At 41.5% G+C, this 70316-nt stretch overlaps 3 protein-coding genes and 2 long non-coding RNA genes across 7 annotated transcripts in view; 1 reads left to right on the top strand and 4 right to left on the bottom strand.

Moving 5' to 3' along the window:
• Positions 1 to 17644: 17644 nt before the first annotated feature.
• LOC311260733 (uncharacterized protein) lies at positions 17645 to 22859 on the bottom strand. The gene is made up of 5 exons (XM_084358904.1): positions 19649 to 22859; positions 19271 to 19462; positions 18920 to 19067; positions 18175 to 18379; positions 17645 to 18082 (listed from the first exon to the last, which is right to left on the bottom strand). The coding sequence occupies exons 2-5, from the start codon at positions 19312 to 19314 to the stop codon at positions 17913 to 17915; spliced, it is 567 nt and encodes a 188-aa protein (XP_084215030.1). The 5' UTR covers positions 19315 to 19462; positions 19649 to 22859; the 3' UTR covers positions 17645 to 17912.
• Positions 22860 to 32847: 9988 nt separating this feature from the next.
• On the bottom strand, positions 32848 to 49228 carry fxn (frataxin). 3 transcript variants are annotated; one of them, XM_084360511.1, is made up of 7 exons: positions 49019 to 49214; positions 41409 to 41723; positions 41192 to 41272; positions 40784 to 40875; positions 40584 to 40695; positions 34996 to 35093; positions 32848 to 34620 (listed from the first exon to the last, which is right to left on the bottom strand). In XM_084360511.1, exons 1-7 carry the CDS (start codon positions 49061 to 49063, stop codon positions 34446 to 34448), a joined length of 918 nt encoding a protein of 305 aa, XP_084216637.1. In that variant the 5' UTR covers positions 49064 to 49214; the 3' UTR covers positions 32848 to 34445. The 3 variants fall into 3 exon arrangements, with proteins under 3 accessions (XP_084216637.1, XP_084216638.1, XP_084216639.1); XM_084360512.1 differs by having other exon boundaries at positions 34489 to 34639; positions 49019 to 49220; XM_084360513.1 differs by lacking the exons at positions 32848 to 34620; positions 34996 to 35093 and adding an exon at positions 38062 to 39987 and having other exon boundaries at positions 49019 to 49228.
• LOC311261673 lies at positions 47504 to 48800 on the bottom strand. The gene is made up of 3 exons (XR_014623164.1): positions 48669 to 48800; positions 48455 to 48591; positions 47504 to 47799 (listed from the first exon to the last, which is right to left on the bottom strand). It is a non-coding gene; the product is annotated as an uncharacterized lncRNA (long non-coding RNA).
• Positions 49229 to 56553: 7325 nt separating the features above from the next.
• LOC311261132 lies at positions 56554 to 57830 on the bottom strand. Its single transcript, XR_014623096.1, has 2 exons — positions 57540 to 57830; positions 56554 to 57029 (listed from the first exon to the last, which is right to left on the bottom strand). It is a non-coding gene; the product is annotated as an uncharacterized lncRNA (long non-coding RNA).
• Positions 57831 to 68949: 11119 nt separating this feature from the next.
• Positions 68950 to 70316, top strand: part of LOC311260977 (putative nuclease HARBI1) — a gene marked incomplete at its 3' end in the record, with an annotated part of 3016 nt that continues 1649 nt past the window's right edge. The window contains exon 1 of the mRNA XM_084359315.1: positions 68950 to 70316. This exon is cut by the window's right edge and continues 272 nt beyond it. Within this exon, the coding sequence (XP_084215441.1) occupies positions 70287 to 70316 (30 nt within the window). The 5' untranslated portion in view covers positions 68950 to 70286.

Consider the following 70316-nt stretch of genomic DNA (forward strand, 5'->3'; position numbering starts at 1 on the left):
CCGTGGAAATACCTGAGTACCATGAAAGGTGAGTGACTGTAGCCACCCTCGGTGAACGAGCTGACGTCGAACTTCTGACCAATCCTTGAAAGGTCACGGCACCATTGTAACGGGTGTGTCTTTTCTGTTAATGTCTGTGATGCACATCCGTTAACTTCTCTGTATTCTGCGTTGTGTTCTCGGTGTAGAAGTGTGATAGACGAGGGACTCAGGTCTTGACATCCACTGGTTGTTTATTCAACAGGACTATGGTCAGATCTGTATGATGAGTAAATGAAACAGGACTGTGACATGGCGTTTCACATGAAACACAGCAGGCCCCTGCTCTCAGTGGGCACAGCGCAGACTCAGACTATCATGTTTAAACTAACATTTACAGAATAAAATGCTTTTTAATAAAATCATGAAAATAAATGAAATAAAATGTGTTAAATTGTGCCTGTATGAATTTAAATCCAATCAAACAACCAGTTAAATACAAAATAGAAACAGTAAATACAACAATGCAAATAACCAACAAAGTCTCCATACCTGTATGATGAGTAAATGAAACAGGACTGTGACATGGCGTTTCACATGAAACACAGCAGGCCCCTGTTAGCAAGCACACATACACACACACACACACACACGTGACACGTGAATGTAACGTGAAAAGAGCTACGAAAACTGAATACATGTGCTACTATAAACCTACCAAAATAAAGTTCTCTTAGCGAAACACACCACAGACCTATCATAGTCTTCATTTAGCATCCCTACAAGTATTTTTATCATGTTTATAACATCTTTAACACCGAAATAAAGTGCAACCATGACGAGAGAAAACACCACATACCTGCTCTCAGTGGGCACAGCGCAGACTGAGAGCACCCAGGTGTCCGGGTCAAACAGACGGCAAACTCTTAAAGAAACAGTACCGATTTAATGTCTCTTGAACCAAGCTACAAAATAAGAGTGAAAATAAATAAAACTGATCTCCTTCAGTATAAAATCAGGATTTTGGTGAGATTTCAAAATGAAAATAAAGGTATATTTCCAACCTGGTTACACTCACCTGCCCACACCTGGCTCGCCTTGTCTCAAATTACCTCGCTGGAGGTGGGTTGGGCTTGCCGGTCCCAGCTGCAGACGCCAATCAGCATCTCCCCTGTGACACACATATGTACACAGACAGAATCCGTGTATCATTCGTTCATTCGTTTTTCAAAAATAAAAAAACGAAAAAACGACTCGTTTTTTCGATTTCCCATTTTGTGCTCACATGAAAAATGTAAAAATTGGATAATGGTCGTTATCCGTTTTCGACCAGACCGTTGCTATCAGGTTGCTATGGACTCCTCTCCGCCCAGAGACCGGCCCTACTCTGCCCCTGATTGGCTAATACCTGCTGTCGGTCGAGGCTGATTGGCTAATACCTGCTGTTGGTCGAGGCTGGGGAAGACACAGAGCAGACGGCAAAAGAAACCAAAGTGGCTCAAGATGACTGAAATGGACGTTAACATCCTCTTCTACGGAAATAAGAGGGTCACGCTAAAGTCAGAAGACATGACCACGGGGAAAATAAGTGTTATTTTCCAGGTATGTATTTAAGCATTATTACACTCGAGGGTGTGCTTTACCGTCATTATCGTCACGACAGTGATGCGGTCAGGCCAACTTGAGCTTAGAAGTTAGCATTCTAGACATCGTGATTTCCCAAAGCTGAATAAATACCACACATAGCAACACACAACTGCTTTGCTAGCTCAATCGTGTTGTAACTAATTCGGTGGAAAACACACTTTTTTCATGGACTGATTATTGAGTTACCGAGTTATTACTTTTGCCATCTTTACAGTCATTTTAAGCTAGTAGCAGCAGGTTGTTGTGCCATAGCACCCGGGTCTACGACAGTTAAGTAAAGTTGGAAAGATATTCACAGATGATGCCTCTATCCCACCATAATAGCATAGACAACGAGCTACAAGGACTAAAACCCCGATTTTTAACAAAAATAAGCCCTCCTCCGAGCTGGACAGAAAACATTCATCTCTATGCGCAGCCGGGCGAGTGCGCAGGGACCGTCTGCAAATTGCGATACAAGAGCAAATCGCTGCAAACAAAAATCAATAACTCCGCTGTTATACAGTGCAGAAACTCCAAAATCACCACACACATCAAAGGGTCTCCTCATGGTCATACTACAACAGCTGTTTTGTCAAAATTATCATTTGGACCATGGAGATATATATTTTTCCGAAACAGTTGTTTGTGGGGAATCTGCAGAGCTAGGTTACATGACTTTGATGATGTATTTAAAAAGTTACATTATGACCTTATATAACTTATAAACTGGCAATATCAATGTGTGGTTGCATGTGTGTTCATATGAATAAGAACAGTGCCTCTTCCAAAAGGAAACTGTCTATTTGACAGACGACACCAACATGGCCATATTTCCCCGACCTGATGGTGACTTTTGCTCCTTTGACCTCAACACCAGAAGTCACTATGAAGTGCATGGGGACAGCACCACTGTAGAGAAATTGGCAGGGGCACTTCCCACTGGCCAGCCTGCCCGCTTTTCTTTTCACCGCCCAACCAGCACAGCCACAAGCTCCTCCTGTCCAATTCCAAGGAGCACCACCACTAAAACGAAAGTTACAGTTGTAACTACGGTTCTATGAGTCCCAGATGACCGCCAGAGGCGGTGCTTTAAGCACTGGATAACTCCACCCGCGCTAGCGCATGTCGAGTACGAATAACAACAACGTCACTTGTGACTACTGCATGACCCCTGGGAGGCTATATCTTCCGGTGTCAGCAGGCGATCGGCTCCCAAAATCTGCTCGCGAACGCGCAAGGATTCTGAGTGACAGAACGCTCTGGCGGTCATCCGGGACTCATAGAACAGTAGTTACAACTGTAACTTTCGTTCTATTTCGTCCCTACTGACCGCCAGAGGCGGTGCTTTAAGCACTGGATGACATATACCAACAGTGTCATGAAGAATCCCGTAACCCACCTTAGTGACGAGAGGTTGAAGATTCAAGTCAAGTCAAGTCACAATTTATTTATAAAGCACATTTAAAACAACCTCAGTTGACCAAAGTGCTGTACAATTGCAAAAGCACAAAAAAGTTAATCACAAAAACAATAAACAACAATAATACAATAAACAATTAAAAACAACACAAGGGATAGTAGTCAATTTAAAAAGAGAATAAAAAGAGAGTAAAAAGAGAGAGAGAGGGAAAAGAAAAAGAGAGAGCCAAGATTGTTTGCTTAGCTGGGAGTGAACGCCAAGGAAAAAAGATACGTTTTTAGGAGTGTTTTAAAATGTTCAACGGACTGTGCAGCTCTAACATGGAGAGGTAGGCTGTTCCACAGCTTCGGAGCCGCGACTGAGAAGGCTCTGTCTCCACGAGTGGAGAGTCTGGACCTGGGTACTGCCAGGAGCAGCTGGTTAGATGACCTGAGTGCCCTAGCAGTGGTGTGCAACTGTAAAAGCTCAGATAAATAAGGTGGTGCCAGACCATTCATACATTTAAAAGCAATTAATAAAATTTTAAACTGAATCCTAAAAAGAATAGGCAGCCAGTGCAAAGATGCAAGGACAGGAGTTATGTGCTCGCGTTTTTTCTTTCCAGTCAGCAGGCGGGCAGCCGCATTTTGAACAACCTGCAAGCGGCGCAGTGCTTTCTGGTCAAGGCCAACAAACAAGGAATTACAATAATCTAAACGAGATGTAATAAAGGTGTGAATTAATCTCTCAAATACATGTCTTGGGAGATAAACCTTTGCTTTTGCCAACAGCCTTAGTTGGAAGAAGCGGCGCACCCCCCAGTAGGAACGCCCTGTTCTGCCATGATGCCAGGGCGCGAACGCATACCTGAGACACCCTGATCAGCTTGTGTTTGTGAACCCTGGGGTCCAGGTGGAAGCTGTTCAGCCACATCTGCAGCGGGCGCAGTAGCAACAGGCCGGAAGGTATGGCAGTTGATGCAGCCGTCAGTTTGCCCAGGAGCTGCAGGAACTGAATGTAAGGTAATCGCCTGCCCCTCTTGAAGAAAGGGAGGAGTCGGAGGATGTCGTCCACACGCTTCCCTGACAGATAGGCCTTCATGGCGACTGAGTCCAGAACCAGACCCAAATAGGCAACCCGCTGAGTGGGGACCAGGCAACTTTTTGCAATGTTGACAGTGAGGCCCAGTCGGGCCACGTGCAACAGAAGATGGTTGGTATCCCGGATCACCTGCGCTCGGGAATGTGCGCACACCAACCAGTCGTCGAGATAGGGCATGATCTTCATGCGTCCCGCCTGCAGAGGTGCCAAAGCTGCCGCAACACAACGGGTAAACACTCTTGGGGACAGGGAGAGCCCGAAGGGGAGCACCCTGAACTGGTGATGGTGGCCTTGGAAGGCAAACCTCAGAAAGGGCTGATGATGAGCAGCGATTGGGACATGGAAGTACGCGTCCTTCAAATCTACGGACGTGAACCACTCGTTGGTACTGACCACACACTGGACATCTGCTGCAGTCAGCATGTGAAATGGCAGAATTTTGAGATACCTGTTCAGGCCTCGCAGGTCTAGGATGGGTCGTAGTCCACCATCCTTCTTGCCGACGAGAAAGTAGGTCGAATAGAACCCCCCGGGATGAAGGAGGGGGTCCACCGGTATGATGGCACCTTTGTCCAGGAGGGTGGACAGCTCCTGGGCTAAGGTTTGGGTCTTGGCCAGGTCGTCGATTGATGTCATTTTCACCCGGCCGAAGGCATGGGGCCGGCGTCGTAACTGCAATTCGTAGCCCCGGGTCAAGGTGGAAACTACCCAGGGGTCCGGACAGCAAGCAGCCCAGTGACTGAGCTGCTGCTGGGAAAAACAGCCGACGACCGGCCCCGTGGCCCTAGCGCCGCTGCCCCCGGCCCCCGAAGGAACCGGAAGAACGGCGGTCGGGTTTGGAGGCCTGGGGTCGACGTGGTGAGCGCCACACGGTGGAGCGAAAGTCGGCTGCCGGCTTCTTAGCATCTCGTCGCGACGGCCGCTGACCACTCTGGGGAGGCAGCTGTGGAGGACGTGGAGGACGTGGAGGGGCAGGTGGAAAAGCTCTCGGCCTGCTGGAGGTAGGCGCTCTGCTATGTAGGCCCGCAAGCCGCCGCCTGGTCTCGTCGGCTTCGGCTGTGCGATCCAACGCCTCCAAAGCTGCTGAACCAAACAGCTCACCAGGTTCCGCCGGCACCCTGCGAAGGACCCTACGGGTCGCTTCCGTCAGGGGTGACTGGGCCAGCCACACGTGACGACGAGTGTGGACAAGCGTTGACATGAGTCGACCCAACTCTCTCGACTGACAGGCGAAAGTCTGCAGTGAGGCATCGCAGATGTCACGGATGGAGTCATCCACCTGAGCATCCTGCAGAGAAGACGAGAGGGCCAAGAGGAAGTGGGAAAGGGTGTTTCCAAGGCGGCCGATGCGTGCTGCCGTGTTGTAGGCTCTGCAGACGTAATCATCAGTGACCTTACACTGGGCAGAAGGGCACCTGGGGTCCGACTTCATTGCCTCCTCTGGGGATACGATCAGCGCAGCAATCGCAGGTTCCACCGCTGGCATGTGGAGAAGGCCGACTGCCTCAGCACCCTCCATGGCAGCTAAGGCTCGCTCATCCGAGCCTGGCCTGGTGAGGGCTGACGTGTCCCCCCAGCAAGAATGCAGCTCCCTCAAAAAATCCGGAGAGTGCGGCACCATAGTCTTCGCCGGTGGGGGGTTGCGCCTGTAGAAGGCGCTAGGAGCCTTTCCCTGACTTGGAGCGTCAAGCTGCAGGCGTGCCAGGGCAGCCCGGATGATTGCCCCCATGGAGGAGTCATCAGATCCCCGCCGGGAATCCGAGGCCGAAGAATGTGAGGAACCCGCTGCAGTCGGGGTCCCGACCTGGAAATCATTGAACTGGCTGGATGAGGCTGCAATGGAGATGGCATCATCCACTGGCAGCGGTGACTCCTGTGCAGCTGCAACGGCAGCATGTGCCATCCCACCAGCAGGCTGCAGATTAAGAAGAAGTGCCTTCATCTCCTCCATATCTGCAGCCAGACGGTCAACTTTAGAGGCGAGCTGGTTATCAGCCTTCCTCTGCCGTTTCACTGCGGGGCCCCCATCCCCGTCCTGTGTAGCAGACCACTTCTGCGCAGCCTCCCGACAGGAACCCACCCTGTCAGGTTGGAATGAAGCTGGCAGGATAGTGGATCCATCTGAGCCAGCCTGGCCAGCCTCACTGACCTTGGCATAATACTGCAATTTATGCAGGCCTCGTCAGTGATGGCCTCCTGCAGGTGATCCACGCCAAGACAGGAGATACAACGGTCATGGCCATCCTCAGGCTCCAGGGACGCCATACAGCTGCCACAGGCATGCTCCATCCGGAACCGGGTGGAGAAGCAGCCAAACAGACAAATGAAAAAGTATGACGCCACCGGGACGGGGACGCCAACCCTTTCAACACCAAGCCAAGTTGAGAGAGGGGGCAGGTACGCAACCTTCACCAACAAGGTTTAATTTAATTTAATTTTTCTTTTTTTTATATATATATTTTTTTATATATATATGCACAACTGTGCTTGAAGAGGGGCTGTAATCCTACCCCAACAACACAGTTGACTCCTTCAAAAATACCTTGAACACTAAACAGAGAAACACACACAAAAAACTGTTATTAGCATTCAAAGCAGCATCTACCTGCTAGTAACACAGCCCTCAGCAGCTGTGTGCAATGCTGGAAGGTGAGGGGCGGAAACGCCACCAAACCAGCAAAGCCACTCCACCCAGCAGGTAACAACATACAATGTGCAAAACGCTGGCGACAGCCTCTCGGAGGACGAGCGTCAGCCCGTTACTCCTGCCATGGAGGCACGAGGCTACACAAAGCCAGCAGCACGTCAGTAATAATTGTACCGGGCCATATAAACGGCCATGCTTTACTTGCGTACACCTCGACGCGCGGTCGCGAGAAGAATGAAGGAGCCGATCGCCTGCTGACACTGGAAGATATAGCCTCCCGGGGGTCATGCAGTAGTCACAAGTGACGTTGTTGTTATTCGTACTCGACATGCGCTAGCGCGGGCGGAGTTATCCAGTGCTTAAAGCACCACCTCTGGCAGTCAGTAGGGACGAAATAGAACTTTTGTGAGGTGATGAAAGAAAACTTTCACTTCTTTTAGTTTTATGTGCTACATTATTTGCAGAGGTGTGTCCAATTCTGTTTGCTGGTAATCTCCTGCATATTAATCATCTCTCACTGCTCCACTTACAATTTATCAGCCAAATTAAGCTTCTTAAGCCAAGGGCTTGATGGCACCAACCCTACATTAAGGAGTTATTGTTATTGCTGTATATTATGGTTCAATAGTTAATCCAAATATTATCGTAGTTGTTATATGGCTAAGTGCAATATCCAAATCACAGGAGCTGCAGTTTTTGGATGAAGGTAAAATGTGTCACAGCATCACATTCTAAGTGAAGCATTACACTGCTTTGAAGATGATTATCCTAAAGATATGAAGGAACATGAGTTTACAATAAATGTAAAAATGACCTTTCATTTCAATTACCATCATGAATTTAACATTCTAAAATCATGGCTATTTTCAGTGGGATGATGTCAGCGAGCAGGATTGTACACCCTCTGACAGAGTAGTATTAAAAATAACATCAGTAAATAAATAAAAGCCTTACCTGCTTCATTATACAGATTAATTACTTGTAATACATAGTCTTTCCTAATACGAAAACAGCATGTGACATTGTACCTTGCATCAGATGACATATTTTTTCATATGTTTCATATTGGTTATTTGATATATACTTGGCTGTGTATGTATAAAAAAAAAAGTGTGTTCTCATCAATATTCAGGAATGTCTTCATTGCTGGATAGACTAGACGGGATGTACCCAAAAAGTGAATGTAAGGAGCATTTATGGGTACAAGTCGGGAACCGGCCTACTTTACATATTTCAAGGGTGCTGAATCCAAAAAAAACGGTACCCGAGCAAAATCTTGAGTTTTTGACCTTCTAATTTGCATATCAAAATGGCCGCCAAATTGCCTATCTTGCTCAGTCGTTGGACCATTTTCCCCAAGTTTTTTTGTAAGTAGGCAATCAAAGATGAGGAAATTAAGTGTCTAGATCTATAGTCTAGGGTCAGAGCAAGGATATAGTGGAGGCTCAGTGCCTTTTTTATGTGCAAAATACCAACTTTTAAGGTGAAATTAAGCATTATTTATGTCATTTTTTAAGGCCGACATAAATATTCAATCAATATTACTCTTAAATGTTCCCAGTGTATATATGATATGTGATGTATTCCATATTACATAATAACTAAGAAAAACACCATTGCAAGTTGTCTGAGAATTCATTTTTTTATGCAAACAAAGCATAATGCTCTTAATTCAAACATCGAAAAACCCAAGTGAATAGGGGAAAAAAAACATGAAACTTCCCTTGAACAGTTCTACAGATCACATCTTGTTTCTGTATATTTTCTTTCATGTTTCTAGCTTAATTGCTTTGCTTTCATCTGTCTTCTTCTGTAAGTTCCATAGGTCACTTGTTTTGGTAAATTGTTTTTATACCTTTCTAGTTTGCTTGTGTGCCATTTGTCTTTGGAATTTCATTTTGATTAGTATTTCTTTCTGCAGTCCTTTTCCAAGTTCTTTGGTTACCCCTTGCCTTTGTATGCTTGAGGACTACAACTCCACATTTAAACAAGGACATTGGTCATCAATCTGACATGTACACATTGCAGTGCATAACAGCCCCGATTTTCGGCATTTGCACTGGCGTGTTGTGCATTGTTTTTTACAGGCACACCTGATCATTTCCAGGCAACTTTCAGGTATTGGATTCTCTGACATAAGAATGGGCTGTAGTCCTGAATCACCATCTTTCCATCCCATGTCCAAGGGTGAAGGAAGCTCAGGTGTGGCATAGTGAGCATTTCTCCAAACCATTGCCTGGTAGTGTACTCTCAGCAGATGGAAGTGGAGCGCATCGCTTGTTGGCGGCATTGCTTCTGGTTTACCCGTCCTGGAGAAAAGTATATGCCTTGCTGCATCAACAGAGTCTGTTTTATGCACATCATATATTCTGCAGACAAAAGCCTCTGAAGATCTTTGAGTCTCCTCCGTGAGATCACCAATTCCGAGGTTGCTGAGCAATTGATGGTGCATTTTCCAGACTTTCCATGATGTACTTTTGGTGTGACTTGCAATGTATGATGTGGTATCACAACCAGTTAGTGCATGAAATGCTACAAGGCTTGGTGCTGAATCCTTTGGCAGTTTGTTAAAAACAGCATCAATTGGTATATATTGTGGCCTCCTTGTGGTACCAGACCACAGCCAGAGTTTTTTACATGCTACGTGTGGGAAATGGGAAACCAGAATCACAAGTACATCAGTGTCTCTAGATGACACGACTACTGTGTCTGACTGGCAGTGCACTGCATGTAATACCAATCGGGTATCTGCCTCTTTGTGTGTGGCTCTCAGATGAGTCAGGTTGGTTGTTGCTTTTGATGACCTAACCTCCGTCTCTTCGTCTCTGAACCCACCAGCAACTACTATCTCTTTATCATCCGGTGCCTGAGCACATAGTTCTTCAGAGAGTAGATTGGCAAGATCAGCTTTGTTGTCAGGGAGGGACAGGAAATTGGTCCAGTTTTTTGGAAGAGGCACATCACGACCCTCAACAAGTCGTCTGATTGGTTGAGCTGCTTTTGTGCGTCGTGTCCTGGTAGCCCCCTTGATGGTCTCTTCTCTGTAACTGTCAAACACAATGTCTATCCTTTTATAGTAACATCCTGCTTTCAACACTGCTCTGACAAATGTGTCAGCCAAATCCCCAAATGTTACTGCTTTGTCTGGCTTTCCAAGGGCAACCACAAGTGCCTGTCCATCTATGATGAGACAAGATGACATGTCGGGAAGTTCAATAGCCTCAGGACAGACTATGTCTTCAGTTAACTTATTTGCTAATACAGACTTGTTTCCAGTGCGAAGTGTCCCATTCATTTCAGCAAGGGATATGGGAACTGGCAGAAGCTCGTGTTTTAGGACAGCTGGTAAGTCAACTGGACGACCTGCCTCATAGGCCGTAACAAGGCGTTTGAGAATGTTTCGGTCAGCCTTTATGATAGTTCTGTTGTCTTTGATTTTAGGATTTTTGGCCACTTCATACAGAGATGCAAATGTTTTAGCTTTGCTCTTATGTAGGGTTGCATGGATTGGGACCTCTGGTTTATCTTTGTCCTCAGGAACAATCATCCTTTTCTCAATGAATGAATTCACTTTTTCTTGTCCTAGGTCTTTGGCAGAAAGTAATGAGCTTTGGATAGCCTCTGTGGCAATGTCTTTCGTGGCGAAATTTTTGCAATGAGTCTGAGGAGACTGAATCAAACACCTTGAATCCTTTGAAGACTAAAACCAATGCCATTTCGTCTCTGTTGTCTCTCTTTTCACGGGATTTGGTAGCTTCATTGTGGACGTAGGTTTTCTCAGATGTGTTGCTGAACATCAAATGTGTCTCTTCTGCTACATGGGACCTCATGTTGTAGGAGAGTGTCCATCTGGAAAGGGCTGAAGGTGTCTTAGTAATGCCAATGATCCCCCCTCCTTCTTTCCCTGTTCCGTTGATCCACTCCATTGCTTGGTCTGGATCGACCTGGTTGAATCGTTGATCGGACCGCTTCACAACAAAGTTGCCTCTTTGGAACTCAGATAGTACAGGTTCTGGGAGTTGGTGCATCTCAGCAATATACACTGGCCCCCATCTTGCGTAGTTCAGGTGGTCATATCGCATGACGTACGGCAACATCCAGCTGAAGGAGTGAAGATGAAGCTCCCAGAGTCCATCTCGCTGAGCTCGTGTAAACTGCAACAGTGTTGAGACCATATCCATGTAGTTCCACCAGAAGACAAAGTTGACATCTTCAGATTTACTTGCGATGAAATCTTTGAGGAGACTGTCAAACTGTTCCTGCTTCAGATATGTTATCAACTGAGGAATAATTTCAGGATTTTCATCAGCAGCCATAGCAGAGATCTCATCATGGCATTCCTTGTTTGATTCTGCAGCAAACGCGAGGAATGTTGGCAACAAAAGCTGCCATAGGGCCTGCAAGGTCAGTTTGTGAGCTCTCATACCCTTGTTGTATGCTTTCCCTGACATGACAAGCATGACAGCGTCCTCCCCCAGCAATCCACTCTCCAGCCACACTTCAGCTAGACCAGACCCAGCCATGTGATCTCCGATAGTCTTTAGGAAGTTCATTGCAATATGAAGTCCACCAAGCCGAGGGATTAACTTGCCCTGATATTCCTCAACACACCACTTCAGTTCCATGAGCTTGCAGTAAAGAGCTTGGTCCACTGTTATGACTGTATGCTCCTGGCCAAAATGTGATGATATTGCCATGCACCTCTTCACAACTGTATTGAGCGTATCATACTCATGAGCTGGAGCAAGGACTATTGGCAAATATCCTACTGCTGTCTGCTCTGGTTCCTTTGACGAGACTGACTGATTGAAAACGGTCCAAGAAGGTTTGGGTTCAGAATCCTGACGTCGCAGGAAGAAAGCCATGTCTGTTGCTTGTGCTTGTTTCACACACTCACTGTCTCCTTTAGGTTTGGTAAACCAGGTCTTGTTAACATGTGATGTGAATACTGGCTTGCTTGTGGCAGAATGCACATTGACGTGGTGCAGGTTCTCCAGGACATCTGGCACAACCAGTGTACGGCTAGTGGAGGGCTTTAGCATGTCAAGTTCTATATCTTTTTTTCCCCGTTGCCAGGCTGCCATTTGGGTTGCATGAAAGGTGTTCTTTCCATCTAAGGACTCATCAAGGATGTCAATGTTGTCAGCAGTGAAGTGGATGAATCGATTTGCTACCATGTTTGGTGGAATAATGGCACCGGTTGCTGGGTCCATAGATTTTAAGGTACTCTCAGCTAAGGCATTGTCTACCTTCATCACCTGCTCATAGTTCAAACAGTGGCCGGCCTTGTTGAATAACTCTACCAGCTGTTTTGATCGTGTAGCCTGATGTAGTGTAGTAGCCAGTCCGATATGTTTAGGTGTCCATTTTCTGCCGCGACTGACACAGTAAATCAGGTCCTGTGCTATGCTCAGCACTTTTCTACGGAGAAGGTCTTCATTCTTTTCAGAATTGTCATTTTCAAATGCCTCTTGACCACCAACGATTAGTCTCAGTAGCATATATAAACTATCTGGGACACATGCAATAGCGTCATCCTCACTTACAGAGAAACCTTTATGGCCTGGGGTTTCTATCAACTCTTGACGAATTTTCAGCGCTACATGTACAAGTGATAAGAAACTGTCATCTGTAGGCACATACTGAGGCAATGTTTTCTCACTCTCATCCTCATCCATCATTTCCAACACTGCTGCATTTGCCACCGTATTTGCGTACTTTGTCGGAATTAGTATGGTTTTTCGCTCGGATGGACACCTATCAAGAGGTTGAAAAAAGTTGAAGATGTCACCCAGCTGTGACTGCAACTTTTCACGAAATGTTGCCCTTCTACTGCAGTAAGAGAGTGGAATTGTGGTTGATGATTTTTCACTGAGTACCTTATACCGTTCCCAGACATCATCGAGAAGAAGTACATGTCCTTTATCTGCTGCCCCTTGCAGCTCTTTGCATAGCCATGTCATCGCAAGGTCTGGGTAGTCTGAGTTTCCAGAGTGTTCTTGTATTGCCTGCTTTGTCTTGTCCGTAGATCTGATGAATGCTCTTAAACATGGTAAGTGATATTTTGCCTCAGCTGCAATTAGATCAATCACTCCAGCCAGCCGAACATAAATGTTATGGTCGAAAAGAAGAAGCTTGAATAATTTGATCACTCAGTTTTGTTGTCATTACTGATCTCAATGGTTTCTTCAAAACATCTGTTTGGCAGAACAGGCATAAACTCCAATCTACTGGATCCATTTGCATTCGCAGTGAACGCCTGCTACTGCAAGGCTGTGCTTCTGCAGTTTGTCTGCTGCTACCTGCATGTTCAGAGTCATGTGCTTGTGCAGTTTGTCTGCTGCTACCTGCAAGTTCAGAGGCATGTTCTTGTGCAGTTTGTCTGCTGCTACCTGCATGTTCAGAACCCACTGTCTTTTGCAAACGTTCTAATTTGCTTTTATCAGGGAAGTGGGAATAGCACATTTTATGCCATACAACACTCTGGGCTGCAGTGGAGTCCAATACATCTTCAACACGATCAATCAAAACACTGTTCTTTGAGTCATTTAGATTTCTCCTGGTTCTGGCAGCATGCCTAGCTTTTGCCAATCCTTGGTCAGATGCATTACTAAGACTCCCCTTGTTGCTTAAACAAAAAAGGCAGACATCTTCTGTTCCCAGGTTTGTTATTGGATCCATTTGAAGCTGAAAAGAAAAATCAAAGAAAAATAACATTAAATTTACTTTAGAAGATCTAAATTAAAATGTTAAAGAAAATGTGTTCTCTTAAAGACAATAAAAGTCACAGCTTACACTCCCAATGCTTCAGACATGTGAAAGCCTCCTTTTGAATGGCTCCATCCCAGCTGTAGATTGGAAAATGAAGGAATGTTATATGAATGTTTCATAACTGGTATGGCCCTTTGAGGATATACCACCTCTGTTGACACAAGTGTATTTTTGATAATTCCTTACCCCAAATCTAGCCCTGTCACAGCAGTCACTCCCCAGCATCCATTGCCCTATGATAGCTTGTTAGCTAGCTAGCTAGCTAGAAAGTAGGGGGATTTATGCTGCCACAGGGCTATGTTTGGGTTGGAATTATAAGAAATAAACTTGTATCAACAGAGGTGGTCATCTTTAGGGCACAACTGGAAGAAAAAAAAACTAGCTAGCTGTTTTTTCCCCTCCAAAACTGTTAGCTAACTGTTAGCTAGTTTTCTCCCAGTTGCTAGCCATCTCAATATCATTGAAATACACAATTTTGACCCACTATGGTTGAAAAAGTATCATTTTGGATAAATAGGGTTAACAAGCTCAATCAATAACTAAGGAATATTGACATTTTTTGTCTAAAAAAAAAAAAAAAAACAGGAAACTTACCAAAGCGTGTGAAACTGTTACGATCCTCTTTGCTGTTAATTCACCTCAGGCAAAGGGTCCTCAGAGATGGGACTAACCATGCTATGTACTGATCTAAATATTCAACTTGGTACATTTCATGGTGGTCTCTTTTTGAATATTTTTCCCTATTCACCTGGGTTTTTCCCGTCTTAGAATTTAGAGAACAAATGCTTAATTTGCAAAAAAAAACAAAACATGAAATCTCAGACAACTTGCAATGGATTTTTTTCTTTGTTATCATATAATATGGTGTACATCATATGTCATATCAACAGGGAAAATTTCAGAGTAACTTTAATTGAATATTTATGTCGGCCTTAAAAAATGACACAAATAATGCTTAATTTCACCTTAAAAGTTAAGAGAACATATGAGTATTATGTAGTTGAGTGTGTTACTGTAACTTTGTAACTGTAACTCTATTGGTGTACGACGGCGGCCGTTTTATCTTTTTGCCGCTGTGACGATGCTAGTTTTGTTAGCCTGTCTATGGCGTTTTGCATTGTATGTTAGCATTGAGCTAGCGGACTTTTTCCTAGCTGTTATAATGGGAATGTTAATAGCTTTACTGTAAGTGTAAATGCTGTTTAAACTGTGTTGGTTGGACATATTTGTTACTTGAAGATATATTAATGTAATCTTTGTTGTATGTATTTCAGTTTTACAGTAAACTTCAACTGGGAGTGACAATAAATCCTTGGAAGAAAGAAAACTTTGCCTCTCATTGAAGAACTGTTAGCTATCTGCCAAACTAAACACATCACATTCAGGGAGGGCAGAATAATATACATAAAAAGGGCACTGAGCCTCCACTATATCCTTGTTTGACCCTTGACTATCGATCTAGAAACTTAATTTCCTCATCTTGATTGCCTACTTACAAAAAAAACTAGGGGGAAATGGACCAATGACTGTGCGAGATGGGCAATTTGGCGGCCATTTTGATATGCAAATTAGAAGGTCAAAAACTCAAAATTTCGCTTGGGTACCGTTTTTTTTGGACTCAGCACCCTTGAAATATGTAAGGTAGGCCGGTTCCCGACTTGTACCCATAAATGCTCCTTACTTCTTACTTCTGGCCTTTTTTCTGAAATCCGTCTAGACTATGGAGTTGTGAATGGAAAGCTGGAGACCAACAAGATGGTGACAGTCCGCTTCTCAGAGTTTGAGGCTTGTGTGCAGTCAATCGTTGATAAAGTGATGGAAGCCCTTGGACAGCAGGAGTCAATTATTTTGACAGATAGTCAGGGCAACGAAATAGTTGATTCTGATGGAACCAGGGGTATGTTTGAAATTATTTCTGTGTAAATGCTATTTTCTGCACAAAGAGTTCACACACTTAACAGCTAAATGAGGTGCATACACCTAAGTGTAATTCTCACTATTGTGACTTGTTCTTGTAAAAAATAAAACAACAAAATGAACCTAAGCCACTGAGGGGCTGCTGGCTGGATACTTGAAGTAATTAACGCGTCGTCTTCCGGGTCCAATGAATGAAAAACAGTGAGCGTCGTATGCAGTCATCAAACATTTATTTGCTATTTTGCGCTCTTAACAATAAGCGATCTCCGCCGACCTGTGCAGACACTTAATTCCATAACTTGAATGCAAATCAAACAAAGGCTCACATGTTTGCCACAACGCACTAAAGCATGACGATGACGGCGATGACGGTCAAAAACTGTGTGCTTCTCCAGTCAGCAACACACCTGCTGAGTAATTACCTGTGGCTCTATTTGACGATTTTCTGCACACCACCGTACAGAGCACCACCTACTGTGGCTTCCAGTATTACACAGAAAACAAACACAAACACACACATAAACCAAAAAATGGCTCTAACACTCACATTAAAGTACATTTTGCATTCATAGCTAGCTTGGGCACTTCAAATCTTTTTAGTGTCCTGTTTTTAAGTTCTTAAACAACCTATTGGATATACATTTTCAACAACACAGAAAATATTTGGTTGAAAGATAAGAAAGTCATCATGTCCAATTTTCCAATGGCAGGGTCAGCATACTGGAAGCAAAACTCCAGAAAGGTATTTGCAGTGCCTGAACCACAGATGGAGCTGCTACAAGCCAACAAAAGAAGGAGGCTGGGGTAACTGAACTGAATGTTATTATTTTATCACTTTTTAAATTTTTGCACACCATGTGGTTTCTTTTGGACAACATGTCAGCAAAGTTACAATGGTTCTTACTACTGTATGCATTATGTGTGAAGTAATTATTAAAGTCTAATTAAATGTTACATTGTAAAAAATTTAAATGTTTGGGTTTTTCAGTCGAAAAGAAGATACTGGCCTTCAAGAGGTTATAGCCAACATTGAGGAGGTTGTTGAAGCAGCCCAGGGACTACGAGAAGTGTCGAAGATCATCAGGGATTTAAGTGGATCTGCACATTCCGCAATGACAACAACCCTGTCTCTTTCAGAGGCTGAAGTAGCTTCTTTAAGAGTGGTCTTCGCCTGTCTTGTCTGCAAAGGTTGGCACTGTTTTACTACTTCCTTCTTCCCCACTGTCCCCCTTTCCTCCTTCCTCCATCCTTTCCGTCCTTCCTTTCCCTCTGTCCCTCTTCCTTCATTCTTTCCTCTCTCCCTCCTCCCTTCCTTCTTCCCCTCCGTCCCTCTTTCCCTCCTTCCTACCTTCCTTGCTCCATCCTCCTTTCTTCCTTCCTTCCTTCTTCCCCTCTGTCCCTCTTCCTTCCATCTTTCCTCCCTTTCTTCCTCATTTCCTCTGTCCTTCCTTCCCCTCTCCCTCCTTTCCTTCCTTTTTTCCTCCCTTCCTTCCTTCATTCCTCATTTTCTTTTTTCTTTCCTTCTTCCCCTCCTTCCCTCTTTTTTACTCCTTCCTTCTCCCCCCTCCTTCTTTCCTCCCTCCTTCCTTCCTCCCTTCCTTGCTTCATTCCCTCCTTCCTTCTTTTCTTCCTCCCTCCTGTCAGGAGTTCCTTCCTTCTTCCCCTCTTCTAACACAATGAAAATAAATGCCAAAGTTTTTCTTTTGATCTACAGGTCCTGTAGATAAGCCAATGTTCTCAACCTGCTGCAGAAGCCTTATCGGGTGTAAGGCATGTATTATGGAGTGGAACAAAGGATGCAGTTACTGCCCAAAGTGTCGTGCTGTGGATTTGGAGGGCAGCATCCACCAAGTGGCTGGACTCTCTGAGGCACTGGCAGCACTGGAGAAGTTATTCCTGCCATAATTTCTGTCTGTTATAGTGGCAACAAATGTTTGTTTATATAGTTTAATATCAAGTTTTTATACGGTTTTATACAGTATTGAGTATTGAGTTCTTATGAGATTTTGCACTCGGTATGATACAAATACCAGTTCTTCAGGGAATTGTTTGTTATAATGTAATAGTGTCTAATGTTAAAGCTTAAAAAGCACTTTTTTTTCAGTAAGTACAGGTTTTATGAGATTTTGCACTTGGTATGATACAAATACCAGTTCTTCAGGGAATTGTTTGTTATAATGTAATAGTATGTTAAAGCTTAAAAAGCACTTTTGTTCAGTAAGTACAGGTTTTATGAGATTTTGCAATTGTTGTGCTTGTATTTGGACATTAAAGAATATGCAGTGTTCTGAACAAACTTCTTATTTATTCATCTCCATTTACTATTTACATTTATCTTGCATGTCTTTCAGTAACATTTATCAGGTAGAACAGTGCCTCCTGAAACATGCTATAGTCATGGTTAACCGCTGTTCCAAAAAGAAGAGACATGTCTGGGAACCTCTCTCCAAACAGCTGCTCAGCACGACATCAGTCTTCCTCTGATGAAAATGGGTCAGAGCCAAAGGCAGATACCCATGTCAGGGAGGACCCCAACTCCTGCTCGTACATGTGTGCTGCCTCAGCAGCACTGGCCAGCAGATCTGTGGGAATTCTTGCTGGACAACTAGCAGCTGCAAGTTGGTTTGGGATCCCTCTGCCTAAAATTGGTGTGAAGATTTTTGTTTAGTTTTGGACCAAATGTTGTCAGTTGTTTTACAACTACATACATACAAATATTGTCATGACTTACCTGGTATCCTATGGGCATTCCAGGACTGCACAACTCTGCCAAGTCCTATCTGACTCACTTGACATGCCAGGTTGGAGACACAGAATTTGGTTAGATTATCCTGCATGTCGAGTAACTCCTGATCCAGCAGGTGGACCAGGGCCTGTTTTAGGGGGTAGTTTACCCGATTGTTGACCTCTGGCCAAATTCTCTCCACTCTCAGGTTCTGTTTAAACACAAGAAAAACTTAAGGACTGTTTGAAAACACTTAAAATCAAAAAATGTTTTTTAGAAAAAAAAAAATCGGAAAAAGTTGCTCTGGTATGTAAAACATCTTGAATTTTGTTGTAGACAGTGAAGTCCAAATATCTGAGCTTCAATTGATGTGTAAATATCTATAAATTCCTGCCATGCAAGTGTGCACCTCAACCGAAAATGTTGGGACAGATGGGATAATTAAGGACAAATGATGAGGTGAAACAGAATAATGAAGTAATGGGTAAACAGCTGATGTCAGCAGTGATAAAAGTTAACATCACCTGCAATCAAATCTTTATCATGGCTGCTGTGTAGGCCTGCGACTAACGATTATTTTAATAATCGATTAATTGGTCGGTTATTTTTTCAATTAAGCGATGATCTGGCATACATCATCTCTTCTCATTTGAGATTAATGTATTTGTGCATGGTCCTTGTTTCATACACAAATGAAATGAAATGGAAAATACTTATTATCTTTATATGTAATCAATAGGACAAAATTCACCCTTGAAGAAGTTGTCTGCACATAAGGTAGCCTGTTGACATTATGCCTGTGTTGAGACAGCTTTTCTTGCATGTACAGGGTCAAATAAAACTCCCTGCCATGATCCACTCTGATCTGGTCCCACATTCCATTGTTGGCAACTGCTTTCCTGTAATAGAAAAATGTGTAAATTATATGGATATATATATACTGTATGTTGATATGATAGATTCAGCTCAGTTCTGTTTAGGACTAGGTGATACAATCCCTTGTTTAGTTATTTATTTCACATTCAAATGCACCAAGTAAACACAGTACAATAACCCTATGTAGTGCTTATTATACTTTATTTCAAACCTTGACTGTACTTGCCTGTAAACTTCCTCAGAAATAATAAGGTTGTTCTTCACTGGCATTGTGGATTCAGCAACAATTTTGCTGCTGAAACCATCAATGGCCAAGACGTGTCACTCCAAACATTCCCAGCTTCTCATTTTGGTCTAGGTGGAGTTTGTGGCCCATGTATTCCGCGTGGTAAGAAACTGGATTTAGATTGCGTGCTCCCTAAAACAAGTAAAATTCAATCAATGAAAAGTGCAATAACATTAAATCAGCTAAGATATTCAAAATATTTACAAATCTAATACATGCATGTACTGCTAATATGCATACTTTAAGTCTAAATTTAACTTTTCATGAGGTCAAAAATCATCTTTTTGTTCACGAATATAATTAATGTAGATGACTTACCTGGCGACGCAGCTCATTATATGGCTTGTGCACCTCTCTAAGAATCCTTCCCACTCGAGGTTCACCTGCCCTAACTCCAACAGATGACAGGTATCCTGTCATGAATTTTCGTCGATATGTTGGACCTGTCTGTCAAGACAAAAACAAGTTAAATTAAGTAATTCAAAAGCCTTCTGCCTAGCCATGTAACTAAGACTAATTAAAGATTAACATTAAAAGTGTTATAACAAAAACTGTCGTGTAAGTTATGTGAAACTTCAAACACACTTTTTATAATTTAGACACATAAGGTACATGATTAACCTTCGTGTCTGACAATTTTGTCCAATTCCGATTTTCATTTTGTGACTATTTCATAGTGGTTTTAGCAAGAGCCTTGAAAATTGGTAAAGGTTAATAATTTTTCACATATTTTTGAATTCCAAACCCAATCCTGTATAACACCTTCCAAATCTGAGAAAATCATGTTACTGGCACATTTACCACATTGGACAAAAGTGTCCAAGCGTTTGATGGCATAAAAAAGGCATATTTGAGATTTTTTTTTTTTCAGTTTTTTTGCATCCTCTAATCCACTTCTCCTCCATTGATCCAAACCATTGATTTAATTAATTTCAGACTTTTAACCCCTTCAATGCCAGAAAATAGAGTCCCTGGTAAAACAAAAAAAAATGGTTAAAAAAGCATGAAAGGGGATTAATTCCAATATACTAAATGCAAATCGGAATTATTAGTCTTGGATATATCATTGATGAGTAACACACACACACACACACATAGACACACACACACACATAGACACACACACGCACACACACACACACTTGTGCCTTTACACAACGAACACAACGACTTGCCAACTTGGGAACTCAGATCTTCCGACACCACATGAATGCAGCATTAAACTGCGCTTGTCAAACTTTTTGGCGGTCATGTTTCTTCGCACTTCAAGTGTTAACAAAATAAAACTATTTTCATAAAATAATGACTATGAAAATCATATGTTTGTCAATGTTAAAAATGTGAACACTTACCTCTTCTATTGGTGATAGGATTGCCGTTTCCAGTTCTGCGTCTGACACAAGTCTTTTTCGCCTGAGTTGGTGTTGAGCACAGAATCTTCTCACTGACATTTCCGAGCATCTCTGAACACCTAACTGCTGCAGCGCGGTGGAAATCTCGGCATGCGTTTTGCCATCCTCAAAAAGCTGTCCGATAATGTCACAATGATCCGCCAGTCCGGTCATGATACTAGCCACGTTGGTTTATTTTGCTGTCTGCTCTGTGTCTTCCCCAGCCTCGACCGACAGCAGGTATTAGCCAATCAGCTTGACCGACAGCAGGTATTAGCCAATCAGGGGCAGAGTAGGGCCGGTCTCTGGGCAGAGAGGAGTCCATAGCAACCTGATAGCAACGGTCTGGTCGAAAACGGATAGCGACCATTATCCAATTTTTACATTTTTCATGTGAGCACAAAATTGGAAATCAAAAAAAAGGAGTCGTTATCCGTTTTTTTCATTTTGGTTTTGGAAACAAATACTGAGAATAAGAGTCGTTTTTTTATTTTTGGTTTTATTTTGAAAAACGAATGAACGAATGATACACGGATTAGACAGACACACACACACACACACACACACACCCTGTGACATGTGTCTGAATGGAGGGTTTTCGGAACGGCAGAAACCAAATATAGCGCCAGCTTTGAATGCGGAGTAATGATGTCGGACTCACAGGTCAAGTTATTACAATGCACGTTGAAACTCACGTAAATCTTGTAAGTCATTACAATGTGCACAGCTAAACTCCACAGCCAAGCTAGCGTAACGTCATTAGCATGTTACAGCTACGTTACGTTACAGCTACGTAATAAGTTACTATTTATCAACAGCTAAGTTAGCCACTTCTAAAAAAGTTATTGAGGGCCAAGAGACTAACAGATGCTGTCGCCAGCTTTAATCACAACGATCGCTTCCACATTGTGGCTGAAAACTAAACCTACATGAGCCTCGGACCTGTGAGCCTGTGTCCCAGCTGTTGTCTGAGTAGCAAAGGCTTCATTGAAAACAAATAGATAAGACCGGGAGGAGGGTTAGCAAAACAGTTGAGTAGTGACCAGGCCAGAGGTTGTTATGGAGAAATAAATCCTGACAAATAAAATAAAAATCCGGAAATAAATCTGTTTCATTCATCTTACTTGCATTACTTGCTGCTTCATTTAGCTGCCACGAGCAAATAAATAGGCTGATTTGGTGTAAACATGATAGCAATGTTAGCTTGTTGTTAGCTTACAATGCTGGCACAGAGGCTAACGTCTCCGTCGAACAAATAGACAAGTGTCGACAATACTGCAGAGACAGAAATTGTCTCGACACCGTCTAATAACACAGAAAGAAACTAACGGCAGCTTTCACAGTCATAAGCCAGCATCGGCATTAAAGTTATCTGTGTCACAACATCAACAATAAAGACGAAAGATTACCTGTTCAACAGAAACTCTGCTGCGTCAGCATCGGGTCCATATCTTCATGGACCTTTCGCCCCCATTCAAACGATGACCCGATGTTTATTCGGGTTTGAGCCCTCTTTATTTCACATCTCCGCTTTGTGTCTTTTCAGTGACAGACTTTCTTTCTTTGACTCTGTGTCGGTGGGGCAAGCAGAGGCAGCTGAACTGCTCAGGGCAAACCTCTTGTCCGCTTGTAGTTTCAAATGCGGAAGTGGGTCGGGACCAGACGTGAGCAGGAGCAGGAGAGTGAGCGAGGGGATTGGACCGGAAAATTGATCCAATAGGAGCCATGCGGGCCGCATGGCTCCTATTGGGTCAATTTCTTTTCAGTTTTACAGGCGCTAGAGAGAATGGATTTATTTGGTTCCTTTTGCTCTTCACATTGTGTAGGTCGTACTATTGGGCCATAACCACCATCTAAATAATGTAAATAATAATGACAAATCTTTCAAATCGATTGTCATCAAATATTATCGCTAAAAAAAACCCATCCACTTAAATTATGCATTGAAACTGTTTATTTACATCTTAAACTACATTTTGAGGAATATGAATGTTCATTACTCGTGTTTTATGCCATTTTTGAGACTTGGTAATTGTAGTTAGCATGCTGTAAGCTCCTCATGGATTTCTTACTGATGGTGAGTTTTGGTTAAAGGTATAGTTGGTAATGTTGGAGAGCTAGCAAGATTTGAAAGTGGCACCTCGTCTAAGCTCTATCCCCTTCTCCCCCTCCCATCAGTGCTCCGTCCAAAGCCCCGTCCCCCCAAACTTGTATAACAAAATAAAAAATAACAAATCCCCCTGAAGCAAAACTACTAATTACCTGTCCAACAGAAAGACAGCAACCTCTGCATCACTTCTGGAAGTGCTACTTTTGGCTGCATTTTCTTTGCCATTGTTCTCTCCTGCTAACTCTTCTTCTTCTGTTGTTTTATGGCTGTTGGCAAACAACTGTTAGGTGTGCATTACCGCCACCTTCTCACCTGGAGTGTGGATCTCCTGCTAACTCCATATGGAGTGTGCTGAATATATCGGCAACGGTGACACGTGATGAGTGCGCTCAGGGAGGAGGGGGGGGACAGAGGGGGGTGCAGGCAGGACGAGACATGAAGGCATCTGATTGGTTCTTTCAACTCGGACCGAGAGGGAGGGATTGGTCAGAGTTTTTACAGGCCTGCAGCTGCCACAGGGATCTGATTTTTTTTGTTCCTTTTTCTGAACACATTATGTATGGACTACTCTCAGGGTGGAAAGACCATTTCACCCAGTATAACAAAAAGTGTTTCTGAACAGGATTATCAACTATACCTTTAACCTGACTAGCATGCTGTTGGTCAGTAGGCACTTTAATCTGTGTAATAGTGCTTGACGGAGCAATACATTTTCTGTTTACTTTACTTACTCTGCATCTCTTAGTTTGTCTATTATCAGCTAGCTGATGTTATTTATGACATTTTTAACATCTCACTCTCACAGGAGACTGTTCCGTCCTGCCTCAAGACAGCCATCATCATTCCTTTACCTAAAAAGTCTGTGTCTAGTCTAAATTACTACAACCCTGTGGCTCTCACCCCCATCCTGATGAAGTGCTTTGAGAAACTGGTTCTCCGGCACATCAAAGTCAATCCCTGCCAGCCTGGACCCCCACCAGTATGCTTTCAGAACCAACAGACATCTATTGCAATTACGCACACGGTACATCAGTTTAACTTTATTGATTATTTAAATCTTTTGACAATTATTAGTTCTGTTATTAACAAAGAAAAAGCTAATGACATTAATGTCAAGGAGCTGTGTCCAGACACAAATTCATCAAAAGTCTCTACAGCTGATACAGCCAACTGACAGCTGATCCAGCTCTGATCAGCTGCAGCCATCATCAGAAATTGACGTCGCTTCATGTGACTCAACAGAGGAAAGGACGCCTCATTTCTCTTAAAATAAATTTCCTTGTTTCCTCTTCCCTCCAGTAGTGTCCTTGCGCCTCTCCACGAATCGATGTGGGAAGGACTAAGATGCAAAAGGATGCAAGTGAGGGAAACGTGGATGCAATTCAGAGAAATGAGGCACCTTTTATCCTATGACGGCCGACATTTCCCATCATGCCATAGTGCCAGACTAAATAGTTAAAGCTGCTGTAAGCGTTAATTTCTTGTTAAAATAACTATTGAACTATATTCCACTGTAACTGCATCCATTTTAACTATATTCCAAGGAGGAGCCCCATGTTCATGCAGTTTAAGAGAAAATAAATTATCTGGTATGGTTGCCCACTTTATCTATTCAAGACAGTCATGTTCTGGTACCTACACCACCTGCAATGGTGGCCAAGGGATGAAAAGTGAGACAAAAAGAACTGTCTCCAAAACATAAAAAGAGTTGTGCATGTGTGGTGACATATACCCCTTTTCCACTGGTCAAAAATCCCACTTAAACCTGCTAAGATCGGCTATTTTGTGCAATGGGTATCTGTAAACTTGCCATTTACACCCAGTTCAATTGACTCTGCAGTAGTCACAGGTTTTTATCACCTCGGTATCACCCGGGTGAACACGCTAAATTCCACCGAGCGAAGTGATGGCACGTTATTAACATCTGGTGGTGTCGCATTAATAAGGAAGTAATTTGGGATGTGGTCTATTGAGGATGTTTTATTACTGGACACAGTGTCGGAGGCGGAACCCCGTTCATTCCTATGAAAGCTGCTCAGGTGTGTTTTGAAGCCAAAATGCTTGGTTATGGACGCCTGGGTATAAAAATAGCCGGCTAACTTCCAGTTGAGCACCCAGCTAACTTGAATGAGGATAAAATAATTGAATTGTGCGCCTCTTCTAGACTTTCCAAATGTTATTGGACCGAATGGATCAAATTATGTCATTTCACGGTGGTTGTGACGCTCAAAAGAATTTATCCAGAGTTTTACAGACCCTTCTTTAACAATGGCTCTATTGCTGTTTTCCCTTCTGTTACAACTGTTTCCGGCCCATTCGTGACATGAAACGTGACGTCAGTGACGGACATCGTAACCAGTGTTGGGGGTAACGAGTTACAAAGTAACAGATTACTGTAACGATATTACTTTTTTGGGTAACGAAGTAAAGTAAAGCATTACTAAAAATATCGGTAACTACACTACTTTACTAGACTATAGGAACACGCTTTCCTGCGTTACTCAAGCCGTGTTTGCCTGTGTGTAGAGTTCTGATCTGTTTAAGTGGTGCAGGCATGTGTGCGTCCTGCCTGAGCACGTTGCCATAGAGATTGATTTGAGTCGAGTGACGTTGCTACTGGTGCGAACAGGAGAGAGGGAAATGGAGACGGAGACTGGGGGGTTCGGCCAGTGGTGATATTCTCGCTACTTTAAGTTTATTGCTCGAAAGGACAAAAATATTCGAGTGAAATGCACTCTATGCCCAGGCGACAGGCTTCTTTCAACTGCTGCCAAGTCAATGAGCAACCTGTCCAAGCATTTGTCAGCCCAGCATGGCAATACAAAACTTGTGGCGAAAGATCCTGCTCGCCGGTCATCTGAAGGAGTCGATGAGCAGCCGACCCCGCCTAAACAGGCGAAGCTTTTTTCAAGTGTTGGAGCACAGAAGCAGGTAACACAGAAAGAAATTAACAGGCTGGTTGCAGGGTTCATTGTAGAAGACATGCTTCCCCTGTCGACTATTGAATCGCCCAGGTTTCAAAAAATACAGATACAATACCCGCGACTCGCAAGCCAATGTCCGACAGGAAAACATTTTCCCGTTACCTAGACAAGTGTTATTCCGACATGGAAACGAACCTCAAAAGAACTTTCGAGTCCCTTGACATTTGGTCCGCCAACAACAAAAGTTACTTAGGAATGACGGCGCACTGGATTGACGGCATTAGTTTTAAACGTGAAAAGGCTGCTCTTTGCTGCAAGAGAGTGAGAGGAAGACACACGTACGATGTCATAGCTTGCGAGATGGATGGGGTTCATTCAGCGTTTGGGCTATCACATAAAGTAACAGCATGTGTCACCGATAATGGCAGCAATTTTTCAAAAGCCTTTAGAATGTTTGAATCCCATCCTGATGATGGTTCTGACTCTGACGAGCCACCTCACCTGAAGACGAGGACGTCACTTTTACTGATGTTGCCGAAGCACTCTCCACAGGATCAGACGAGACATTTTCACTGCCACCTCATCTGCGCTGTGCATCACATACACGAAATCTGATCTCAAAAAATGACCTGGAGAAATGGCTGACCAGTAACAATGACTGTAAAGCAGTTTACAGAAGTGCTCTTGCCAAGTGTACAGCTCTCTGGACAAAAGCTAGTCGCTCTACTGTGGCCTCAGACCAGGTTGAGGATGTGCTGAAAAGAAAGCTCATCATACCCACTGCTACACGCTGGAACTCGACTCATGACGCCTTGTCTCTCATAACAGAAATCCCAAACAGATTTGCATCTGTCTTGGACAGCAAGGATGCTCTGATGGCTGCTGCCACATCACCCAAATTCAAGGTCCGCTGGCTCAAAGATGAGAAGAGAAGAGATGCTGTCCAAACCATGCTGATTTCTGAATCCTTAAAAGCCACTGATAAGACCAGCAGATCAGAGCCCTGCCACCTCCAGTCACAATGGCTTTTTTGATTTTGAAGATGACATTTCCTACACAGCAGAGACTGAAGTTATGGAGTACTTTCAAAATGCCTGGATCCGACTGGGAGGTTCTCTCCAGGTTCCCCAGGATTAAGGAAATCGCAAAGCAGTACAACACTTGATAGAGACTTCCGGTGACGCCATGAACGTGCTTGCAGCATAGCAGCCGAGCTCCGCTGGACAAAATTACAGATTAGAGTGACAACAATAATATTTTGACGCCGAAATGCTAAAAAGACATTCATGAAGCATGAGTTCCTCCGCCGGCCAAAGGAGACAGGACAAACCCGACCCTTCACGAGGAAAAGTGGAGAACAAGCCGAATGAACCGAGCCCAACTAGCAAAAACATGGCTAGTAGCAACATGTGTCCGTCTCCGCCGGATAAATCAGTACTGGAGGAGTTGAAGAAACTCCGAAAAGAAAACCAAGACGGACACAACCACACCAAATTGGCCCTTGGCCGTGTTGAACAAACTGTTTCGGACATAAAAGACCAACTGGCGGAACACGAAGAAAGAATGGGAAGAATGGAGGAGAGAATTGGGGCGGCCGAGGATGTGGAGATACGCCACCACAGGGCACTGAGATACCTGCTGCACCGGGATATTGAACTCTCGGCAAAATGCGACGACATGCAAAACAGGCTGAGAAGAAACAACATCAGGATCTTTCAAATCCCGGAAGACAGTGAAGGTAAAGATATGGCTGGATTTATTAAAGACCTGCTCCAGAAGGAACTTAAATTACCACCAGACCTGGACATTAAGATTGAAAGAGCACATCGCTCTCTTGTGGCCAAACCCAGAGACGCTACAGCCCCCCCAAGATCGATCATAGTGAGATTTTTGGATGCAGCAGTGAAGGACACAATCATCAAGCAGGCATGGAGCCAGGGTCCAGTCCTCTTTCAAGGAAAGCGGATCTACTTTGATCAGGACTATTCCCCCGACCTACAGCAGAAACGGATGAGGGTACACGAAGTTATCAAGCAACTTAAAAAGAAAGACATACAGGCGAGATGTCTATACCCAGCCAAACTACGCATCAAGTTGAACACCGGGGAGAAGACCTTTACATCACTAACAGGTGCCGCGACGCTGCTGAGAGAGCTGGGGGTTAACGTGCGCTACGAGGAGAGGGAGCGCATCGAGGAAGAACTGAAGGATGGATGGAGGAGCCAAGAGGGGAGAAAAAGGAGAGCGTTTCTGTCATCAGCTGACTTTAAGGCCCTTCTGCAGGAGGAAGATTGAAGTGACTATGTCATTAGGATGGATAAGAAAAACAAAAAACTTGTGTCAACCAAATCGGTGGTAAGATTGACAGCCACACATTAGGTTATGCAACTAACGGGCTGCTACCACAAAAAAAAACAAAAAAAAACACAAGCGTCAATAGATTATCTTTTTTTTTTTCAAACACATATTGTTGTCACATAATAAGGTTATGTGTTAGTCCAAGGAGGCTATGCTTGAATATATGAGTGGATTACACTCATCTGGACCTCTTTTACACTTTAATGTAATATTGGTCACACTCGCACTTTTTGTGCTTTTCTCCACAGAGAGGGTAGGTCACACCTCTCTGCCCCAACATCACCGGGGATCTGACGCAGTTTTAGTTCAGTTCCAGCGTCAGATTGATGAAGTGGAAGGTCAGTTTTGTGTTATCTATACTGTTCTTTATTCTTTGTTTTTCCTGACATATCCTACAGATAATGTTTTGTTAGTGATTAGACTTATTTTGTTAAAACAGGTAGGGAGCTATATCACAAGACCATACGAGGATCATGGCTGAGTTGAATTTCATAAGCTACAATATAAGAGGAATTAATAACCCAATCAAAAGGAAAAAAATCTTGGGACAATTAAAGAAATTGCATTGTTCTGTTGCTCTAATCCAGGAAACGCACTTGTCGCAGTCTGAGCATTTAAAACTGAAGAGAGAGTGGGTTGATCAGGTCTACAGCGCATCATGTGGGAGGAAAAAGAAGAGAGGGGTTGCAATACTGTTTAATAAATCTGTGTACTATAACAATGAGAAAGTTTTTCAAGATGATGAAGGTCGATACGTTATGGTGATAGGCACAATTGGAGGGAAAAAGATAACTATACTTAATATATACGCCCCAAATGAAGACTGTCCTCATTTTTTTAAAAAGATAGCAACCTTATTGGCAGATAAAAGTGAGGGGGTTATAATAGTGGGAGGCGACTTTAACTGCACCTTGGATTCAAAATTGGACAGGTTACCTGCAACAAGAAAACCTCAATCCAAAATGTCCAAGGGGTTATCGGATATGATGAAGGAATTGGGTCTAGTGGACATCTGGCGACAACTCCACCCTGATGAGAGAGATTTTACTTACATGTCTCATGTACATGGGAGCTATTCAAGGATAGACCTCTTTTGTATATCGAAAACTGAACTATATAGAATAAAAGACAGCACACTTGAACCAATCTCTATCTCAGATCACGGCCCTGTGACCATGAAAATTAACTTAGGAGTAGACAGCCACTTTAGATATTGGAGACTTAATGTTTCATTATTAACAGATATGAATATTAGACAGGAATTAAAAGAAGCTTTGACTGAGTTCTTCATTATAAATGATGATGGTAATGTCTCCCCCTCGGTTGTATGGGATGCCAGTAAAGCCACGATGAGAGGAAAGATTATTTCTATAGGATCCAGAATTAAGAAACAAAGACTCGCTAAACAACAAGGACTGGAAGCTGAAATAAAAAAATTAACAAGAGAACACAAACAATTTGGAGAGAAAGACATTCTTAAAAAATTAAAGGAAGTTAGACAACAATTGGATGAGGTTCTGACATATAAGGCAGAGGGAGCTCTGAGATATACTAATAGAAAGTATTATGAGATGGGGAATAAAGCTAGCAGGCTACTGGCCTGTCAGCTCAGAAAGGCCCAATCTAACCGTGCAGTTCCCAAAATTAGGAACCCTGAAACCAATCAGGTTGAGACCGAACCCACAAAAATATCAGACTCATTTGCCACGTATTACAAACAACTATATAAGGCTGAAGAACTAGAATTTAAGGAAGAAAAAACATCAGAATTTTTAAGATCCCTTAAAATGAATAAACTATCAAATGAAGAGGCAGAACTTCTAATAAAACCCATTACAGAAAGTGAAATTAAAGAAAACATTACTAAACTTAGTCACTTCAAACAGATAAGACATTATGTTACAAACCATAAGGAAAAGGAAATGGTTAGTAAAAACCCAAATGAAATAGAAGAATACTTTATTAGTGTTTTAGAGAGACATTTCCCAACAAAAAAACACTTATCTAATATTTATAAAAGGCTAGCAACGAGCACTTTACAAAACACGGAGTACATTAAAGAAAAATGGGAATTGGAAATGAATGTTATAATTGAAGATTCTACATGGGAGGACATATGGGCAGGCTGCCATAAGGGAATTAATAGTCAATTATGGAAAGAGTTTGACTGGAAGGTAAGGATAAGATTTTTTAATACTCCTCTTGTTATCTCTTCATATGTGAAAAACTCTAATTTGGCACTATGTTGGCGAAAATGTGGAAATATTGGTGACACCACACACATCTTCTGGGACTGTCCAGTACTGCAAGGATTCTGGGGTGATATTAAAAAGGAAATCGATACTATCCTGGATATAGATGTTACTCTAGAACCAATGTTATTTTTGCTGGGAGCTATACCCAAAGATATATACAATGCAGACCAACGATATGCACTGAGGATTCTTACTGGTAGCGAAGAAAATGATTACAGTGAACTGGAAAGAGGTAAAACCACCAACTATAGGTCAATGGACCCAGAGACTGAAAAATGTATATATGATGGAGCGAATGACAGCTACTCTCCAGCTCACAATGGACACTTTCATGCAAAGATGGACTTGTATTTCAAGATACCTGGGTGTATAATAACGGGAATATGCGACGGAGTAATTTTGGGAGTTCCTCTTTGGAGAATCATGCTCAGCTACCATCTATAGATATCTGCTTTCCTACCTATTAATGTCAGGGTTGTTACTAATGTTTATATCATAACTATGTATATCTTCTCATTTACATTACCTTTCATTCTCTTGTACAGTCTAACACGCATTTTCAAAGTCATATGTCAGGACATGTTTTGTAAAATAAAAATGTCTAAATAAAAAGTTTTTAAAAAAAGCAGTACAACACTCCAATACCGTCAAGTGCACCGGTCGAAAGGCTTTTCAGCCTGGGCAGTATTGTTCTGACCCCAAGAAGGAACAGGCTGTCAGATAAAAGATTTGAAAGACTTTTACTTATGTGATACAATCGTTATTTTGAAGAATAGAGAGAAAAATTAATTGAGTGGGTTAAAGTTTTTATTGCACTTTCTGTTTTCTCTGTTGCACTTTTGTTGCACTTAGTGTTTCCTGCATTGTGATGATTGCAACACACAATATTTCATTAATAGGTTCAAGAGTTTGTGACTTGGTACATTCCCACCTCTGGCAGCCACATCTCCTGGAGGTAGAGGAGAGCAAGCTAAGGGGAAAATAATGCTTTTGAGATGACATGAATTTTCTGTTAATTAATTAATTAATTGAATTTTCTGTTTCCTTTTTATGGGCTTAAGTGCATTTGTGTTTTAATTGTATGGGATAAAGTGACCTTTATTTTTATATTTTTCATTGACCACTAAATGTTTTGTTTGCCATGAATGTAATAACAAGCTGGTTTTGTTCTCAGGGAAAGATTTTTGTTCTCATGTTTCCCAAAGCCTTTGTTTTGAAACTTGTGTGTTGATACTGATTGACCTCACCATAGCCTCCTTTGTCCTGTTGTTTGTGGATTTTACAGTGAGGCATATTTCTTTGTACAGACAGGGATATTGTTCTTTCATATGGTTTTATAAGCCATGTTGTATACATTTATACAATAAACACTAAGTGACGATAGGGCTATGATGTTTGTCCTGTATCTACTCGGTAAATTAAGAAATGGGAAAGTAAAGTAATAAGTAGTGAAGTTACTTTTCAAATGCAGTAACTAGTCAAGTAATCTCATTACAATTTACAGAAGTAACTAGTAATAAGTAACCAATTACTTTTTTTGAGTAACTTCCCCAACACTGATCGTAACGCTTCAGATAAAAATCACAGCCTTGCCTGTGGGAAGTGGAAATGGGCTCAATAGGCGATTTTTAGCGGATCGACCCGCGTTGAAAAACCTGTGGATGCGTGGTGGTTTATGTTGCCAATTGTATGTGTTGGTTTATAATTTTAACCACTAGTGAGGGGGCTGTTACATTTCCTGATCACGTCTGTATTTTTCCAATCAATTTTCCAGTACTTGATCCCTGTACAGCACGTCATGGAGGGGTGAATGTCTCTGTTAACTGTCAGAAGTTTTAATGATAATACTTAGTCAGGTCACGTTAAATCAAATTGGTTTAAGCTTGTGCACTGGAGCAGCAAAACCCAAATCGAACGTCTGCATATTAAAGTACCATTTGAAAAATGGGTAAAGGGTAATGGGTTTGAGGTTGGGGATCTTTTAATTTGGATGCTTAAAAAAAAATAACCTTGAAGAACTCTTTCTTCAAAAGACGGTTCTTTGGATGGAATGTCCCAAAATCAGTCTTACAAATAACTCTGGCAGAACCCTTTTATCAAAAAGAGTAGATCTCGGTAGAGCCTCAGCCCTTCAAGAACCCATTTGGAACCCTTAATTCAAGTGTATCAGAGGTATTTCTGATATTGGTATCTGTATTAGAACAATTACAACTGTAATTTCAACTGTGACCTGCCAAATGATGGTACATGATTAATATTATACATAGTACCTTACAAAATTACATAAACAAAAATTAATTTAATTATATATAATAATTGTCCAATGGCCAAAATCTCAAAAGGTTAAAAATGCTGTAAACAAAAAAATATTTGATGTCAGAAATGCCAGTGTTGTTGGGGTAAGGTTAGCTATTGGTAGCTAATAGCTACAGCTGCTAGCATGTGAAAATGCTGACTGCAATGAAAACAGGAGACTGAATGTGGCTGAATTTCACATCAACATCTTTTTTTTTTTTTACATTTTTTTATTTATATTAAATGAGAAAATGTCATCACCATTAAAGTCTGTGTAAAGCAAATTCAGCCATTTTCTTCTAAACACATTAAATAGGTCATAAATGTATTTCCTTAAAACATGTAAAAAGCCATTCAACCATTTATAATTTAATTGTGGAGCTAGGCTGCCAAACTGTGTTTCAAAATTTCTGTGTTCAGGATTTAATGGGCGGGTCAGAAATCATAGCCGCGTTACGTAACGTGGCTATGATTAGCATAAACCCCGCCCTGCTGCAGAAGCAGTATAAATACGTTCAGCGCATTAGCTTCGGTGGTTTTCCGCTAGCTCTCGAGTCTCGGATAGCATCGCTTACGATAGTTTGCAGCTAGCTAACCAGCCATGTCTCCTCCACGTAGCTCATGCATCTTTCCTGGATGCCACAGTGTGCAGGCCAGGGTAACGGTTCAGTTAGTTTATTTAAGTTTCCTACCGAGACAACCTAAGGAAACCGTGGATCGATGTTCCATTGTTGCCACCGGCAGTATGTGCCCGCCACCGATCCTCTCCGTCCCACCGACAGCGGCTGCCACCATCACGGCCACCGGCAGTATGTGCCCGCCACCGATCCTCGCCGTCCCGCCGACAGCGGCTGCCACCATCACGGCCACCGGCATTATGTGCCCGCCACCGATCCTCGCTGTCCCGCCGACAGCAGGTGCTCTCATCTTCGCCACCGGCATTACGTGCCCGCCAGTATAAGTGTGTGCTTATGTTATAAATATTGTATTCGTTTAATTAAATGCATTTTGCTGAAGGTGCAAATCCTGAAAGTGATTTTACATGTGCATCCTGTCATGCCCATGTAATGTTAGCAAATGTTATTGCATTTAATCATGACATGATTTGGCCTGATTCCCTGAGCGGAGTCCATCTGACAGCACAATGATAATCCACAGGTAATATTTTATGTGCACCAATATAGCTATGACAAGGAATTATATGTAGACTGGGGTTTAAATTACTGGGAAATAAATTACCATTCTGATGGAGACTGTGAGGAACGAGGCCGAGCACTATCAGTGTCGGACTCAAACAGGTAGGGCTGGGTCCTCCCGATGACGCTGCTAGCACTAGCTTCCATTGTTGCTAGGCTACGTCCTTGTGCAGTACACAGAGGGCTCCCCTCCCGCACGTGGGCGTGGTTCCAGCGCCTCTAACTGACACGCCCCCAGCGTTTCACAGCAGAGAGAAGTACTTGTTTTTCCATGATTTTGAGACCTAATTTTATATACTTAGCAATTTTTTTTAATCTTTCAAATTTGGCTCAGTGGTCAATGATACATGTTACTATGGTGTGACAAACGCATAACGCAATTTTTTTGCTGCTTTACACACACTTTAAATACAAATGTACAATATATTACTGCAGAACATAATATATAACAACAGACCAGCTCACACATACAGATCACTGACATATACAACTGCTCTCCTAAAGGTGAAGCAAGTTATTAAGTTTAAGTGGAGTTGTACATACAGTATGTCTTTGGCTCTCATACGCTCTATAGTTATTTCATGAGTCACATAACAGGCAGGTCATTAGTAGGTGTGGGGACTCCGGAATAGGGTAGGTCAAAGAGGTCCATGTTTTTATTAAAGATAGTTGAAAACTCTTTACAAAGCAGCTGATGGAGGCTCATACCATCATGAGTGTATACCCAGCATCCACCTGTCCAGCTGTAGCGCTTTGGTCCACTGCAAAAAGAGAAATTGGCTAAAAAGTTATTTCAGATTTCTCAGGAAAAAAGAGAAAAACAATTTTTGTATTTATTTATCTCAGAAGCTTTTTTCAATGCACTTCTCTTACTCTGATTATTGTTTCCCACAAACCCATCAATGTAAGCTTAAAACACCTCTGCTCTGCAGCACTCTGCGGCAGCGTGAACAGCTGTGTCATAATGACAGCAGAAGAGGGCTGCTGCAGTGCAGAGGAAAAAAGACAGAGCTGCGGACAGATGTGACTTTTGTAGAGGCAAAACGGGCAAACAGACCACTGAGGCAGGTGCCTGACAAACACTCTCAGGTGATGTGGTGCGTGTGAATAAAATGTGGGCATCTCTCTAATCTCACCTGGTAGGAGAAGACAGCCAGATCTGTTTGTTTGGAGTCTGTTTGTTGATGACGTAAGTGCCGTGGTCCCCGCCGACCTTCACTGTCAGCACACCACTCTGTACATGAACCAAAGACACAGACGCACACATGAAGACATTTCCTGTGACACAAATGTAATAAACCATCTGAAGCATAAACTTAAATTAAAAAAAGTTATTTAAAGTGATTCAAATAGATCACCAAAGAAACTTTACCCCCTGCCACTGCCTCACCCCTCCCCACTGATCCTGCCACCAGCAGACAGTATCAGCTCTTCCACAGACAGAAGATCAGGACAGCAGCACCAAGCTCAGACGGCATGTCTGAAAGCCTGTGCTCACCTGCTGGCCCCCATCTCCAAATAGTTCTTTAATAGATCACAGGAGCCCTGCTTGCCTGCCTGGCAAACAGGTCTGTGGATGATGCAGTCAACAACTCGACTCGCCGAGTGCATGAAGGGAACCTTTGTGGATTTCAGCTTTGCTTTCAATACAATCATCCAAAAACAGTCCGTACAGGAAGTTACAATGTGGGGATCACAACGCAAATTCAACCAATCTCTGTGAACTCTGCACGACCAGCAATTTTGTCTAATCACTGTATCACTTTGTCTAAATTTTTTGCAATTATCAGTTTCCCTCAAGTGTGTGTGTGTGTTAAAAATAAAAATAAAATGTTTAAACATGTCATGCAAGCAATATTCAAAATATCAAGTTGAATGTATGATGAAATCATAAATTGGACAGCAAGTGTGTGTGGTTGTGTATGAGTGTGATTATACAGGTAAAAAAAACTAAACTATATTTGAAATTGTCACCTTTTCCCACAATTTAATGCAAAAAAACAAAATCAAAAAATCCTTGAAACAATGCAACATCCACTGCAATTTTTAAGAAAAGCTGCCGTGAAATAATTTTAGGCTGCAACAATCCCCCAAAAAAGCCCCCAGTGAAGAGTGAATAATATCTTCTTGATTATTCCACAAAGATTTTGTGTACACCCTTTGCAGTGTACACTACTGCTGTGTGTGTGTGTGTGTGTGTGTGTGTGTGTGTGTGTGTGTTGTTTACGGCCCCATATGTCACTGCAGCCAGATGAAAAAGGGGGTCAGTAGCCAAGATTGGAACACTGTCCAACCAAAATGATTTACGCACGCACGCACGCACGCACACACACACACACACACACACACACACACACACACACACACACACACACACACACACACACACACACACACACACACACACACAGAGCTTTATTAATTATCCTCTCATGGACCACTGACAGGGAGGAAGAAGATGTTACAGAAAAGACAAAGGGGGATGAAACAGGAAGTCGAACAGGGTTGAGTCGATCACATGGAACGCAGACAGGAAGTGCTGTGATGATAAAGGAGGGAAACAGGAAATAAAATGCACTTTGTTGTCCATGCATTCACTCCATGACTGCATAAAACATAACAAGACATGTGATTGTGTGTAGCATGACCATTTCTCTAATAATATTTATCAGGCAGCCAATCAGAGAGACAGCTTTCACAGCCACAGCAGCCATCATCAACCCTGGCTGTGAAATGTAGAGCATCAATAAAGCCAGGCTGAGCTCAGCCCTTGACCGATATGCAATAACTGTACTTTATGTTACACTGGTGGTAGACAGGCAACATTACAAAAGGAAACCCACACTCAAAATGCACTAATTAATTTTTATCTCATGTTTAGAAATTGATAAGCAGAGCCAATTTTTTTTTTTTTTTTCAGCAGTTAGCCAGTACTTGGTATGCAGTACTCGGTTCTAACTTGGAACCAAGTTGCAGTTCCCAACCCTACCTGTGATATGTCAATCTGAACTGGAGATGACACACTCAAACACAAGGAACACATCACAGTAATGATTTGTCCATTAGTGAAACCTCTGAAGGATTCATTTCCACTCAGAATTTAATGAATCGAGATATTGAACCATGTCTACAGTAGTGCTGTTAAAGGAATAGTTCACTCTAAAACAAAATTCAAGCGAGTCTCCCTCACAGCCAATTGCACTACGGAAGCCGCGCCGGACAAGATGAACGAGACTCGCGATAGATACACACCGGTATCCTGCTATGAGTGTCAAAGTTGCAAATCACTAGTGCAGGCAGATCCCTCTTGTGTGTGTGTGTGTCGCGCGGTCGCTCACAGCAGGAAGTAGATACCGGTGTGTATCTATCGCAAGTCTCGTTCATCTTGTCCGGCGCGGCTTCTGTAGTGCAATCGGCTGTGAGGGAGACTCGCGTGAACGCGAAGCGTGCCTCCAGGCAGATATAGCATAGTGACTGTTTAGGCTTGAAAAATGTACTAAATGACGTTGTTTCGAGTAAACTCTGGATGTCGCCACTTCAGGACACTTGGATTGCAGCGGACGAGCAGTATGGAGGAATATTACAAAGTTTTTGTGTAGTTTTATGGACCTTTTCCTCTCGGGCACAATTGACGCTCGTTATATGGATTATCGTTGCCGGAGGGAACCCCCGCGGGTCTCCAGCTGCACTTGGACTGCACTGAGGAATAAGAAACTACACCGGACTTGTCATCAGCATGAGGGTGAATCGATAATGACTGAATTTTGTTTTAGAGTGAACTATTCCTTTAATCTACCTCTTTTATCCCATTCAAATTTAATTCCATAGTATTTGAATTATTTTCAAGTTGTTAATGCTCAAATTCAGCCTGCTATCAATATTTACTATGGACCTAAACACTGTATACAGTACACAGGCTTAAGCATTCCCAATGGCCCTCTCAGTAGGTGGTTGTTATACGTTCTGTCCACTCGAGGGCGTTTACACAGTATCTTTAAACTGGTCCCTTCTTGCTAAGTAATAATTCATCTTAGACAGTGGGTAAGGAAGGAGGCATTGCTTTCTGACAGTGTAACATTAGAGTTACCATTAGTACATTGAATGTAAAGTTGTGATTCAGATAACTTCATTCTTCATCAACTCTTGATTTCATGTGTGTTTAGGCCAGAGACAGAGACAGTCAGAGACAGAGACACAGTCAGAGACAGTCAGACACAGTCAGACACAGAGTCAGTCAGAGACAGAGACAGAGTCAGAATCAGTCAGAGACAGAGTCAGAGTCAGTCAGAGACAGAGTCAGAATCAGTCAGAGACAGAGTCAGAGGCAGAGGCATTGGTTGGTGGGTTATCACAGACTTGCTGTATTGTTTCAATGCAACTTGATTATGTCAGAAATTATCTCAGAGAGTTTGAAATTTTAAAATAATCTATGTGTATTGAGCTAAGGAACTAAGATTAATATTTTGTCCAGACACACAGAACAGGATGACATCACCTATATGCCACAAACCGAGCCATTTCAAGTTGTAACATGCACATTTCCAGAGCCCAATGAAAGGCCCAGTAGCCCAACAAGCTCAGTAGTTCTCAGACGGATATAAAACCTTGAAGTCAACACAGTGATGAAATAAAACCACTGAAGGTAACGTTACAGCCAGTGAAAAGTACAAAAAATGGGTCTATTTCGACAAATCATAAACAATGAAGGGGTAAAAACATCTTATATGTATGCAATGAATATCAATACTTTCACATACATACATTTCAAGGAAATTAAAATAATCCTTCTTGGGTAAATCTACAGTCAAAATAATCCAAAAAGTGGATTCAGTTCTGAAGCTATATCTAACAAGATCTGTGGCACTCAGTTTTTTATTCAGGACCAAATAACTTCTAGATGTGACAGAACTACATTCATTCTACACAGAACCAACATTTAGTTGAAACAAAGTGAGAACTAGTGGAGATGTGAATTTTTGAATTGTTTTCATTCTGGTAAAAAATCCCTTCCTGTTATAAATTTGATCACTGTTACCATTCAGCAACAACTATTTACATGAATACATGTTGCCGAGTGTCCTTCCCTTGTGGACTGGATGAAACTAGTCAGTTTGGACAGCCCTCAACTTGTGGACTGAAGTCTGGACATTTGGATGCAGCAAATGGCTGCTATAATGAGGAGCCCAAAATACTTCCACCAAGCACTTCTCAGATATGTTGGTGTTGTTGCTGTCCTCTCAGGGTGGTTCTTCTAACCATGGTTTTCAACATAACATTAACATTACCATAGTTTACTGATCAATGGTTAACAGCGCCAAAGGTCCAGCTGACAGTGAAGTTTTGGAGCGCCCTCAGCTGGATCACAAGGTAAACTACAACAAATGACCTGATAGTGATTATTACCTTTTCACCCTACTTTTGGATGAATGTTTTAAATAAAAACAGACAGCCCAAGTAGGAACCCCTCTTTATCTAATATATCAACATGGTCAAATACATCAACAAGCACACTGAGTGGCATACTCATAATTTAACCTTTTTTTTTTTTTTTTACATTAAGCTGTTGGTGTTACTGTTACTGTTACAAACAAGCTACTTTTCAAAAACCAGGAAAACCTGTCACTATTGGAATCAACTGTAGCTAATGTAGTGCATGCTGACCACAGCATGTGTGCATGAACATGCACTTAAAGGGAGACTCAAAGGGTGAAACATCTGACTCTCCAGTATTTATTATGTTTTTCCTACCCTATTCTAGCAGTCAGCATCAGATGCCATAAATCATTTGATTCAGGAGAACATTGGGTTTTAAGCTGGCTCTTTTCAACATTTGCTTTGTCAGAGAATGGTGAATTAAAAAATAAAACACAAACCACAAGTCTAAATGAGGTATGAGTTTTGTGTTTGTTTTTTGTTTTCTTCAGACAGAACCTCAGGAAGTTGACCTTTCCTAAGCAAGTTGCAGTCATTTATTATGATATTATCCTTGCCTTTTTTCAGTGAAAACCAAGGTTAATTCTATATTTCATTTACTGATCATGTAGATGTGTCCAAAAATGGAATATGAACATCTTGTGGTTGTGAATAAAACTTTCAGCCCAAATTATTTTCCTTTTTTCTCCACACCACTGCGGCAAAACACAGGAAAGACAGAGAGAGAGAGAGAGAAAAAAACAGAGAGAGAGAAAGAGAGAGATTAGATGAGAAATGATTGTGAATGCTCTGATTAATTAACTATATAATAATGTTGTTTGTGAAGACAGTTGAGTTTTAACACCTTGGTGTTGTCACATGTGCTCCAGGCTTTGTGGATTAACTCTACTGGATATACCAACAAGCTAAAAGGTGTGCTGCAGATATACATTTTGAATAAAAGACAAGATACAAACTAGATACAATTAGTTATTTAATCAATTACTTTAAAATAAGTCAAATCATTTTTGGAGCCAATTAATAGATTTGTTTATTAACATTTATTTAATAGAATTTCCAATTATTTAAGGTCTACAGATGTGAGGATTCCCTTTTTCCAACTATTGTTTTTACAGATGTTTATAAGTATTTATATCCCATAAATAAGGTGTAAGAAATGAGAACCGCAATAATAAACCTGTTGTCTTCCTCTCAGGTGAGTGACATGAGAAACTGATGCCCATCAATCTGTTATCTGAGTGTAATCAGAGATGTTCCAAAGTGACAGTAAGCATAAAACAGAAAAACTTACAGAGAAGACCACATCGTAGTCTGCTCCAGTGAAAGCTTCATCTGTCAGGTCTTCAAAATACTCAGCCAGAGCATCCAGCGTCTCGTCAGCCAGCTTCTCATATTCTGCCTCACTTTGACACAGCAACACACAGTTGAAAATTAGCTCAAACAATTGACACAAGCTCACAATGCTTAGAAAGTCAGATAGCTGTGGTGTACCTCATCTGCACAGGGGTGGCTTCCTCCTGCCATGATGACGTCAGATGGATGCTCTTCTTCCACCTGTCACCGTCACCTCTGCTCTCAAACCACTGACACAGGAAAATACTGAGGTCACATATTAAACAAGGACTTTATTAGCCATCATCAGAATGTTATAAGTTGTCTAAATCCACTTTGAATGCCCTTTTTAGTTTTTGTCTTTCATATGTATTTCATGTTCACTTAGCCTTTAACTTGAAGAATCTCACCCAATTATGGAAATTGATAAGTGACATTTCCATTTTTCCTGAGTACAGTTTTATCGTTAACACGACATGTCAGTCACTTTATCTCCGTTGTTGGTAGGGAATAAAATAAATACTTAAAATGTCATTTTTTTAAATGGAGTCTGGCAGCGGGACTTACTTTGTTTGGAAGTTGACAAATGGGATTCAGCGTATGTTGAGTGAACGGACGGACCCCCATGAAGCCAGACAATCTCCTCACCTGGAATATCAAATGATAATATGAGAGCTGAGTTATTATCAGTAGGATATATGTTATATGATGTAACAGCTAACAAGCGTTACGTGCTACAGTTAGCTAACGTTAGCAGCGTGTCAGTTGTTCTGGACAGAGCTACCTGATTGGACAGTTTCCTGATCCTCTGCGCGGTCACATTCATGTAGAGCTGCGTGTTCGCACGGTGACACATCTTAGAGTAGATACAGGCTGTTTTACTGAAGGACAACATGGTCAACAGGCTGCTGACGATCCTGACAAGTTCATCGATCTGTCCTGTGTGTGACTTGTTCTCCTCCGCCTCTTCTTCTTCCTTTTCTTTTGGCTGGTTCAAACTAACGTTTAGCATCCACATACTGCCCACTGCTGGAGGGGCGGAACTGTGTCTCCTGTCACAAACCTCAGCATCTGTAGGCTCGTTCGAGATGAGCCAGGCCTGCGCAGAATCGATCACCGACGACATACAAAATGAATAGGTTTGTAATAAAGGTGATGTCATTTTCTCCATGGACAAAATACATTATCACACTTCTACAGTCAATTATGATGTTTATCTTGATTTTACACACTATATATTGTTCAAGTTGAGTCCAGAAATTGATAGATTGGACACAGTGGTAGAATAAATGAGTTAAGGTTTCTGGTACCATATTGCAAAAGCTGCATTTGTTTTCAATATTTAAAAGTTTAGAGAAATATAAATTTGTTGGGTATATAGTGTGTAAAATTTTGATGTGAACCTCTTTTATTTTATTGGAAATACAATACTTATAAGGCAATGTCCAGGCCTTCTTCCAGTCAGTGTCCATAAAGATGTTATCCCAAAATGCTTTCCCTCGTGGAGTTATTTTCCTCTTTTCATAAAACGTATTACGTATATGTTTGTTGTTGCACTTTGAATCCATTATATCAAGTCCATTTATCATTAGGAGGGGTTTTATTCTTAGTGTTTCTTGATACTGATAATGGCTTCTCATCAGAAGAGAAAGGCCATTAGGGATTGCTTTAGTTACATAATTATATTCTTTACTTGTAATGGGGAAGGATTTAAGACTAAGAAAACGTTCATAACTAAGCATTATACCATGACAGTCAAAAAGGTCACATACGAAGATAATGTTCTTATTAATCCACTTCTGTTTAAATAAGGATTTTCTCCTGACAGTAATATCTTCATTATTCCATATTATGGCTTTGTGAGGAGAAAAATTGTGGGAGTAGCACAGTTTCCATGCTAAGAGTGCCTGTTGGTAAAAAAATTTATAATTTTAAAGGTAATTTGGTAACATTGAAGTTACAGGTGAGTAAAAAATGTAGACCACCTAATTTCTCAAAAATATTATTTGGAATAAAAAACCAGATTGAGTTTGGGTTTTTGAGACATTCCTTAATCCATTTTATTTTGAAAGTGTTATTTAAATCATTGAAATTTAATAATTCAAAGCCTCCTTGATTCCTGGATGCTGAGAGAATTTCATTCTTTAGATGGTGTTTCTTATTTTTCCAGGTAAAATTGCTAAGTATTTTATTAATTTCTTTGGATGATGAATCCTCGACAAATAATGATAGAGCAGGATAAACCAGTCTTGAGATACCTTCCGCTTTAGATAAAAGAATTCTACCAAAAATAGATAGGTCACGTTGAAGCCACATATTCATGATATTTTGTGTTTTTTTGAGTCTGGGGATGAAATTAAGTTGTTGTCTAGAGGACATATCTTTAGTGATATCTATGCCTAAGTATTTCACTGTTTTTTTAACTTGGATGTTACATATGTTTGTACACTCTGTATCATAAAGACACAAGATTTCGCATTTGTTAATATTGAGTTGTAAACCTGAAGCTTTAGAGAAGTCATTAATTAATTGTAATGCCGGCTCAACTTGATGCTCGTCCTTTAAAAGTAGAGCTGTATCATCAGCTAGTTGCGTAATTTTAAGTTCCTTCTGAAATATGGTTAAGCCTTTTATACTGTCATTATTTAAAATTTTTTGGGAGAGTAGTTCTACTGCAATTAAAAATAAAAATGGAGAAATTGGGCATCCTTGACGGACAGAACGGCTGATTGGAAATCTTTTGGAGGTGTTAGGATAGATCATTAAATTACTGTTGATGTCTTTGTATAACATTTTAACTACTGAGACAAAGTTTTCTCCAAATCCCATTAGTTTTAATGTATTAACAATAAAAGGGTGCTCCAACGTGTCGAAAGCTTTGTAGAAATCAAGAAATACAATAACTGCTTGTGACTCCACATGTTCTGAGTAGTCGAGTAAATCTAAGATTAATCTAATGTTATTGCTGATGTGACGCTTAGACATAAATCCAGTTTGGCATTCATTTATTATATCTCCTAGATTAGATTTTAATCGTCTGGAATAGACAAATGCAAATAATTTATAATCCACATTCAGAAGTGTGATAGGTCTCCAATTATCTATACATAAAGGGTCTTTGTTTGGTTTTGGAATTAGGCTTATTAAACCTTGTTTCATAGTTGATGTCATTTCATTGTTTGTAATACAATCTTTATACATATTCAGAAGTGGAGTTTCAATAATATCCCAAAAATTTTTATAAAATTCAGCAGATAAACCGTCGATTCCCGGAGATTTCCCAGTTTTCATGTGTTTCAAAGCTTCAATGAGTTCCAGATTCAAGATTGGATTTTCACAATGTTGTTTAAATTCTTCTGAGATCATTGGGATAGAATTCTTAATACTGTCTAAGAATTTTTCACAGTGTTCAGGTTCATATTTAGATTTATGCAGTTTTTCATAAAAAGTACAAATATGTTCTGCTATTTCTTTGGGATTAGTATTTAGATTATTGTTTATTCTCAGTGCCGAAATGTTAGATCTTTTTCGATTACGTTTTTCAAGAGCGAAAAAGTAACTCGAGTTTCTTTCACCATGTTCTAACCATTTTGCCCTAGAACGAATAAATGCGCCTTTAGCAGCTTCAGTATATAAATTATCGATTTCATTTTGGAGTTGCAATAATCTAATGTGTTCCTCTTCTGAAAGATTGTCATTATTTAGAAAAGTTTTTAATTCGTCCATAATTTCCTTTTCTTTTTTGTCTTTAGCTTTTTTGATATTTTTACTGCAGAGGATGGCTGTTTCTCTAACTTTAAATTTAAAGTATTCCCATTTCTGGATATTGTTCATATCATTTTTAGGAAAAATATCTAAAGCTATTAATTTAACTGAGTCTTGAAAAGTTTTATTTTTAAGCAGGTTATTATTTAGCTTCCAATATCCCCTTAGTTTCTTGTTACTTTCTTTAGAACCAGTTAAATGTATTGAGATAAGATTATGGTCAGATAAAGGAGCGTATGAGTGAATAATTTCTGAAATATATTGTAAACATGAAGCGGAGGTTAACCATAAATCAATCCTGGATTGTAATGTTCCTCTTGTATTAGACCAGGTAAACTCTTTACAATCTGGCCTAAAAAACGCCATGCATCTATTACTGATAATTCTTGACTCATAAATTGTGTGGCTTTGAAAAGTGAATTTTGAGAAACTCTCCCTGGAATCCTGTCTATCATATCATTTGGAGCATCATTAAAGTCTCCTCCTATAATCAGGAATGCCTCTTTATTTTTATTTTGTAATTCCCTTATTTTGGACAAGATTTCTGTAAACATAGATCGGGCTTGTGTGGTTCCATTGTGGCCATATACATTACAAATTATGAAAAAAGCATTGTCCAGTTTGCATAACCCCACACACCTGCAGAATTACGTGTAGCATGACAAAAGTAAGCATGATCTCCCCATTGACTTTTCCAAAACTTATTGTCTGAGTCACAAGAGTGTGTTTCTTGTAAGAGGATAATATTGGCATTTGTTTTCCGAAGAAAGAGGAACAACTGCTTTTCTTTTTATATTGTTTCTTAATCCCCTAACATTAAGTGAGACCATTTTCAACGAGTTAAACTTAAAATCATTCATTTTCAATGAAAAAACTAAAAATATAAGAGCACAATGTCTGGAGAACACAAAGAAATAAGATAATGAAAGCCTTAAAGAATAGGCTTGCTTGTGCAAATGCCTCGAGTTTTTTTTTTTTTTTTTTTTTTTTAAGTTTAGGCACCAGTAATCAATTTAAGTACTGTAACTATAACTGGAATGCATTGAGTAACATATTTGTCTAACAAGTGGTTTATAAACAATCTTTCCTTTTTTTTCCTTAATGGAAAAAGGAAAACATTCAGCTCTGAAGCTGGAGAGATAGGGACAAACCTATGGGTGTCTCAAAAGTTATCTTTCACTCTTTCATTGAGTCAGCGGTGATTCTCTTTCCTTCGATGATCACATCTGGACCACGCCATGCAGTCTTTCTTCCGTCTTTGCGGGCTTTCTCAACCAGTGGCCAAAGTTTGTTTCGGCATTGTCTTTCACCATATGTCAGATCCTCCACAAGTCGAAGCTTTTTCTCCTTCATCACGGCGGCGGTCATTGAAGTTTTCCATATTTTCTGCCTGAAGGTGCGCATGGTGAATTGGATTATCACAGGACGAGGGCTCCTGTCATCTCTGGGGCGTCCAACTCGGTGAATTGTGTTGACGAGAAAGCCGAGCTTGTTTTTTTCATCTGGAGCCATTTGTCCAAAAATCTGAAAGATTTGTTTTCTTAGATCTTCCGTGGACTCATTGGCGGATTCCGGTAGGTTGAAAAGTTTCAGATTCCAGCGTCGGCTGTAACGCTCTGCTTCTTCAATTTTTCCATCCTGTTCGCTGATCCGGCGACTCATCACTTGCATCTTGTCATCGTTTGTCTTCACCATGTGTTCAATACCTTCGACGTTTTCTTTGATAGCCATAATCTCTTCAGTGTTTTGGCTTATCTTCTGTTCGAGAGATATGAACCTGCTCGTTAAAGCTCTGGTCTACGATCTGAGAAAGGTTTGAAAAAAGCATCCCCCCCACACACACACCCCTCCCCTCTGTGCTCCTTAACCCCTCCCCTCCGAGCTTGTATCGCTTAGAGTCCTAAAGAGAGAGAGTGGCGCCACCTCCGTTTACTGCAATGGTTCAGTTTTTTCACAGCAATGGCGGAGCATGGAGCCCCGCAAAAGTTCCCGGAAGTTAGCTTTCGCTAACTTCCGCCCAATGTAATTCTTATGGAGCACACGGTCGGAGCAACACTTGATCAAGGTAAAATGTTTAAAGAATGACATTTTTACATTAGTATTGCATTAGAATTAAATCGACACGAGTAGTTAATTATGTTAACTATGTTGGCGGATTGTCCCCGTCTAGATAAGAAGATTTAGAGAATATTAACACGTAAAAGTTTAAGCTAGCACTCTGGATAACGATGAAGCTTAAGATATGAGGACATTAGCTAGGACAGCGAGCTCTTAATGTCTTGACCACCGCATTGCACTGACTAAACAGCATTGTCACTGTGTGTTGTGTGTGTACACACACACACACACACACACAATTCTGTTAGTTTAATATAATTACCGTGTGTGTATTGGAGTACAGTATTTACTATAAAGCTGGGCAATCGACCAAATCACGTAAATACTACTATTGGGATTCTGGACAGACACAAACTGGGTTTATACCAGCATGGTTATATTTTCCATGCATATGTATCATGTTACTAATTCTCCTAGTGAATATTGTGGAGAGACTGTATTATATTGTGAAAGAGACTCCTGACTTGATCATTCAATGTGCACGCAGCATTCCTCCCCCTCGCCACTTAATCGTGCGTCCGGATTGGCTGCAGCTGTCCCTAATTGATTAATTAGTTCAGAGCAGTCAAGCAGAGGGAAAGGCAAAGGAGAAGCGGAGAAATGAAGCATTTGGAGTTAAAGGTAAGAATAAACTACAAGTAGCCACTGTTTACCAGTTTATACAGTTCTGGTTGATTTTGACCAGTGCGTGCACATTTTGGAAAAGTAGCCCCCACTTTATATTTGCCAGGGGTGTGGGGGGGCCTGCATGCACAGCAAATGATCACCATAGCAGTCTCTTCTTCATATATGTATGTCGATTTATCTATATATCTATCTCGCACACTAAAATACGTAATATTTTCCGTGTGTGGCAACACGAGGGTGCTTACTACGTAATGTACTTAATACCGACAACGCCACCTTGGGTTAGGGCCCAAGGACCCGTACTAAAGGTCAACTACTCTATTATAAAAGGACACAGATTGGTTCATTCAGGGAGAGCAGGAGACGTGGTTCAATTATTTGATACAAAATTTTATTATTTATTAAATAGACATGGTTTGGCACTGTAAAAGAAAAGAAAAGAAAGAAAAGAGCCCAACTTAAAGGGGGGTACAGGCTGAGGCTTACCGGCTGGAAGAGGGGTTTATCAGGGGAGTGACATCCAAAAGAAAAAGGAGAGCACCCCACTCATACAGCAAAAATGTGACGTGCAACAAAGAAAATCTTGAACAGGGATCACAGCACACAGCACACAAGGGATCACCACCACCCAGGGGAACCACCACCACCAACACCGGCCTTCAGCACTAGGGGAAGAGGAAAAACACAATTAGGAGGGCCCACAATTATGAAAAACCAAACTATTGCATAACATGTGCCAACAAAATATAAATGATAAATAGATAAATGAAGTGTTGAATTGAATTAATTGTAAATCAATCACACAACAGAAATCAAGAGTCTCTGGCCAGAGATCAACTTATAATAATTAAATCAATCTTAACACAAATAACAGGGGAGTTCAAACATTTCTTGGGAAATTCCCTCCCCAAACGAAAATACAAGAAACTCCCAAAGATAAACTTAATTAAATAAATTAATTACCCCAAAGAAAACCACCCAAACTACTAAGAAATTACCAATGGGAATTCAACCATTAAACAGAAGATAAACAAATAATCACCAAACCTCAGCAGACTGCCTTTAAAACACTAAAACACACACACACACACACACATAGCAGCACCACAGGTAGCAGCAGTATGTGGAGCCAGTAGCAGGAAGCAGGCTGATCGAAGGCGGCCGACCAAACCAAGCCGTCGGAGCAGCGACAGCAAAGCAGCGGCAGCAAAACACTGGCAGCAAAGCGGCAGCAGCAACAGTACAGTGACAGTTCAGTGGCGAAGCAGCAGCAGTAGCGTAGCAGTGGCCCAGTAGCAGTGATTGCGCAGCTGCGCTTACTTAGCTTAATTAGCGTTAGCAGCCATAACTCCGGTTATCTGTCCGGGTGTATTGGCGTCCCATCCAAGGAGGGAGAGAGGCGAAGAAAACATGCCCAGCAGGGGAAGACAGCCACCATGCAGCCCACAACCAGCCGACTGTTAGAGGGAGAGGAGCGAAAAGGGAGCTTAGCACCTGGCTACAGCATGAATGACAGAAACACATTTTAACTCACCAATGCTCTAGTTGACAGCGGCGAACAACCGCAGATAATCGCCACAACTGCGGTGGAGACGCCAGATCTATTAAAAGGATCACCGTTGTAATTTACATAAAACGCAGACTAATGTACACAAAACAGCATAGCAACGTGCGCCTACCTGTGCTCAGCTGCTATCGGCGAGTCCAACGACCCGGAAGTGGGCGGGCCGAAGAGGCAGGAAGCGAGAGGTCAGGAGGGAGGACACGGCCTACTTTTATCCCCTCTGTATGAGCCACTATTGGCTAATAAGCCAGAGGGGCGATGGTGCAGCAAAGCTAAGGGCGCAGTGATGCCTCATACCACTACACGTGTATATCAGTTACCTGCACTTGGTGCTGTGTGGTCAAGAAGCAGTGATGCCTCTTCATAACTTAATTCTGCACGCTGCAGGCCAGGAGTGCTGAGCAGACAGTGGTGAGACTGAAAAGACATAATGTGATGTTTTTCAAGCAGTCATTCAAATATATAAGTTTGATAAATGAATAATGTATGGCAGAGCAACTGAAATGGATTGTCTTAGATTGCAAAAGTGCTCCTGATGTCATGGTTGACAAGTATGTATATTAGTAACTGTAATGAATACGTAGTTGATTAATGACTTGTTGTCCTTAAAGTCCTGCAAGGCCTTGTAGCCAGAGGAACCAGCAGCAAACCGGAGCTTTAACGCCTTCTTGACGGTATCATTGCTCCATTTCATCCCTCTTGTAGTGAGTCTGCCTAATGCTCCAATTTGATCTTTAGTCAAAATTTTCTTGATGTTTTTGTCCCTAATTTTCATTGTCCTCTTCAGAACTGCGTTTTCCTTCTTTAATTTTCTCAGTGCTGCCCTGTTTTTTTAAATTTGATTTTCTTGTCGTTTCAATTGTTTTAGGAGCTGTGATTCTGTCGGCGGTGGCTTCCTGCTCTGCTGACTGACTGATGTGAGCTCTCCCTGTCTCTCATCTGCCATGCCCTCCCTTTCTTCTGTCTCACTTTCCCTTCTCTCACTCTGCTCATCCTGTCTTTCCTCAGCATTGGAAACTGGTTTAAGTAGAAGACATGTCACTGTTTATTTTTAAATATTAAAATAATATTGTGTTGCTTAAAGGGAAACTCTCGCTAAAATGCAACCTAGGCTTTTTTTGTGAATGTATATGAGTCAAACCTTCATGCAAAAGCATATTTACGACAAAAGTGTGGTGTGTTTTGTTTTAAAAATAGCAATGCTAGCGTTCCTGTAGCACTCCCATTGAAAATGACTTTGAGCTGAAAACGAAAATACAGTAAATCTTAAAAGTGCCTCTTTTGTCGTAGTTGTGCTTTTATTACATGAAGGCTTGACTCGTATATATTCACAAAAAAGCCTAGGTTGCATTTAAGCGAGAGCTTTGCTTTAAATAAGAAATATTGGTATATTTATCAAGATTTGATATACATTATACCTGTGTCACTTGTAATACAGTAGCTGTGATCTGCAGCTAAGGACCCTGTTTTTGCAGGTGAAGGGGGGCATCGTGGAGTAGGGGCCCTCCGCTTTCTGACTACTGCCCGATGCACAAAGATGGTGGGTATGGCATCTTCTCTCAGCCTAGTCTTGCCCTTGCTGGTCTTGACAAACTGGTCTTCCTCAAAATGTGCCTGCAGAGTGACTTGACCTTAGTTCTCACACTCAACAACTCACTTGTATCTAGCACTATGAAAATGTCTAGCATATATCCCATAGTGGTTGAATACACACTATCACATGGCACATTACATTTAGTAGATACGTTTAAAATCTTTGCACACATAAAACATCCAGTTCCTGAGGCACCTTGACAAAATGTGTCACACATCAGTGGCTGATTATACTTAACCATGAGCAGCAAAAGCTGTTGATGATTAGAAAATGTGAATCTGTGTATCACTTTCTGCCCTTGTCCAGCACTGTCCCGAAGCACCTTCAGCTGTTCTTGGGTTGCCCGATGTTCACCTTCATGGTTTGGTTCTTGTTTCCAAGATGGCCTTTTAAGTGTTGTTTTTTTCCTGTCATTTTCTTTTTCTTTTCCCCTTTTTCTCACCCCTTCAATTTGCAACTTAACTTCCCTTGGTTTTTGCATTGTATTCCTGTTCCGTGTTCTGTTTTTAATTAAAAGTCCTCCTTGAAGCACTGTGCTGATCAGCTGTCTCCAGTGTTCACAGACATTTTTAACACCTCACTGGAGACCTGTCACGTGCCAGCCTGCTTCAAGACCTCAACCATCATCCCTGTTCCTAAGAAGCCAAGGTCCACAGGACTAAATGATTTCAGACCCGTCGCCCTGACCTCTGTAGTCATGAAGTCCTTCGAGCGCCTTGTGCTCTCACACCTCAAGGACATCACCGATCCTCTCCTGGACCCCCTGCAGTTTGCCTACAGAGCCAACAGGTCTGTAGACGATGCTGTCAACCTGGCCCTCCACTTCATCCTCCAGCACCTGGACTCCACAGGAACCTACGCCAGGATCCTGTTTGTGGATTTCAGCTCTGCTTTCAACACCATCATCCCAACTCTGCTACAGAAGAAGCTCTCCCAGCTGAGCGTGCCTGACTCCACCTGCAGGTGGATTACAGACTTCCTGTCTGACAGGAAACAGTGCGTGAAGCTGGGTAAACACATCTCCGACCCACAGACCATCAGTACCGGATCCCCCCAGGGCTGTGTTCTCTCTCCTCTGCTCTTCTCCCTGTACACTAACTGCTGCACCTCCAGTCACCAGTCCGTCAAGCTCCTGAAGTTTGCGGACGACACCACCCTCATCGGACTCATCTCTGATGGTGACGAGTCCGCCTACAGGTGGGAGGTTGACCACCTGGTGACCTGGTGCAAACAGAACAGCCTAGAGCTCAATGCTCTAAAGACAGTGGAGATGGTTGTGGACTACAGGAAGAACCCAGCCTCACCTGCCCCCATCACCCTCTGTGGCTCCACTGTGGACACCGTGGAGTCTTTCCGCTTCCTGGGAACTATCATCTCCCAGGACCTCAAGTGGGAGCCGAACATCAGCTCCCTCATCAAGAAAGCACAGCAGAGGATGTACTTCCTGCGGCAGCTGCAGAAATTCAGCCTGCCAAAGACAATGATGGTGCACTTCTACACAGCCATCATTGAGTCCATCCTCACCTCCTCCATCACCATCTGGTACGCTGCTGCCACCGCCAAGGACAAGGGCAGGCTGCAGCGTGTCATTCGGTCTGCAGAGAAGGTGATTGGCTGCAACCTCCCGTCTCTCCAGGACCTGTACATCTCCAGGACCCTGAGGCGTGCAGGGAAGATTGTTGCTGATCCCTCCCACCCCGGTCACAAACTCTTTGAGACACTCCCCTCTGGCAGGAGGCTGCGGTCCATCAGGACCAAAACCTCACGCCATAAAAACAGTTTTTTCCCGTCTGCTGTCAGTCTTATCAACAAGGCTCGGAACCCCCCCTGACACTCTTCACACTCCACCTCCGCCTCTGACTCTACTGTCACACTGACAGTACCATAACTCTATGCGTCACATTAACGCTCAGTCTGGACTTCTTCTTATTCTGCACATTCCATTGCACATTGTTTTTAGCAATCGCTAACTGTCAGCTGGACTGCTCTTGTCACCCGTCTGTGTATATACTATATTGTTATATTTTCTACTTCGTAATAATTTATATTGTTATATTTTCTACTTTTTAATAGTTTATATTGTCATATTTTAATGTTTAACAGTCATTTGACTGCATGCACCAGCATCACCACAACAAATTCCTCGTATGTGTGAAATCGTACCTGGCAATAAAGTCCTTTCTGATTCTGATTCTGATTCTGATTCTAAAAACATGTTAAACTACTCAGTGGTGTGGTTTTTGAAAGCATGCTAAAAGTGCAAATGCATTGTTTGAATATGATTACCTCACATATTTTTTTGTTGGTAGCATCTTTGTAGGTGGTTAAATGGCTCCTTCCAACTTTAACCATCCATGCCTTTCTCCTGTCTCGGTCTTTGGGGAAGCCATACATGCTCACACCTTTCTCAGAGCGATTGGAGCATCCCCATGCAGCACAGTACACCATGGTGAAGACTGTCAAGGACTACATGGTGAAAAGGACACAAACGGCTTGAAATGCTGATCTGTTTGACTTCTTTAGATACCGTTTCTTAGGAATTGATTGTGGTACAAAGTGCTTTGGGAAAAACAAGACTGATTTATTGTGCATCACTGAGTAGAATAAGTTTGGCATAAGGTAGAATAGTTAACAAATGGTGATAGAACTCCGTTTTATTTGCAGTGAATTCAAATCAAAGTGTAACTTATTTGCTGTGGATTTCCTATTAGAAGACAGTTATCATCATAATGCTGTTGCGAGTCCAGAATTACTGTGCAGTCAATGGGCAAATCTGTGTTAGTCACCTTCTCCTCACTCAAAAAGTTAGTCTGAAAGTGAAAACAAACAGAAAATATTACGATTTTTCAACGACTTTACATTAAAGTTAAGTTGGTAAACTTAATGGAGTTCAAAGCAATTAACACTAGCATATAAATGTTGCAATGAAAAGCTTTTATTGACCATTATTTACCGATCGTCGTGGTTTTCGTATTATTTTCAATTGCCCGCCAAGCACTTCCGGGAACTTTTGGAGGCTACATGGACCACGTGATCGGCCAGCGTTTTGAACTTCCGTTGTCGCCACTCTCTCTCTTTAGGACTCTAGTATCGCTCTCCCCTCGGAGTCCCGCGACACACCCCCTCCGGCTACAAGCTTTTTTTTTTCTCTCTTCAACGAACTTTATACGTCCCGCAACAAGGTTTTTTTTTTTTCTTCTTCTTCTCTTCAACGAACTTTATACGTCCCGCAACAAGCACCAAGAGCAACAAGCCGGCAGAAACCAAATACAGCCCAGCTTTGAATGCGGAGTAACGATGTCGGATTCACAGATAAAGTTATTACAATGCACGTTGAAACTCACGTAAATCTTGTAAGTCATTACAATGTCCACAGCTAAGCTCCACAGCCAAGCTAGCGTAACGTCATTAGCATGCTACAGCTACGTTACCTTACAGCTACGTAATCAGTTACAACAGCTAAGTTAGCCACTTCTAAAAGTTATGAGGGCCAAGAGACTAACAGATGCTGCCGCCAGCTTTCATCACAACGATCGCTTCCACATTGTGGCTGAAAAACAAACCTGTGTGAGTTTCAGAGCAGCTGTGTGTGTCCCTGGTGCTGTCTGAGTAGCACCAGACAGCAGCTAGGACACACACAGCTGCTCCGAGACTCACACAGACCGCGACACAAACGTGTCCGTAAACCGTAATCTCTTGTTTATGACAGATAAGACACACAAATACACACATCGCAACGCCTATATGATAATCCATCATATTGATTTAGCAAAGGCTTCGTTGAAAACAAACGGACAAGACCGGGAGGAGGGTTAGCAAATCAGTTGAGTAGTGACCGGGCGAGGGGTTGTTATGGAGAAATAAATCCGGACAAATAAGATAAAATCCGGAAATAAATCCGAAACCTCTCCTCTCCGCGTTGGGATTTCATCCATCCCTTCATTCATCTTACTTGCTGCTTCATTTAGCTGCCACGAGCAAATAAATAGGCTGATTTGGTGTAAACATGTCAGCAATGTTAGCTTGTTGTTAGCTTACAATGCTAGCATAGAGGCTAACGTCTCCGTCGAACAAGTAAACAAGTGTTGACAACACTGCAGAGACAGACACCGTCTAATAACACAGAAACAAACTAACGGCAGCTTTCACAGTCATCAGCAGAATCGGCATGAAACTTAGCTGTGTCACAACATCCACAACAGAGACGAAGGTTACCTGCTCAACAGAAACGCCGCTGTATCAGCACCGGGTCCATATCTTCACGGACCTTTCGCCACCGTTCAAATGATGACCCGATGTTTATTCGGTTTGAGCCCTCTTTGTTTCTCATCTCGCTTTGTGTGTTTTCAGTGACAGACTTTCTTTCTTTGACTCTTTGTCAGTGGGGCAAGCAGAGGCAGCTGAACTGCTCAGGGCAAAACAAACCTCTCCCTTGTAGTTTCAAATGCGGAAGTGGGTCGGGACCAGACGTGAGCAGGAGCAGGAGAGTGAGCGACGATTGGATCGGAAAATTGATCCAATAGGAGCCATCCGGGCCGGATGGTTCCTATTGGTCAATTTCTTTTCAGTTTTACAGACACTAGAGAGAATGGATTTTTTTGGTTCCTTTTACTCTTCACATTGTGTGGGTGGTACTATTGGGTCATAACCACCATCTAAATGATGTTAATAATAATAACAAATCTTTCAAATCGTAGACCATAGCTTTAAGTGTTGGACAGCTTTTAGTATGTCTGCATTGGATACCTCGTCGTTATCTCTTGAGCATGATTTCTTGGAGTTAGGGCTTGAGAGAGGAGTATCAGGTAAAGGAGAGCATAAGCTGAGCAGAGAATCGTCATTGCAGTCCATCAAAATGTTCCCCTTTTTTTCTTTCACTCGTTTTGTCATGTTGTTGTCTTAACGTTTGGCTAGTTAGCCCGTTTGCGTTAGCTCAAAGAAGAGGGAGAAGAGAAAGTCCGTGTATCTTTCTAGAATCGATAACAAGTTAGACTTTGGTTCTTATATTGTCCTTTTCCTCACATACCAGTTCTTGAAAGTGATGTTCCGTTAAGTTTACCTTAGTTTATAGAGCAAATGGTGCCCAAAACTTGGAGGAGTTCACAGCGAAGCGTGTGTGCTGGCTGCCATCTTGCCAACCTCTCCTCCGGTTAGATTTGTGTCCGACTTGATCCCGACTTGCTCTGACGTCATTGACGCGCCTGCAACGATAACCTCGCGAGATCAAGGCGGCCGCAGTCTTTAGAGCCAGGCGCCGCAGTTGCTCTCCACCGACTGCAAGACCTCAGGGCATGATGGGAAACGCCTGGCTGTCACCTGATCAAAGAGCTCATTGGCTCTTAGTTAGGACTACGTTCAGTCGACAATTCTTATTTTCTGTGTATTGGTTATATTTAATGTTAGATTATATGAATCTCATGTGCAATGAAGGTTTAATCTGTTAACAGACATATTTTTTGTGTGGTTGATATACTATATATAATTACAAATATAAATACATCAATGAATAAAGATTATAAGAAACCTTTGCTGCTTGTCCTCCCCATGTGTAGCCTATATACAGTATGTACAGTAGCTGTGAGAACGTTTGGACTGTTAATTCAGTAGTTCAATTTCTTAAATTTAGGGATTGTATGATTTATAAATGACAGTGTCTTTATATAAATCTACTTTGTAGGCAATTCTTGTTCAATAAATTACTTCCAAGGGCTGAAATCTGCCCAGTCGTTCTGACTCTCACCTCAGTCATAACAGTGGCATCGTTAAACAAATAAAAAGTTATGATTGACAAATTTAGACCACAGTGAAAAGCAGGGGTGGACTGGGACAAAAATTCAGCCCTGGCATTTTCTGTCCAGACCAGCCCACTACATTATCAGCGGACACCACGTAGAAGTCGGTTACACCCCACCTTTCCGAAACCCCGCTGTTCCGAAAGTAGACTTCCATTCTTCGTAATGGTGTGGTTTCCCATTTTTTCTAAAGACCCCGCTATTCCGAAAAGGCTATGGGGAACCCCTGAACCTAACCCTAACCCTATTGGGAAGTAATTGGAACTTGAAAGTCGGATTCGGAACAGCGGTGTTTCAGAGTGAAGGTGTTTCGGAATGGAGGGGTTTCGGAATGAAAAGACCGTCCCGTAGAAGTCCACAAATCTCGAGGCGTCTTCTTTCACACATACTACAAAGGAGAGTCATATTCTTTGATAGCAGTTAACAAATAAAGCACGTAGCTATGAACTCAAGGACGAAAATTGACAGCTATAGCAATCAACCAATCAATCTTTATTCATTATAGTGTCAAATCACAACAGAAGTTATGTCATGACAAGGGGTGGGACGAGACTAACGGGAAGAACCCAAAACCAGACTCGGGGTGGGCGCTACCTCTACCAGTTGGGTGGAGGGGGGAGAAAGAGCGAGAGAGACAAAGAGACAGAGACAGGGCGATGAGGACAAACAGGGACAATAATAACAAAATATCCTGACAAATAATCTAAATAAAAACATATTACAGACAGTAGCAGCATTAGAGCTGGAACTCATTTGTATTAACGGTGACTCAGTCATTATGAAACCATAAGTACAGAATTGAAAAAAAATAAATTATCTATAGCTGTGTGAAAAAGTCTAAGAATTACAGGTCTGAATAGATATGCATTCTCATATACGTGTATGTGCACAAGTATGTATTGCCCTACTTCCTCGTCCGCAGCCAGCCAGCTCCACTCTCGTGACCTGCAAGAAACAGCAAACAGAACTTGTACTCAGTATCTGTGTACTGACAAGTATATGTAGCCAAGTAGCCTTTTTGTGACTTTTAGTACAAACTGCAAAACCGTGTTGATAACCTGCAAAAGCATGTCACATGCTCAAAATAGAGGTCATTCCTCAAAACCAAGTATTCATATCAATGAAAGTGTGGGTCTCATAAAAAAAAGTCCTGACACCATCATTTATGAACAAGATAGTCAAATGGCTTTGTCGTGTTTTCATTAGGACACTTTACTAGTGTTTTCCAATGCAAAAAAGCCAGATCTTTGTGACCTGAAAATGCTCAAGACAACACTATACACAGCCATTTGAAAACTACAGTAAAGGTAACACATTTACACACAAATTAAAGTTACACACAAATTATCCCTATTAAATAGTTATCACCTCAGTAAACAATAAATGAATTGAAAGATTACAATAAATTCAATAGTAAATATTGCAAATTAAACTTATTATTTCCTATAGGTTTACTTGTATTTTGTGCTAAAATTCAAAGTATCTCAGCTTGATTCTGCATCTCTATTTACAGCTCATCAGTCCACGGCTGTGTCCAAATTCAGGGGCTGCAGCCTTTAGTGGCCTAGCCTTCGCGGTCCACGAGGGCCGGGTCCTTCGGACAGGTCTTTGAAGGCCTCGTCCACCGTTGTTAAATGGGACGGTCTAGCCTTCGGAGTATTTCCTGGTTGCCTCACCAGATGTTCCCGCCCCTTACCCTTACGTCACGATTGTGAATGAAGAGATGCATTAAAGTCTGTTTTGGTTCAAATCTATCAAACGTGTACATTTATTTGTGTGTATATAAAAATTTACAATAAAATGTGTCATATCTAAATTGAATCATTAACATTACAAAATAAACATGAACCCGTTGGTGAATAACAACTATATTTACCATAGCATCACCAGCGTCACGTATTTTAACTGAAAGTTGAAATTTGGAGGTTTTGAAGTTTATCATATCTGGCGTTGGATGTTACATGACTAAAAACCGAGTATAAACCCATTACTTAAATTTAAATGTCATGTCTTCGCCACTTGATGTCGCCATTTTCTCTTGCCTCCTCTTCTGTTTTGGGACTGAGCAGCGGTGCGCAAAGGATCTTGGGATATAGCGGGCCGCGAAGGATAGTAGCGATGCGTCCTCCAAACAGAGGGAAGGCTAGGCTGCATTTGTGGGCTGCGTTTGAAGCAGCCCTCGAATTTGGACAGCCTTCGCGCAGCATTGTGACGTAATTGGCCTTCAAATGCGCACTTCGTGGGCTGCAGCCCCTGAATTTGGACACAGCCATAGACGCCTCATTGAGCGGGTTGGGCCGCTGCTGCGATACGTCGACGTCGCCGCCATATTGGAGGAGGCAGATCTGCCCCGTGGAACTAATACAAGTGAATGGAGTGAACTTTATAAAGCTCGCTTCTACAAAGTGCTATAAGTTAATGTCTCTCATTTACACATTCACACACATACGGATATATTCAGGAAACAGATAGGAACCTAAAACAACGTTTGTACCGTTCTTTGATGATTTTAAACGTTATCAACTCCTCATATGTTTAGTAAACAGGTGGCCACCAAACCGCCGGATGTATTTTTATAATGTTTTCACCAGTGTTTACAGCTGCCAAAGTATGTAACGCTGCTACTGTGATGATACATGACAGTTAAATATTTAATCTGTTTCTATAATAACCAGATCCTGACATGTAAATGAGACATCTGTGATAATAAACAGCACCAGCGTTTACATGATACTGATTTTGATGAATCGTTTTTATATCCAGTGATAAAGCAGTGTGTCTGCCTGGCTGGCTTTTACATAGAGCAGGTCTAAACCGCACTCTTTGATTTAATAAAAAAAAAAAAACCAACTCCTATACTTGTATCTATGTATTCTAAAGAATAAATATGTATATATATACATATACAATATATATATATATATATATATATATATATATATATATATATATATATATATATATGTATATATATATATGTATGTATATGTATATATATATATATATATATATATATATATATATGCACATACTTATATCTACACAGCTTTATGTGCCAGGAAACAAATTAAAGAACACATATACATACTTATATCTACACAGCTTTATGTGCCAGGAAACAAATTAAAGAACACATATACATACTTATATTTATACAGCTGTATGTGCAAGGAAACAAAGAACATATATACCTACATATATTAATGATTACGATTATTATTATTGCTATTATTGGTATACATATATATCTATGTATACCAATAATAGTAATAATAATAAAGTTATTTATATATATAAATAACTTTTTTTCCTTTTCTTTATGTATTATTTCATTTACATTTGTATACATTTTGTCTCATTTATTTCATTTACTCACTTAAATATATATATATACATACTTACTAAATATAATAAGCACAGTACCTCAAAATTGTACATGAATAAATTGTATTCAGGTTTTTTCATCACTGGTTCTTTGAAATTTTGACACAAAGATTTAAATTTTTACTGCAAATGAATATTGTTTTTCAGTCCCCTTGATTTCTAATAATCAGTGTCAGCCCTGAAAATGCCATATCGGTCAACCCCTAATTAGTACTTCATTAATATTATACATATTAAAATCCTGAGTTTGAATTTCTCCTCCAAAAATACACATTGCCTCATTAACCCTGATCCAATTGTTGATACATTTTATGTTTTTTAATTTTCATTTTTGGATCATTTGGGCTGTATTAATGCATATTACATACATTCTGGCAAATGATAATCATGCATCCCATGTTATCAGGCTTTCATTCTTTGGTCCTGGATGAGTTTTTGTAATTTATTTTACTAGTTTTCACTTGATAGGGCAATTTACCTGTATTTATAGGCCAAATACATGCTATTTCCCTTGTGTCCTGTAGGGGACTTTGCCTCATTATGAAACTTAAAGGAATAGTTCACTCTAGAACGAAATTCAGTCATTATCGACTCACCCTCATGCTGATGATAAGTCCGGTGTAGTTTCTTATTCCTCGAAGTGCAGCTGGAGACCCGCGGGGGTACCCTCCGGCAGAAATAATCCATGTAATGAGCGTAAATGGCGTCCGAGACAAAAAGGTCCATAAAACTACACAAAAACTTTGTAATATTCCTCCATACTACTTGTCCGCTGCAATCCAAGTGTCCTGAAGTGGCGACATCAAGAGTTTACTCGAAACAACGTCATTAAGTACATTTTTCTAGCCTAAACAGTCACTATGCTACATTTGCCTGGAGGCACGCTCCCATGTTCACGCGAGTCTCCCTCACAGCGTTTGCACTATGGAAGCCGCGCCAGACAAGATGAACGAGACTCGCAACAGATACACACCGGTATCCAGCTGTGACTTTCAAAGTTTCAAATCACCAGTGCAGCAGATCCCTCTTGTGTTTGTTTGTCGCTCGGTCGCTCACAGCAGGATGTAAATACCGGTGTGTATCTATTGCGAGTCTCGTTCATCTTGTCTGGCGCGGCTTCCATAATGCAAACGCTGTGAGGGAGACTCGCGTGAACATGGGAGCGTGCCTCCAGGCAAATGTAGCATAGTGACTGTTTAGGCTAGAAAAATGTACTTAATGACGTTGTTTCGAGTAAACTCTGGATGTCGCCACTTCAGGACACTTAGATTGCAGCAGACGAGCAGTATGGAGGAATATTACAAAGTTTTTGTGTAGCTTTATGGACCTTTTCCTCTCGGACGCCATTTACGCTTGTTATATGGATTATTCCTGCCCCCCCCCAGGTCTCCAGCTGCACTTTGAGGAATAAGAAACTACACCGGACTTCTCATCAGCATGTGGGTGAGTTGATAATGACTGAATTTTGTTTTAGAGTGAACTATTCCTTTAACCTTTATGCAACTTATAAAAGACTACATTTAGTACAAAAAACAAAGTCAAAAACTGCCATACAAATACTTTATATTAAGTGTATGGGAAATAACTATTTCTGTGTTGCACCATGGAAACAAAACTGGTATTTAAAGGGTTAAAATCCTGAAATTAATTCATATTTTGCAGCCATTATCAGGAAATGTAACCCAGTGAAAGTTGAAAATAATATTAATAAATAGCATTTTTATGGCAGTTTTGGACATGAAACTCTTTTTAAGATTTTGTTTTACATTTGTATAGACTGCTACTTCAATGAAAATAGGAGGAAAAAAATAATATATATAATAATGTGAATAATGTATTTCAGGCTTAAGGTACACTGTGTGACCTTTGACCTCCCATCACGTCACAGAGCCAGTGATGTCACACGGCTCGGTTTAATGTCTCCAAAGCCAAACAAAGCAGACACTCACCCAACACATCAGCGGATCTATATTAAATATAATACAAAATATAATATACTATGCCCTCTGTCACTTCATACAGTTTCAGACCCTACAAATCTTCTCCGTTTGTCCTTTTGCTGTTTTGTAGTTCTCCCCCCTTGTTTATATGTCCTTTGTGAGTGGGGCAAACTACTGTATGTGGTGCAGTGTGTGTTAGCTAAAACCCTTGGAATAGTACTGTTTTGCACAGCTTTTTCCTCGTGCTGCCACTCTGTAACTGAAGAGTGTTCAGTTTGGCAATGTGGTGCAGCCTCAGTTTGTGGAACACAGACGCAACCAGTGACATCAGCACAAAATGGTGATTGTCAATGCCAAACTGTGTTTCTTGAATGTGCCCCCCAAGAAAAAACACATCCTCTGAACCAATCTCAGCCCAGACAAACTGACGGATCAAGGCCACTTTGACAGCTTGCCCTGATGTTGACTGTCGAATGAAACGCTCAGCTGATCTGACCACCTTCACTGTGCCCTCAGAAGGAATCATCAGCCCTCCTTTGTTTTTCAGAGTGAGCAAGTGGTAGCTCTGATCAAAGGATGCGGGTACAGCATCAATCACCAAACTACCACGGCACACATCGCATGACAGCTTCTGCAAAACTTGGCGAACGACAAACCCTGAGATGTAAACAAGGGCATTGTCCACAAGGCCACCAAAGCGGGTTGGTAAGTAGCTGTGGTCACACACAATGGCATGAATGTTGGCAAAGGGGGATGGAAGCTCTTCGGTTTGTTCTGCGGGTGGAGAAGAGCACATCTCAAAAGCAGACAGGGACACAGTCTCATCCTGTGCTGCCACATTTCCTGATGTGCTTGTAGACACACCACACCGCACCATCAGACGACGGAAGATGGCCTGGAATTGGCCTGCTGTAGGGTTGTTATTCCAGCCCCCTAAAACACACACACACACACACACACACACACACACACACACACACACACACACACACGTCATGTCTTTTACATGTAGCTTTAGGATTTGTTTAAAAATCAAATCATGTTTTAGGTCATATTTTAGCAGAAATAGAGAAAATGGTAACATGCATACATAAAGACAAACCACATGGTAAAATAAATAAATACATAAATAAAAATATATACATATACATATATATATACATATATATACATACATGTGTATGTATGTATGTATGTATGTGTGTATATATATATACACACACACACACACACACACACACACATATATACATATATATATACACATATACATATATGTGTGTATATATATATATATATATATATATATATATATATATAAAAAAAATGAAATCCCAACCTGATGCCCTGATTGAATTGAAGAGGAGCTCCAAGTGATCCTGGCTAAAGCGGTAGGTGCAGATGTACCGCTGACGCTGAAGCTGTTCTGGAATCATCAACATCAGGGTGTCAATGTTGATGATGAACCCCATGACCGATAGGTACCTTCACAAGGAAATGTTTTGTCAATATTATCATGGCAAACCAAGATACCTCAATAGAGCAGTACATGATTTTGTTCATTTGTAGATGTTAAAACAACAAGAAACAATATTATAACAGAAAAGGGAAAGCTTGAAAACATCAACACTGCCATACATACCATTATGACACCTCTAAGGAATGAAAAACACTGAAGATAGAAGTCCAACAGAAACAAAACAGGAGACTGCAAAAACATTGGAACCAGAGAACAAAGCATCATATGAACTTATGATGCAGCATATGGAACAAGAGAACATAATAGGACTGGGCAATATATCATTATACATATAATAATATTATAATATATAAATATCGTGTAAAAGCACCAATAGTCACCCCTACAATATTCTCTCTATATCAACAGAGGTATTTGATCAAAATTACATATGGTTTTATCCATATTGCCCAGCCTAAAAGAACATCATATGAACTTGATGTCATAAACTTATGAACTCTTCATGCAAACAAAAGCTTCATTATTTCCTAAAACCTCTTTGATCGGTGAAGGGGTGTGCCATCTTTCATCACCAAACTCATCAAGTAGTCCCTGCCTCTCAACAAGAACTCTACACTCTCTGCCCAATTCAAAGAACCCAGGGGAGCTTTGAACCCTTTGGCATGGGGATTGCGGCTGTTCATGATGTCGAAGAGCCTGTCAATTATCTAAAAGCAAATGTCTGCATTAACAGGAAGCATCTGAATCATCACCATAAACAATAACATGTTCCCATGGGTCATTAGCCTAATTTCTAAAATATAAAAAGGAATTACTATTTGGAGCATGGCCAGTAAATGTTAAATAAAAAAAAGGTTTGCACGATTAATCGTTAAAAACCCAATCTCAACATATGTAGGTGATCGCATTTCTAAATGACTACGGGGAGCTTTTATAAGCTTTTGATTGCAGTCCGCTGTCAGTCCCTGTAGCTTTAGTAACCAGATACAGCACGTTGTGTAGAACAAGCGGGAAAGAAGAAGTTGGGAACACATTAGTCAGCCTCCTCTTTTTTGAATAACAAAAATCATGAGCACAATTCTTAGGAAGAAAAATTGTGATACACATTTTAGCAACATTCTTGCAGCCTTGGTTTGCGTGTATGTTACTATTAGTATTATGTTAGTATTACCTCAATGAATTCAGCTGTTGCGTCACAGTGTTGAAACTGTGAATAGCCAAGGTCCCTCAGTGTGCGCAGAGCCACTGTCACAGAGCGACTCAGTGTCTGTGCAGCCAGGGACACTTTCATCTTCTGTGAGTCAAAATTCACATGCTTGTTTGACACCTTGTTTGCAGCATGCAATCCATCTTTTGTTTGGACAGTGTTCAGATGAACAATGTATCTCCAGTTGATCTGGCCTGTGGTGCTGGTTATTGGACTGTAAGCCTGCAGCATATTCCGTGCCAACTTTAACATGTGGCAAGCATCCATCATCACAAACACCCTGTCACCAGTCACCGGATGTGGGAAGAATGTTTTTAAAGGCTCAACAGGATTTCCCTTTAGCTGGCACCCAAGTTGGTTGCACATGCGCACATTGGAGGCATGCCCATCCATTGTGACACATACCACTCTTATGCCGCGCTCATGCAGTTCCTCCAACGCATGAACAAGTAGAACCTCCTGTGTCTCTGGCGAAAGGGACTTGGTCAGGTAGTAGGCAATTGGAGCCTTCCAATGGCCTTGTAGGCCAACAACCATAAAAACAAGAGCCTCAGTGGCAACATCCGTCTCATTCATACCATCCCCCATATCCACAAATCCAGACATTTTCTGGGTATGAGGATTATACTGGACATGTTGTTTAATGGCCATGGCATCCAACATAAGACACACACATCCATATTTAGCTCGGTCTTCCTCTTGTCTTCTTTTCAACATGTCCAACATCATCATGTTGAGGCCAGGCTTGGCATCCACAGAACTCATCCACCTTGGTAAGAAGAAAAAGCAGTTATTTAACATGGATGCCCTGATCAGGATTTTTTCGGCTGATCACTGGAACCAGCATTGGTTACCCAGTGGCAAACAATTAACCTCAGAGACTGGGATCTATTTAAGGCCCTCTATTTATTGTTTATCATAATTTAGTCATGATAATGTTAATAAAAGATAAGTGTAGCTATGTCCACCTTTCACTCTCTTCAGTCAAAACAGGATTAAAAAAGAGAAAAAATGATTCATATAACATGAACAATACCTTTGCAATGTATGTGGATGTGGGAGATTAATATGGAGAGATTCTCTCAGATAGTTGTACGCCTTCGGACCATGTAAGTGGAGAGTGACAGCAAACTCCCTCTGGTCCTTGGTGTATTCGTGGCTCTGTTTTGACAGGAGGTTTATTGGAAGATCTGAAATTCAATTAGAACAGTCTAATTAGTAAGTACCCTTGAAACAACTAGGAGTCTTAACAAAGATTGGAAAGTATGATACACTTAAGTTCAAATTCTCTCCAAATTTATATTTTCATTTTACCTGAGTATAAATCGAGCCGCTCTTTCAACTCTTCATTTATAATTTTCTTCGCCCTGAGATCCTCCAGAAGTCCACACACAGTGTTCTTTGCCCTCCTTTCTCTGTCCTTCGCGTTCCTCTTCTCTCTTTCCAGACTCTCCACCCTAGCTAAGGCTTCACTGAGTCTGGCCCTCAGATCGTCAGGTGATGAAGGCAGTGTATAGGAGTGGTCCTAGTAGGAAAAACAAGTATGAAAATATCATAAATAAATGTCATGTTTATATTACATCACTCAGTCACAGTCCATCACATCTCTGCTAGTACAATGTGCTTTCAACTGTCCTACGTTCTTAATCTCATCACTCCTCAGTTGAACTGCCAGCACTGTGTGTGTGTGTGTCAAGGACATGTTTCAATGTATGCACGTGTCTGTACGTGAGTCTATCTGAAAGAGTGACAGAGTGGGAAGTGGTGGGGGTGACAAGAGGTTTGAATATAACCAGAATCATGATACTCACAGCTGTTTGAGGTATAGCTAGTACTTATCACTCACAACATTGGGCACAGGCAGGGGTTTGGTCTCTTGGACAAGCTGTGAACAGTCCACTGAGAAGCTCTCTTCAGCCTTCTTCGAGGTCTGAGACGTCCTGGTAGCCACAGGCTAAATTGAAGGATAAAATATTGAAATTACCTCACAAAATACATCATTGACTCCTTCACATTCATACAGGATATACATACATATATGTGTGGCATTGACTTATCTAATCCTTACAGCCTAGTGATACACCTACCCTTTGGAGATGAGCTGGGAAACAGAAGACAGAAGGAACAGCTCCATCTCTGATCCTGACGGTCTGACCTGTTCTGTCAAAGTCCTCCTGTCTGAAGTGCTCACTGCAGAGCCTGGATGATGAGCTAGCAGAAAACCCTTCCCTTCTCAGAGCTGTTTCCCACTGCTCTCTCAGCCCTTTATCTTTGGGAAACCTACATAGTATGAGAAAAGTTAGCTAAGCAACTTACAACAATCAGAGTAGTTAGTTCGGGGCAATTTAGTTAAATACGATTGACTTCTTCGTTGTTTGGAGGCTGGTTTCACCGCGGGAATTCATAGTATTATGCGCGGGACTTTGTAGTATTATCCACAAAGTAAGCACATTCTGTTCTCAAAATGATGTTATAATGATCAAATACAATCAAAAGTAATTGTTCAGTCTTACCTGTGAAAGGTAATCCCATGGGATCTGGTTTCGATTGTGAAACGGTTGAAACATTTCCAAGCAGCACACGAATGAGGCATCTTCCCTGATCGCTCCAGTTTGCCTCCTCCAATATGGCGGCGACGTTGACGTACGGTCCAGCGCTCAATGAGGCGTCTACGTATATATGTCTCCACCGACTGCAAGACCTCAGGGCATGATGGGAAACGCCTGGCTGTCGCCTGATCAAAGAGCTCATTGGCTCTTAGTTAGGACTACGTTCAGTCGATAATTCTTATTTTCTGTGTATTGGTTATATTTAATGTTAGATTATATGAATCTCATGTGCAATGAAGGTTTAATCTGTTAACAGACATATTTTGTGTGGTTGATATACTGTATATAATTACAAATATAAATACATCAATGAATAAAGATTATAAGAAACCTTTGCTGCTTGTCCTCCCCATGTGTAGCCTATATATGTACAGTAGCTGTGAGAACGTTTGGACTGTTAATTCAGCAGTTCAATTTCTTTAATTTAGGGATTGTATGATTTATAAATGACAGTGTCTTTATACAAATCTACTTTGTAGGCAATTCTTGTTCAATAAATTACTTCCAAGGGCTGAAATCTGCCCAGTCGTTCTGACTCTCACCTCAGTCATAACAGTGGCATCGTTAAACAAATAAAAAGTTATGATTGACAAATTTAGACCACAGTGAAAAGTAGTTATCATTTTAGAAAAATCCACTTTGTATGACCTCAAAGTTTGTATTTCTATTTGTTACATTTGTGAGATTAAATATTAAAAATCACACCACATCCCATCTGCCCATTAAGAGGATTAACACAGTGTAATTCATGTGCAAAGTGGAAAAGTAGGGGGATCTCTTCTGCTTCAATTTCATCAGCGATCAAGAACGCATGTGCAGTTTCTTCAGCCATAGCTATCCGAACGTGTTGTGCAAACTACAGATAGCCTACAGATGGATCTGATAGGATGTAAATATTTCTGTGACTTCCTGTATATTCTTTGATGGCGGCTGGAAACTGTCCGACTTGACTGCAGCTTTTTGCCACTGCCCCCTGCTGCTGCCGCCTGGTCTCGTCCACCTTCCAGGCGAGGCGCAGTTCATCTTGAACGAGCCTACTGCTAGCCCTCTGTAGCCAATTGGCCGGCCCAATTGGAGGGAATTTAGAGAAGTAAAAAAAAAAAAAAAAAAAAAAAGATAGCGGACTGGACCGGCCCACATTGGGTCAACGGCCCAACGGGACGATGCCCGGTATGCCAGATGGCCAGTCCACCCCTGGTGAAAAGTAGTTATCAGTTTAGAAAAATCCACTTTGTATGACCTCAAAGTTTGTATTTCTATTTGTTACATTTGTGAGATTAAATATTAAAAATCACACCACATCCCATCTGCCCATTAAGAGGATTAACACAGTGTAATTTATGTGCAGAGTGGAAAAGTAGGGGGATCTCTTCTGCTCCAATTTCATCAGCGATCAAGAACGCATGTGCAGTTTCTTCAGCCATAGCTGTCCGAACGTGTTGTGCAAACTACAGATAGCCTACAGATGGCTCTAACAGGATGTCAATATTTCTGTGACTTCCTGTATATTCTTTGACGGCGGCTGGAAACTGTCCGACTTGACTGCAGCTTTTTGCCACTGCCCCCTGCTGCTGCCGCCTGGTCTCGTCCACCTTCCAGGCGAGGCGCAGTTCATCTCGAACGAGCCTTGTGTTTCTCCAGAGGCAGCGAAAGCGGCTTCATGTGTGATGTTTTAAGATCTCTCTTTTGGAAGAGGATTAGGGCCACATGTGAATTTTTTTTTTTTAGTTCTGACTTTAAAGTCAGAATTCTGAGAAAAAAGTCAGAATTCTGAGATTAAAGTCAGAATTCTGACAAAATTCGAAAGTCAGAATTCTGAGATTAAAGTCATAATTCTGACTTTAAAATCTGACTGTCATTACATGCAGGAGGGGAGACACATTAAAAAACTGAAGATGTCGGATTTGTTGGAGTTTCTGCATGTTCGATGGGTCCCAGAGGAGGCCATTGCATTAATGGAAGAGCAAAAGGTGAGTGAAAAAAAAAAATATGTTGGTTTGGTGTAGGGCTGCACGATTAATCGTTAAAAAATCGCGATCTCGATTCACACATACACGCGATGTCATTTCTACACATGGCGATTCTGAAGCATTTTATATGTCGAGCTGCATCATAAACAAATGCTCCTATTTCCTCCCGGATTTTTACAAGCGCCCCCAAACGCAGCACTGCCGCTGCCTCCTCCCTCGACCTATGGTAAAGCGTCTTTACGACACGTGATTCAGTGGAGGAAGCCCGGCTGCAGTTGAGTGTTTGGAAAGAGTGAGTGGCTGTATCATGGATGTATTATTAGGTTATATTATAGATTCATGGGCTGTATTCGAAACCGCATACTACCGTACTGCCTACTACATACTGCGTTAGTATATACTGTATACTGCATACTGAATGTGGGATTCAGTATTCTACTTCAGCAGACCGACGCGGTTCACACCGCAGTATGCAGGTTTCCCAGAATGCATTTCGTGGCGACCGGCAGCGGTAGCTGTAAAACAGGCACAAAGCTGTTTTATTTTCCGCTGTAGCGCTGTTAATATGTCACTTTATTAAGTTTTAATATGTTTTCATGCGAGAAAGTAACCGTTTAGATCCCCAATGTGCGGTTAGTTTACTCAGATGACGGCTGTTTAGTAATTTGCCTCGATGTTTTCAGAGAAGTGAAGCTCCAGAAGGAGCGGCTCGTCTCAGAGGAAGCAGCCCGTCTCCAGAGGTGTTCGGCCGGCCAACATGCGTCGTCGTCCCGGGGGAGACAGCAGGCCGGTTATCTTAATCGCTGTTTGTAGTGGACAGTATACAGTATAGCGCTATCTCGGGAGCTCTGTTTGTACACAAATCACCAAATATTAATAAAAAAATGTTTTAATTAACAGAGTACTTTTTTTCATTTCATGTGTACAACAGCCTGGATTTCTATTGTACCTATAGCTTTCGTCACAATAGTCAAGTAGCCTATGCACTGTACTTATGATATGTGAACAAACATAAACGCTGTACTGCTCCGGAGTACGTGACGACGTCATGACGATTATGGACAGTATAAAAGGTGAGCAGAGGAGAAGATTGAAAACAGCTAACTTAAGTCAGACAGACTAGATACTGTAAATGTCTTATTTATCAGTAGTCAGAGGCCACAATGTGGCACAAAGAAGACGGAGGAGGGAGAGGACCAGGCTAAACCTGCTTTCCATCATTTGTGAATATGAAGCCAATGTAAGTAAACCAAACATTTGTCAAGTGTCAGGGGCAGTTGTAGTTCTTAACCTGGGCATACAGTTGTGCCAGATAAGTCAATAAATAACATTCAGAGATAAACACGTTTATTTACAAACAATTTATAAGGCCTTTTTGAAACAGTTAACATAAAAAAAGAACTTTAACAGTCATGTGAAGTGACACAACATAGAAAAAACATTTGCCCCTCCTCCCACAGGCTGCGCTTCGAGGGCATTATTTAAAATGAAATGCCCATGCACCTGTGGTCCGCCTCTTCTTGGGAGAGGGGGATTTGAGGCGAGACTTCCGCCTGTCAAGGCGAACAGTAAATGCCTTGGTTGAGGCTCTGAAGTGTGGCAAGGACCATGGATGGGGAGACGCCCTGGAGGTTGGGGTCTT

Source organism: Pagrus pagrus, assembly GCF_965226575.1.
Source record: "Pagrus pagrus genome assembly, chromosome: 8".
Lineage (NCBI taxonomy): Eukaryota > Metazoa > Chordata > Actinopteri > Spariformes > Sparidae > Pagrus > Pagrus pagrus.

Coding starts and splice junctions, on each gene's coding strand:
- LOC311260733 (XM_084358904.1), bottom strand. CDS start 19,314: ATGCCAGTGAAGAACAACCTTATTATTTCTGAGGAAGTTTACAG. Junction 18,380..18,919: donor TGCAGACAACTTCTTCAAGG/GTGAATTTTGTC, acceptor GTGTTTAAACAG/AACCTGAGAGTGGAGAGAAT. Junction 18,083..18,174: donor GAATGCCCATAGGATACCAG/GTAAGTCATGAC, acceptor CACCAATTTTAG/GCAGAGGGATCCCAAACCAA.
- fxn (XM_084360511.1), bottom strand. CDS start 49,063: ATGAAGAGGCATCACTGCTTCTTGACCACACAGCACCAAGTGCAG. Junction 40,696..40,783: donor GCCACCCCTGTGCAGATGAG/GTACACCACAGC, acceptor GCTGTGTCAAAG/TGAGGCAGAATATGAGAAGC. Junction 35,094..40,583: donor ACTACGATGTGGTCTTCTCT/GTAAGTTTTTCT, acceptor GTTCATGTACAG/AGTGGTGTGCTGACAGTGAA.